This window comes from Rhinolophus ferrumequinum, chromosome 13 (genome assembly GCF_004115265.2).
Source record: "Rhinolophus ferrumequinum isolate MPI-CBG mRhiFer1 chromosome 13, mRhiFer1_v1.p, whole genome shotgun sequence".
NCBI lineage: Eukaryota > Metazoa > Chordata > Mammalia > Chiroptera > Rhinolophidae > Rhinolophus > Rhinolophus ferrumequinum.
The window spans coordinates 11,193,944-11,266,032 of record NC_046296.1 but is presented as its reverse complement, the minus strand read 5'-3'; positions in this window follow the sequence as shown (position 1 = coordinate 11,266,032).

The window sequence follows — 72,089 nt, the reverse complement described above, 5'->3', positions numbered from 1 at the left end:
AAAATAATTTCACAGCTACTTCATTGGTTTTTTATGGTTCTCAAAATAAAGCAAGATTATTTTCATCTCAGGGACATAGAAGATACTCTTTGTCCGGTTGAGATGCCATTTTTCTATAATATACTTTTCATGACTTTCCCCTCACATTTTTCCAATGTCTCTTCAGAAGGCAACTACTAAAACACACACACACACACACACACACACACACACACACACACACACTTTTCTTATAACCATTCTGTAATAGAGGCTGCCATTTTCTATTTCCTTTTCCAAGTCAGCTTTGACATTTTATTTTTTTAATCATCTCACCTGGCATATTTTTCTTGACAGTCTTTTCCATCCTGTTAACTAATATAATGTTTTTTTGTCTGTTTAATTTTATATACTGCCCCCATATTACACGGAAGTTCGACGAGTACAAGATTTTGTCTGTCTTGTTTTTCTTATATCCAAAATAAATTTAACAATATGTATTAAATAATATAAAGTAGGCCCTATATATGTCCAAATTCCGAATATGTATCATGGCCCAATTAAGTTTTACTTGATGCATGAAGTCTTCCTTAGCTAATTCACATATGTTAATATTACTCTTACTTTGTGTAAGATTTGTAATAATTATAATTTATTGAGGATTGTTCGCATTGTCTTTTTTTCTGTCAGTCTTCCCACAGTCTCATATTGCCAGGTTATATCTCAGTTCACATACTCTAATCTCATGTAATTATATACATCCTCCCTTCTGTGCCCATCTCTCTTTAACAAATGTTGTAACCCTTTCCCTGAGCCCCATCCATTTCATAGTCCATACCAGGCAAATGCTCTAGATCCTACATCTTTTGTCTAATGTTGCATTCTCATTCTTGACAGAATTGATACTCAGATGTCTCCGGATAATCATGTTATCCTGTGGCTGTCTTAAGTGGTGTCTGTTTGTACACTTGTGCTTCATTACTCCTCCCTCCCTCTTCCAACAGTGTTGAATCTCTTGATATCAGATTATATTATGCAATACCCCTCATCTTTGCAGCCACCTACCAACTTACTGTTCACCTGCCGTAAATTTTCACTAATTTAGGTTCTAGTTAGCTGTCATGTTCTTTAACACTATTCTATTTGAAAGTTTTAGTGACTTATATACATAAACACACATCAAAAATCCTACCAACTAAATGATCTCTTCCTTAAAAATCACATGGAAACTTATATACACGAACACACGTCAAAAATCCTACCAACAAAATGATCTCTTCCTTAAAAATTACCATCTCCTAGTTAATCTGCATCAAGCTCAGATATTGTCTCCCAGGTAGCCAAACCTATTCTTGCTAGTAAATAAAAACATGCAATAATCTCAATTTCAAACATGCCCTCTCCTATATGTTTGCATCTTATTTCTTCTTAGAAATATAAAATATCTAGAAATAAACTTAACAAAGGATGTGTAGGACCTATACACTGAAAACTATAAGACGTTATTAAAAGAAATTGAAAAAAACACAAAGAAATGGAAAGATATTCCCAATAACATTTTTTAAAGAAATAGAACAAAAAAGTCATGACATTTGTATGAAATCACAAAAGACCCCACATAGCCAAATCAATCCTAACAAAAAAATAAAAATGCAGGAGGTATCACATTCCCTGACTTCAATTTATATTAGAAAATAGCATGTTATTGGCAGAAAAAAACAGACACACAGACCCATGGAATACAATTGAGAACCCTGAAGTAAACCCATATATAAAAGGGCAGATAATTTTTAACATAAGAGCCAAAAACATATAAAGAGAAAAGAAAACCTCTTCAATAAATGGTGCTGCAAAAATTGGAAAGCTATGGGCAAAAGAATGAAATTAGACTGCTAGATGTCACCATGTACCACAATTAACTCAAAATGGGTCAAAGACCTAAACATCAGACATGAAAGAGTAAATTACATAGAAGAAAACATAGATACTAAACTTATGAACCTTGGGGTTAGAGAAGATTTTATAAATTTGACCTCAAAGGCAAGAGAAGTAAAAGCAAAATTAAATACGTGAGACTATATGAAACTAAAAAGCTTCTGCACAGCAAAAGAAACCATCAACAAAACAAAGTGGCAACCAACCGAATGGGAGACGATATTTGCAAACAATACTTCTGATAAAGGGCTAATATTCAAAATATATGAAGAACACATACAACCCAATAAAAAAAATCCAATTAAAAATGGTTAGAGAATTTGAACAGAGACTTCTCCCAAGAAGACAAACAAATGGCCAATAAATACATGAAAAAATGTTCAATTTCACTAGCTATGAGGGAAATGCACATCAAAACTACTATGAGATATCACCTCACACTTGTTAGAATGGCTCATCACCAAGGCAATAACAGGTGTTGGAGAGGTCATGGAGAAAAAAGAACCCTCATACACTGCTGGTGGGTATGTAAATTGGTACAGCAATTATGGAAAACAGTAAGGAGGTTCCTCAAAAAATTAAGAATACAATTACCATAAGACCCAGCAATCTTTCTTCTGGGTATCTACCCCAGAAATCTGAAAACATTCATCTGTAAAAATATATGTATCCCATTTGTTCATTGCAGTATCATTCACAGTGATCAAGACATGGAAACAACCAAAGTGTACCTCAGTAGAAGATTGGATAAAGAAGATGTGGTATATCTATACAATGGAATATTACTTGGCCATAAGAAAGGATGAAATAGTGCCATTTGCAATAATATGGATGGATCTTGAGATTATCATCCTAAGTGAAATAAGTCAGAAAAAATTGAGAATCACATGACTTCACTCATGTGGAATATAAAACTGAAAACAACAAAGGAACAAGACAAACAAATGAAGAAACAAATCTCATAGACACAGACAATAGTTTAATGGTTACCAGAGCGTAAGGGGGGAGGAGATAGTTTAGTGGTTAGAAGAGGATAAAGGGGGTGAAATATACAGTGATGGAAAGAGATCTGACTCTGGGTGGTGAGCACACAATGCAGTACAGAGATGATGTATTATATGAAATGTGAAACCTATATATTACTAACCAATGTCATCCTAATAAATGTAATAAAAATAAATAGTAAAATAACACACTTTTATTATCTCACAGATTTTGTGTATCAGGAATCTGTCCATGGCTTATCTGGGTGCTCTGCAAAGGCTGCATTCAGAAAGTTAGCTAGGGATTTTTTTTCCCCCTAGGGGCTCAACTGGGGAATGGTCTGTTTAAAAGCTCAATCAGGTATTTGGCAGAATTTATTTTCTTGTTACTATAGGACTCATGGATGCTCTGGCAAAAGATATATATATATATATATAGATATAGATAGATAGATAGATAGATAGATAGATAGATAGATAGATAGATATAGATAGATAGAGATAGATATATTCATGTAGGGTGTGTTTTTTGTTGTTTTTGAAAGACATTATTTTTTAGAGAAGTTTTATATTTACAACAAAATGAAGACCAGAGGGAAGACTGAATCTAATGTCATGCACATCACCCTTTCTATAAACTACCAGCCATGAAAAATTCAGCTAAAATCTTTTTGTCTACTCTAAACAATCCCTTTACATGATTTCCAGTGGAAGAAACAATAGCTAGGATACAAATACAAAATACATTAGCTACTTCTTATGTGTTTCGCAGTTTGATAGGCATGTGAGTGTATGTAACTTTATATACCACTAATAAAATGTGTAGCTATCATCCAAAAGTGAATATGACAGACTCAAAGTTAATACCTTCCCATGATGCCAGTTTGCTTCTCTGTTGATGTTAATGCCTTGTAATTTTTTTTTTTTGTCTTCCAATGGTCATTTTATTTTTATTTATTTATTGTGTTAGTAAAAGGATAGTTGGTATACCACATTGTATTAGTTTCAGGTGTACAACATAAGGATTGCTCATCACACACTAATTCTATTAACTGTGTATCACCATGCACAGCTTTCGCACTGTTGACTATATTTCCATTTATCTTTTTCAGCCATCTTCCATTCCCTCCCCTAGAGTAGCCATCAGTTTATTCTCTGTTTCTATGCATCTGTTTTGTTTGTGGGTTTGTATGTTTAGACTTTTTTTTTTAATTGCACATATAAGTGAAAAAATATGGTATTTTCATCATTGCACTGAATCTGTAGATTGCTTTGGGTAGTATGTTCATTTTAACAATATCAATTCTTCCAATTCTTGAGCAAGGCATACCTTTCCATTAATTTGTGTCATCGTCAGTTTTTTTCTTCAATGTCTCATTGTTTTCACAGTACAGTTCTTTCACTTCCTTGGTTAAATTTATTTTTAGGTATTTTATTCTTTTGATGCAATTCTGAATCGGATTGTTTTCTTAATTTTTGCAGTTCTAATGTGGTATTTAAAGCCATTATTTTCTTATTAATTTTCTGTCTAGATGATACACCTATTGAGGTTAGTGGAGTATTACAAGTCCCCAACTATTATTGTTTTACTGATAATTTCTGCCTTTAAATCCATTAATATTTATTTACTTTAGTGCTCTTATGTTGGGTGTGTATTTAAAATTGCTATATCCTCTTCTAGGATTGATACCTTTAGCATTATGTAATGTCCTTCCTTTTTCTCTTTTCACATTCTTTGCTTTTTTTGTTGTTGTTGTTTTGTTCTGAAATCTTTCCTTTTTTATTTTTTTATTTCAGGTGCACAAGACAAAGTAATACTTAGACGTTTATCTTTTATATCCCTCACACTGTGTGAACCCCACTCCCCCCATCCACTATCCCTCTGACATCGCACACAGCCATTACATTTCCACTGTCTCTATTCCTAATGCTGTACTCCGCTTCTTGTAAGTATATACATACATATATATATATATATATATATACACATATATATATATATAAAATTATAGTTGGCATTCATTATTGTTCAGCTTCAGCTTTAGGTGTACAGTGCAGTGATCATAATGCCTTGTAATTTGATTTTTGGGTCTGTGACATACTAGATGTATGACTCTTATAAATTTTCTTAACAATTTGCTTCATAAAATGTCTGCTTAGAAAAAAAAGAAATCAACGGATCTTATAAATCAATAAATTTATAAATAAATTATAAATTGTTATAAAAAATGAATGTGTATTTCAAATTACACTTGTCCTCCAAAATCTTATTCTGCAATCATTTACATGGCAAATGTGTATTTTACTTCCTGAGTCTTAAAGCTCCTGTAAGTTGCAAACAAGTACCATGATTCTTACTCTGAGATTTGATCATTTGACTAATAAACTAAGTTTATGTTATTAATTTCTTTAAGAAATGATCCTCTATAGATTTCTTAGCATTTTAGAGATTTTTTTTTTTTTTTACTTTTCTGGAAAATATTTTTGATAAACTTCATTTTTTGCAGTAGTTTTAGCTTTACAGAAAAATTAAGTGGAAAGCACAGAGGTTTTACATATATCTCTTGTCCCATCACACATAGCCTTCCATTATCAATGTTCTCAAAGTGATATATCTGTTACAATTGATGAAATTACATTGACACATCATAAGAGAAACTTAAGCACAGTTCTTTGATATTCAATATTTATCTGTTCCATGATTTTAAAGAAAAAAAAAAAAAAACATCCCTTTCCATAATCCCTTTGCTTCTTTTAGCTTGCACAAAATTTATTCCTCATTAGAAGAAACCTTATTGAAAATCACCACAGGCCCAGGAAAATGCTCAGATCTTGTTCAAATTTCCAATATAGCATCATTAGGGTTTTTTTTTTTTTTTTTTTAAAGTCCCTCCTGGCAAATCATTTAAAAAATGTAAACACATTTGATTTAATGAAGCTACAAACTGCAGTCGTTTATGAAGGATTAGCAAATTACTTCTCTTTATACTGCATTATTTAAACTTCATCCTCCCCCACCCCCTTTTTTTTCATAAGGCAGACAAGGAAGCAAAAAATAGAAGAAAAACTACAAGAGGCATGTTTCTTAATTGTATAGCACATTAAAGTTCAGGTAACATTCTTTGCGTCTCATTTTATCCTCACATCAAACCCATGAATTGAGCATGAATAATTATTCAATTTATTTAATTCTAGGGTAGAAACCTAAGGTCAGTGGGGTAAGTGACATATCCGGGCTTCCAAAAACCTAAAAAATGGCATAGCCAGAACTGAATTCTAGGTAATCTACCCTTAGCTGAACTTCTAGAGTATGAACAGAGATAAGGGAGATTTGTCTCAAAGAGGGAGGGATTTATTAGGTCACATAGACAATTTATCAAAGAAAACTAAAGAAGAGAGGATACATAGGCCCAACAGAAAAGATTGTGGTTTCAAGGCTGGCATTACTAGAGTGTTGCTGAAGTATTAATGTATTGTTTGCTAAGAGAGTGAGAGGAAAGGAATCGAAAAGCAAGTGTTAGCCCAAGTCCTATACAATTTGCAAAGCAGTTTGGACTTTATGTTTTTTTTAAGAAAATGAGAAGCCATAGGGTGTTTACCATAAAGGGAATGGAATAATTAAAATTTACTTTTTTCAAGACTATTCTGACTTCAGCCTAATGAATGATTAGTTGGGGCAAGCAAAACAATAAAGAAATTATTGTAATAATGTAGGTGAAAAATAATTTTGACGGTCTTTAAAGCATGGAGACCAATTAACAGAGTAGAAAAATGGAATGATTTTTTTAAATGTAGGAACTTATTAATAAGTTGCGTTTTAAAGATGAAGAGTCAGTCTCTATCCATCAAAGCATAATGAGTGTCATCCGTATTCAGGGACATGAGAGAAGATACATGAGAAACTTCCTATTGAGATGTCTTTATTGTTAAAATACTATTCAAAAATTTGAGAACATATTTCAGAGTATTCCCAATAATATGGAAGGTCTGTATGTATATGTGTGTGTGTGTATATATATCTATCTATATAGATATATATAGATCTATCTATATATCTATATAGATAGATATATACACACACACACTATATATATACACACTATATATATATACACACTATATATATATACACACTATATATATATATATATATATATATATAGATAGATAGATCTATATATATTTTAACCTGAGACCTTATATACATAACTCTATAATTTTATTTTATGAAAACATATCGTGGACATCCCTCTAAGTCAATACCTAAAACCTAGCTCATTATACATATTTTTTTTAAATTTTTACTACAATTATCAGGGTGATCTTGGTTGATAAAATTAATATAAATTTTAAGTGTAAATTTCTATAATACATCATTTATATATTGAATTGTGTGTTCCCTACCCAGTCAGGTCTCCTTTCATCACCATATACTTGAGAGCCTTTTCCCTCTTCTACCACTCTCTCTCCCCTACCTTCTGGTAACCAGTAAACTGTTATCTGGTAGATATTGATCCAACTATATCAATAGTTACTTTGAAACTCAATGGTCTAAATGCACTATTAAAAGACAGACATTATCAGAATGGATAAATAAACTTTGGTGCTTAGAAACAATGGATTGTTATTTAACACTAAGAAAAAAATGAGCTGTCAAGCCATGGAAACACATGGAGGAACCTTAAATACGTATTACAAGGTAAAGGAAACCAATCTGAAAGGCTACGTAAAGTATGATTCCAATGATATGATATTCTTGAAGAGATAAAACTATAGAGACTGTAAAAAGATCAGTGGTTACCATGGGTTGGAATGTGTGTGTGTGTGGGAAGGATGAATAGGTAGAACACAAAGTATTGTTTAGAGCAGTGAAATACTTTGCATAATACTGTAATGATGGATAAATGTCATCATATATTTGTCCAAATCCATAGAAAGTACCACACCAAGAATGAACTTTAAGGCAAACAATGAACTTTGGGTAATTAGGATATCTTAATTAGGGATCATTAATTATAATAATGTACTACTCTGTTGGGGGGTGTCAATAATGTGAAAATCAATGTCTGTGTAGTGGCAGGGGATACATGGGAAATCTCTAGTAAGTCCTCACTTGACTGTCTCAACAGGTTCCAAAAACTGTGACTTTAAGTGAAAGGATGTATATAACAAGACTAATATCACCATAAGCTAACTGATATGGGCAAAAATTAAGTTTCTACAGCATATTTCTGGACACAAAACATCACCAAATATCTGGTCACAAAACATCTAAATAAAGATCCAAGGCAGTTCTAATATTAAACACTGAAATAAATGTGAGCTATAACTACATTTAAGACTGATGAATAAAAAGTCAGATCATTATTTTCATACCTGCTCATTCTAGTTTCAGTATAATGGAACTGGAGTCTCTCCCAGCAGCTCAGGGACCAAGGCAGAACCCTACTCTGGATAAGACGCCTTTTCATCGTAGGACACATCACACACATCCACAGTCACTCAACTCAACAATTGCACATGCCAGTCCACCTCATGTGCACCTATTTGGCATGCAGGAGGAAACCAAAGTACCGGAGAAAACCCACGCAGACATGGGGAGAAAGTGAAAACTTTACACAGACAGTGAACTGGGCTGGTATCTATTTCACTTTTCTCATCAATGTCATAATGAAATGATGTTTCAGGAAACATTGTTGTCTGAGAACCTGCTGTACCATTCTCTCAATTTTGCTGTAAAACCAAAATCGCTATAAAGACATAACATTTTAATTTTTAAAAAGTACTTTATCATAGTTAGAAGAATGTACTTTTTTTTTTTAGCTATTTTAAAAGCTAATAGACTGAAGTGAGACATTTTATATTTCTAGTTGGACAGATGAGGAATTTTGAGGTAAACATGAGGGTCCCAGATTTAACTCCCAAATTAATGATCTCCCAGTCCTAACGGTGTTTAACAGGTACACTTCTATAGACTTAAATCATGCAATGTACGAGACAGTGAAATATGAAGCTACCTCTCTACTCCGTATTTCTAGCAATTAATTCTGATCACCATGGATACTTTTGGTGGAAAAATTGGGCCAATTTCAGCATTAAAATGCAGGCTGAGGTTAATTGTTGTTACATCTGTGTCACACAACTCAGTGCTTCTCCACCATGCTTATGAATTGGCTGAAATGACATAAATTGTTGAATGTGTGGAGCAGTTCCTGGCACAAATTTTGATTTGTTTTTTCGGTTTTGCCTCCCAATCCACTAGTTATAAACTAGAAATTACATTTTGTGGAAATATTGTATGGAAACTGTGGACAGTTCCTATTTCTCATTCCCTAGCAATAAACCGCTTTTATCCGAATTTCAAAAAGTCATGACTATTTTCTCACAATTCTTTCCGTTGTATACCATTAGGAAGTTTCTGGAGGTTTTGATTAAAAATTAGTATTCTGTGGATATATTATAACTTAGCACTTTAAGCTTATAATGAGCAGGGTTAGTTAGATAAGATTTAGACCATAATATGTCTTCCAGTTTCTCTCCAACCAAACTACTCAGAACCTGATTGTTCTGTTGAATTAGTCTGATTCTCTTTCGTCATCTTGGTATGCAGAAGCTTCAAGGACATACGCAGTCCTAACACTTATTGAGAGGTGCATCCTGCTTGGTCTTGCCAAGACTAAGCAAAATCCATATGCCCATAAAGAGGGCTGGGGAGAAAACAGCACAAAAGCTCAGCATGAAGAGAAAGAAAGAAAAGTTAGCTTTTCCAGCTTTACTTTGATTTCTGTCTTTCTAAATGATCATAATCTCTCCCAATTTACACAGACAAATCTACACTTTTTGCAAACATATTTTTTTTTAATGAAAAAAATAAAGACAGAGGAATAGCAGCTTGCTGGCATGTGGCTCATAAGCCTACCTCTGAGGTTTTTATAGCCAGCTGGAACCTAGGACATTGCATGTTCCACGCCTGAACCATCTGCAGTTTTAGCTGCAACTGTTCGTGGCTGGTAGAAGAATAGAGAAAGGATGCACTAAAATGCACTAAACAAAAAGTCTTCATAACAATACTGAGCTGCTTTTGTTTTTTAATTTTTTTCATTTCCCTGTGGTCATTAAAAGTCTGAAGACTTTTAATTATAAAGAATCCTTGAAAATGATTATATTTATGCATATCTTACATATTGGAAACCTAACACAAACCAAAAATTACCAACCCTTTAAATGTCTCCCTGGCTAATCTTCACAATTTAATCATGTGCTTTTAATAGGCAAGAATCACTTCTTTCTTAAGAAAAATATTTTGTTCAGTTACAGTTGATATTCAGTATTATTTTATATTAGTTTCAGGTATACAGCATAGTAGTTAGACATTTATATAATTTATGCAGTGATCCCCTCAATTAGTATAGTACTCACCTGGCACTATACACTGCTACATGTCTACATCCCTATGACAACTGTGTAACAAACAATTTGTATTTCATAATCCCTTCCCCTTTTCACCCATCCCTAGACCCCACCTATTTGGCAACCATCAAGATATTCTCTGTATCTATGAGTTTGTTTTTGTTTCATTTATTTTGTTCTTTAGATTTCACTTGTGATTGAAATCATCTGACATTTGTCTTTCATTGTCTAACTTATAACTCTCAGGACAGTAGGCTCTAGATCCATCAGATGACAAAATTTCCTTTCTTTTCTTTTTCTTTTTTTTTTTTACACTTGTGTAATATTCTGTGGTATATATGAACCACCTCTTCTTTATTCATTCATTAATTCAGGTATGCCCAGGTTGCCTTCATATAGCCAGTTTGCCTTCATACCCAGGTTGTAGCTCATGTAAATAATGCTGCAATGAACATATGGATGAACATGTCTCCTCGAAGTAGCATTTTGGGTTTCTTCAGGTAAATACCCAGAAGTGGGATCACTAGGTCCTTCTTTGTCTTTTGTTATAGTCTTTGTTTTAAAGTCTGTTTTATCTGGTATAAGTATGGCTACTTTTGATTTTGTTTGTTTGGTTGGTTTCCATTTTTATGAAATATCTTTTTCCATCCCTTTACTTTCAGTCTGCGTATGTCTTTCAAACTGAAGTACATCTCTTGTAGGCAGCATATGTACAGGACTTGTTTTCTTATCCATTCAGACTCCCTATCTTTTGATTGAAACTTAATCCATTTACATTGAAAGTAGTTATTGATAGGTATTTAGTTATTGCCACTTTATTATTCATATATATTTTTTTTTCATCTTAAAGAAGTCCCTCTAAGATCCCTTATAATACAGGTTTGGTGGTGATGAATGCTTTTAGTTTTTCTTGTCTGGGAAGCTCTTAATTTTCCTTTGATTTAAAATGATAGCTTAGCGGGTAGAGTAATCTTGGTTGTAGATCGTTTTGCATCGCTTTGACTATTTCCTGCCAATCACTTCTTGCCTGCAAGGTTTCTGTTGAGAAATCAGCTGACAGTCTTATGGGAGCTCCCTTGATAATTAACTGCTTTTCTCTTACTACTTTTGAGATTCTTTCTTTGTCTTTTACCTTTGGCATTTTAATTATGATGTGTCTTGGGGTGGGCCTCTTTGTATTCATCTTGTTTGGAACTCTGTGCTTCCTGGGCTTGTATATCTGTTTCCTTCACTAGGTTAATGAAGTTTTCTGTCATTATTGCTTCAAATAGGTTTTAATTGTTTGCTCTTTTTCTTCTCCCTCTGGTACCCCTATAATGCAAATGTTGGTATGCTTGATGTTGTCCCAGAGGCTTCTCAAACTCTCCTCAATTTTTGCATTTTTTTTTCTTTTTGCTGTTCTGACTAGGTGTTGTCTGCTACCTTGTCTTTTACATTACTGGTTTGATCCTCTGCTTCATCTAATCTAGTGTTGATTCCCTGTAATGTATTCTTCATTTCATTTATTGTATTCTTTATATTGGACTGTTTTTTATTTCATTTTTTATATGTCCATTTTTATATTTCCTATCTCTTTGTTGAAGTTTTCCCTGAGGTCATTGAGTATCCTTATAACCAGTGTTTGTAACTCTGCATCTGGTAGATTGCTTGTCTCCATTTTGTTTAGTTCTTTTTCTGGAGCTTTGTTCTGTTCTTTTATTTGGGACCTGTTATTTTGTCTCCCCATTTTGGCTACCTCTCTGTATTTGTTTCTATGTATTAGGTAGGGCTGTTATGTCTCCTGGTCTTAGTAGAGTGGCCTTATGTAGTAGGTGTGCTGTGGGGCTCAGTGGCACAGTCTCCCTGATCACTTCAGCCATGCACTCAGATGTATCTCTTGTGTGGGTTATGTGTGCCCTCCTGTTTTAATTGAGCCTTGATTGCTATTTGCATATCAGTGAGAGGGATTGACGCTCAGGCTCATTGGTTGTGAAGACTGGCCCTGAGTACAGTGGAGAAGTTGTGGTGTAGGAGTTGACCCTACCAAACAGTATCTGCCTCAGTAGGGTTCTAGTGACTGCCCACTCTTCCCCTTGGGTGTGTTGTTCTTAGAGGCGGCTGGGTGATGTTCCAGCTCATTTCAAAGCTGGCCACTGGGTGTGCTAGCCCCAGGACCATGTTGGAGGGGATCTGTGGCAAGTCAAGCTCAGCCACAGCCAGTGTCCCACCTAGGGCCACCCAGCAGGAGCCAAAAAGAAATCCACAGATGGCACTTGAGGAAGTCACTCAAGAGGCCAAGCTGTGAACCAAGCTACCACTAATGCTGGATTTAGGGCTGTGGGGTCATATCTCATTGTGGTTTTAATTTGCATTTCTCTGATAATTACTGACGTTGAGCATCATTTCATATGTGTATTTTCATATGTGCATATGTTCTCTTTAGAGAAATGTTTATTTCTCTGCCCATTTGTTAATTGGATCCAGCATCAGCCCCAGTGCTGCCTATTAAAAATAGAGTATGCCACATATGTCAACTGCTTGATGAAGCCTCTGCTAATCTCACTGCTCCTCTGAGTGCATGTGTTATTGGAGTTGGCGTGAGTGGGAGGAAGAAAACTTGTCTACTGTTTTATTACACATAACTATGGTTTCTCCACAGGCTTACAAACCCTAGAGCTCCTAATTTTATATTCTCTCACATTCTCTTTAATTTCAAAACATGTTCAAGGTCAGAGCCTTTATTATCCTATTTGGCACTTTGGTTCAAATTAGACATAGACATCCCTCTGGGAAGATGCAACTTCGTAGTTGGTTAAGTTTGGTGATTAAAGTGAGGTGGATTTTTAGTTTCTACATACACCATCCCTAGCTGGGCATCTATGTGAAGTGTATCAACTTCATAATCATTTGTGGCTGTTTGAAGTTCTAAATGTTAGATCAGGAGATAATTTCTATCTCTGCTGCATGCTGTTCATAGAACCAAGCTTTCCAAACCATCTAGGTACTGACTTAGTTTATCCTTGGATTTGGTTTATCATTGCAGACACTCTGATTATGAAAAACTAAACACCAAAATTTGATGACTGAGAAAACCAACACTTCCTCTTTTAGGATGCTCATACATGTCTATGTAAATTTTATCACAACTCTTCCTAAACTTCATAGTTTAAGATAAAAAGCACAATGTGATAGAGTAGACATCTTCAAGCATAAAACAGGCCTTTTCATACCAGCATTAACTAAAAAGACAATGCATCAGTTACAAGCAATTTGATCATTTTTGCCTCCATGAAAGCAAGAGTCACATAGTTAAATAGAAGCAATTACCATCTTAGCATTGTTCAGATGAAGATAGCCTTAGCCAGTAATTTAAAAATATTCATGTCCCATCAAGAAGTCAGCTCTAAGGTGAAAAAGGATTATTGGGCTGATATTACCTGGTGCCATTAAATGTTAATTCTAACCCTTCTTATTTTGGTTCCATACCTGCCAAATATAATATAGTTTATTCTGTCTGCTTGTCAATAGTGAGAGAGTTGATCAATTTAATTTCAATTTTTAGTGACAGATTTATTTTAAAATGATACATTTCAAAATAGGCATTTGAATTTATACATGACAACTTGGGTTTATTGGGGGGGAAAAACTTCCCTTGGTAAGCAGACAAAAGAAAATCAATGAAGTTATAAATGGTGGGGCAGCTTTTGCTGCCTGAGAACTCAAATTGCTTATCATGCAGAAATGCCTAAAGAGAAAGGATATTAGATGGCATTTGTCCTACTACTGAGCACAGTAATAATCCCTCTGTATAGTCATTCCATCCACAGTTGGTTCTCCATTGCCACACAACCTACTGCATCTATTAAAGGTCTCTCCTGTGTGTATCATCAACATCACATCATCTGTCATATTTGGAAAGCATTTTACTGATGACATAACAATGTTCACATATACCATTTGATTTAATTGTCACTGTACAATTAGCATCCTACAGAGTCAAACAGTTAAACTGAGTGGATAAGTGACTTTCTTGGGTTTACAAACCTGCAAATACTGAGACCAGGATTGAAATTCAAGAGTTAAAACTTACTATGACAAAGGCTCCAGTGTCTGAAATCAGCTCAGTGTGAAATGATTACATAAGATTCAGTATATAATCTTGTCTTTACTGACCTATTTTATTCACAGCCAGAGAGGAAGGCCAAACATTAGAACATTTTTTCTATGTCACTTCCAAATGAAATTTGCTTAAAGTTCACTTAAAGCATTATAAAAACAAATAACATGTTAAAAGTGTGATTTGTGTCTTTCTGCAGTAATCATATGTTTACTCACTCTGTAACTCTACTGACCCATCTAAAGAGAGAATAAGTTTTAGACTATTTCTTCAAATGCTGACTAATTATTTAAGATTAGAAGAAACACGAAGAATACCAATATCTATTTTCCTAACATTAAACAATTTTTAAAACATGTGCAGCAATTCATTTGCCATTGTTTTCCACAGTAAACAATGGCAACAGGTTTTCAAATTAGTAATGAATCTATGCACTCATGACAATGGAGGACTGAAGCTCTTAAATCGCATGTGTTTAATTCAAATTACATATATATTAATGGGAATTCCTGGGGAGTCAAAAAAAGCTAACATTTAGTTTTTATATAAAATAAAGAATAAAATGTGTATGATAGTACTCACTAGAAAAATACATGCAGTGTCCATCATTCTATATAATTAGCTTACAAATGTATTATTCAGTGTTGTGTAATTTGAAGTGTTGCTTTTATTTTGGAAGCACTAGTCATTGCCAGCGGCATTTCTACTATCCATCTGATGCTTCTCTTTACTTCTTTTCAGATTTGCATTATATTATTTATTTATTTATTCATTCATTTATATGTGGTTGTTCTATACAAATTAATTATTCTCAGGCATTGCTATAAACTTAGCAAATACAAGAAATAAAGAAGATAGTTTCTGCTCTAATTTAGATTACATTGTAGATTTGATATGGCAGTCAACAAATATTTAAGATATTGGGGAACAGCTCAAATTGTGCATAAACATCTCTTATTAGTACTTTCTTGGTAAAGTTCTTAAAACAAACCATAAATTGCATTGGCAGTAACTTAAACATAATTATGGCATTGAAACAGAAATTACTTTTTCAATACCTTCATATAATAGCATATATTTGTAGAATACAGAAAGCCATCGGAAACTCATAGCTATAGCATCATTTACATATAGATAAAGATGTATATATAAATATAGTTTTTTTTTAATTAGATCAAATGTTTGTTTTTCATGTCTATTATTAATGCATCTCACTTAAGTATTCTCTTCAAGTGGTAAATCAGGGATCTAAGCTGCTTTTATCCTGCTCTTCCACTGTATTGTCAGAATATATTGCTTTCATCTGTGTAGGTTGAGAATGAAAGTTTATGGAAAGCAAAAAACCACTTAACAGCCTTGTACAAGGGGTTATATTACTTTTGCTGCATTCTACTGGCAGGCAACATGAGTAACTTGATCTCCCTGATGCGAAGGACTACCTAGTGGGGATCATGAAGTTACCTGGAGAGCACAAATGGTCTCTCCCACTGCCCATTCTTCTGTGTACACACACATACACACATATACATAATTTTACTTCCCATTTTATGTAACAATGGTATTTTAATACTTAAATGTATTTTTTAAGACATAATTCTCAAGTCACTGTATTTACGTGTCCTAGTCCTCTCATGATTGCCTCTCTCAACTAAATTGCTAGCTAAATTGAGGCTATTTGGAAAATAAGTGGAAAGCTACACCCTGAACCTAATGTATTTTTGAGTTATTTTTCTGAGTTGATATTTTCTTTGGTAAGCTTTTTGTTTGGATATAACTTCAAATTTACACATTTTTTTTACAGAATAGTCCAAGGAACTCCTGGGCTCAACAATTGTTTCAATCCTGCACTGTTTGCATTATTAATTTGTCTCTCTTGTATCTTTCTATATATTTTTTTTCTGCATGTTTGAAAATAAGTTTCACTATCAAATATCCCCAGGCATATTTTTAAGAAAAATATACCCTTTCTCAAATAACTACCATACAATAACAATTATGAAATCAAGGTATTTAATATTGCTGCAGCATTATTATCTAATTTACAGGAATCCCCACTAAAATATTCCTAACATTTCTACTTACAATTATGGGGAAACTCACAACTCTACCAGAATTCAACAAAACCCTGATGAGTATTTGGTAGGAAGTTGAATAGTTTGGAATAGTTGTGGAATAAAAACATGGGTTTTAAATACTAGTTTTTATTTAACTATATAAATATATCCATACAAATAGATATGTAAAATATTCTCAATATAATTTTTAAATAAGTTTTTAAAATCTTTTTAGATAAACCTTTATGCATTTACAGTTATGTTTCTTAGTATGGATATAATGCGGTATGAATATGTACCCTCTCTTTATTGTATGTATAGTTTCTTAATGAAGCAGTGAAATATTTGACGAAAACAGTGTTGTAATGGTTGCAGTATGTTACAGTGTATTACAAAATATTTAATCTGACTATTAAATGACTATTTTTAATTTTTTAAGATAAGAATTAATATGAAAATGAACAACTTTCAACATTAATCTTTGTATTTCTTAATGTTTCCTTAGGGTAAGTTATTAGAAGTAGAAATTCAGGTTACAAGTTTAACCACTTTTCAAAGACTTACAATATTTATTGTAAAATTGCTGTGCAGAAATATATCCCTTGACATATTCACCAGTCACTTATGGTATTTTTTAAAATTCTTTTTAACTTCAAGAGTGTGATTGAAGGAAGCTAATACTTTTTTTCTCATTTAGAGAGGAAAACAGCGTATAATTAGAAGTCTAGGTGTGAAGAAAACTAGAAGTTTAGAATGTGAAGATTATGTGAAATTTTGACCATAAAGAATTCAATAATTTCTAAACAGAGTATGTGTGATAGTTATATATAATCCAATTTTTGCCACTTTTTTATTATAACATTTTCAAAAATGCAAACAAGATGATGTAATACATACAAGGTCGGACAATTAAGTTTGCGAACTCATCCTAGAAAAAGTGCTGCATACCTCATTGCTGAATATCACTATGGTCACCGTCAAAGCTTCCCCTTGGGAAATTATGCACCAACACCAACATCTAGTCCACCCTTCAAAGCAATTTTGGAACTCTTTTTCTGGAACGGTCATCAGAGCTGTCGTCATATTACCCTTGATGTCCTGAATGTCATCAAAATGTCTTCCTTTCAATATTTCCTTTATCTTCGGGTAAAGAAAGAAGTCATTGGGGCCAGATCAGGTGAGTAGAGAGGGTGTTCCAATACAGTTATTTGTTTACTGGCTAAAAACTCCCTCACAGACAGTGCCAGGTGAGCTGGTGCATTGTCGTGTTGCAAGAGCCATGAATTGTTGGCGAAAAGTTCAGGTCGTCTAACTTTTTCACACAGCCTTTTCAGCACTTCCAAATAGTAAACTTGGTTAACTGTTTGTCCAGTTGGTACAAATTCATAATGAGTAATCCTCTGATATCAAAAAAAGGTAAGCAACATTGTTGCAACACATTCACAAACTTAATTGTCAGACCTTCATATGTGTACCTACCACATTTCTTAGTCTTTTACTAGTATTTTGTTATCTATACAATAGGTTTTAAAAATATGTTAGATATTAATTTGAAGACTTCTGCGTACCCTTCCCTTGCTCTCTTAAAGTAATCATCACCCTGCCTCTGGTTTTTATCATGCCCATTAATATTTTGTACATCTTACTTCATGTGGTATTATCTAGTTCAAATATAGGACCATTTGCATGTTTTAAATTTTAACAAAATAAAGTTTGTTGATCTGTAGATATAATGTTCAACTAGAATTTTGATGTATAATTTTGGCCCATGTTATTTAATTTAATTTCTCTATATTGTTCAGTTATTTAATTGTGAAACTATTCTTCCTATTTACTTAGGTGAACATTTAAGTGCCTCCACCCGATTTTGGTTGTTTATGTTGCTTTTTTTGTGCTACTGTAGTATGGCAATAAGTATGTTTGCATATGGGCAAAAGTTTACTGTAGAGGAAGGTGAAAGACTTAGTTAAATATTATATATTCTTTTAACTTTACTACATACTACCCACTTGCTCTCCAAAATTATTATAACTATTTACATTTCAGCAGCAGTTTCAAAAGTAATCATCTATATATTGCGTCGCCATGCTTTCAGATTTTTACAAACCTCCAGTGCCTGAAATGGTACCTTCTTGCTGTTTAATTGCCTTTCCCTGGTTACAGGTGATGTGGCACGTGTGTGTGTCTCCTTGTAGTTTTGAACCATTCACTTTTCCTCTTCTGTGCTTTCATTATCTGTACTATACATTGCCTATGTTTTTATTTCTGTTGCAATTTTTTTCCTTCCTTGTTGAAGTTAGGTGTTCTTGATATATTTTAGAATATAATCCTTTAGTAGTTATATCTCTAGTGATGTTACCGGTGCCCTTGGTTCTTTCCATCTCCCAAGAAGGAAATCAAGACAGATACCAGAAAACAATGTAGACAAAGAGAAAGTTTTATTAAGCTTGTGCACAAGGAAATCAACACCGTGAAAAGGAAGAAGTGGGTGGTTTCCTGATGGATGCTGGGGCAGGGTTTTTAAACGGAGCTAGGTGGGTAGGGAGAAAGCTATGACAAGGCATGCAAAGGCAGAGGTTTCTAGGGCCCTCACACTGTGGCAACATGCTTTTACATGTGTCCCATGTCTCATCAGCAGGTTAAATCTCCATGCGTGGACATGATTTTTAGCATTATAATAAATAAAAGGTCATATAGGGCTACTTTTCAGCCTGACTGTATATGTGGAACCAAGGGGAAAGTCCCTTGGCCCTTTGTCTTTGCCTTAATGCTAATTATTCTCCCTAGTATGGGTGTCCTTGGGGAACCTACCTAAGTATTAGCATCTTGCTCCTGTTTATTCAAGCTGACTGTCTTGAGAGCAAGAAATTGCCTCCCTGTCTCATATCTGGCTTGCTCATCTGTTATGGTGTTGTTTTTGAACAAAATTTTACATTTTAGAGTTGTCATATTTATGCTTATTTTATTACTGGCATTTTCATCCATTGTAAGAAATTATTTTCAACACTAGAGAACATACTTCTTTCTCTTCTTATGTAAAGATATATTTGTCAACATGGATCTCTTTCTGGCCTATTCAGCTTTCCATTACTGATTCAGATGTCACACATTTTTCTATTACTAGAAATAGTTATATTAAACTTCATAATAAACTTTGGCACTTAGTAGAATAATTTTATCTCTCCTACTGATTTTGGAAATGATCGTGACTGTTCTTGGCCATTTTTATATTCTTTAAGAATTTTAGGGCTTGCTAGAAAAATCGATAGAAATACACTGGTTTTCTTTATATTTATTTAATTTACATTGAATTTCAAGATACATTTGAAGAGAACGATGTCTCCAGTTTTGAGTTGTTTTTTTGTTTTTTTATCACTGCTTTGTTAATATTATCTATATACTGCAGTAGCATCTCTTTCTTTAAATATAAGGTTTGCTAAATTCTAATCTTCCACATAATTATGTAGAACTCTATTATTAGTGAATGCCTGAACAGCTTTTATTACTCAGTTACCTCTTTCTGTGTCCTTTCAAGGATTCTTATTATAAATAAGCAAAGGAAAAATTATTCCACAGCATACCACCATACTCACACTCTGCTTTTGCTATTTCTCAAAAAGGAAAAGACAATTTCCCAGCAGGACACAAAACCCACACTCCCACTCAATCTTGAAAGGTCCTGCAATTTGGCCTTTAAACACTTGCTTACGGTCACTCAGAAATTTGACCAAAACTCAACTCAACTCAGTGGCCTGTGAATCTAAGGATATCTCTTGTGACTTGAAATCAACATATCTTGTTCCATACCCACATGTCTTTCCAAACAATACACTACCATTTGGGAGACCTGTCTGTACCACGGAACTGCTGATTAATAAGATGACCCACAAATGACAGTCAACTAAACGAAGCACCAAATGGTGGCACCAAAGGGGTCTTTTAGTGAATCATTAAGGTACTTCAAAGGCCACATTTGAATCTACTGTACTCCTACTGGGTTTTTAAGTGTCATTTTCAAATACACCAAAGAGAGATCATTAATAAGATCCCAGAGGCAAAAATAACAAGACTGTAAAGTATATATGTATGCTCCAGCTTCAGAAATGTTTATTTGCTCCTTTGGGATTTTTTTGTGGTTTCTTATTATATTTTCCTTGTGTTGGCCTATTGTAGTATTCCTCTCCCACTCTGAGCATTGAATGATTCCTGGCTAGATAAAGAAACTTCCCACAGTTGATGTAACCATATGGCTCGAATCCTCTTACAAGTCCAAAATCAAATACCTATCTATGGAACATAAATAGACAAAGATGAATATAAAGTATTTTACGTAACTAGAAAACAAGAGATTTTATAGGTAAGGGCATTTAATCTTGTATCTTCAGCCACAGTAGTCAAATTATGCTTGGTTTCAGAATTCTGATTTTTTTTTTAGAGGGAATTCGATTTTGATTCTCTTAATTGTAACTGATGTTCACTTCAAAATATAAGCAAAAATAATACAATATTGATATAAATAATGAGCTAATTTTATTAAAATTTATTGAGTTAGATGTAGTGACAAATATTTAATGATTACATATATATTACATAGAATATGTATATCATATATATGATATATAATGATTGTATATATAATCTTATTTAAAACAAAAAACAAATGTTTTGTTTTCTGTATTTTTTACAAGTTTACAAAACATGCATACATATAAACAAATGTAAGAAACAAAGTTATATAATTTGTTATAAATAGAAAGTGGCAGAATTAGGGCTGACATGGAATTGACTTCATGAGGGTCTGATTCTTCACTCTGGATTCCGGGGTCTTAATCATGAGTTTTGATTCATTACAGATTGTATCTTTTATTCTATTAATTTTTAGAAAAAGTGTAAGTCAGATGATAATGAATGAATCAAAATAACTTAGGTACTTATTATATCTTAAATTTGATTGCTACCTGTTGTTACTTGAGTGTGATTTAATTTTGTATTCTGTATTTTCAGGCACTTTATAGCTTATGCTGTGTATTTTCCCTTCGTTTGACTTAGTAATAAATTCCTATTTCATATTAAATAGTCCATGGTATCAGATGTTTTCATTATTTATTGTTTATAGTAGACTCTTACTTGATGCCTCAGTCTGCCATTTCACTCTGAAAATTTCCAGCTCAATTCTTTGCATTTTTTGTTTTTCACAAAGAAATAAATATAATGTCTTCTATCCTGTTAATTCTTAATAATAATCTGGCTCAAAGATGCAAAAGCCAGTTCAAATGTCCCCTTTCTGTGAAGACTTTGTTAAAACAACAGAGAACCAGAATTATCTGCATACACACAACTTGCTCTCTATATTAACATGAATTTATTGTTCCATTGTTTGTTTGTTTGTTAGCATAATTTTACTATGCCAGGAGATTATTGCTCAGGAAAATATCTTTAAATTCTGTTATAGGAATTTTTGTAAGGACTCATTAAGTCTTTATTTATTTTTTACTTTTATTTTTATTTAAGTATAGTGGATATACAGTATTAAATTAGGTTCAGGTGTACAATATAGTGATTCAACATCTATATACCTTACAGTGTGATTAGCACACAAAGTCTAATGATCATCTGTCACCATACAAACATACCACAATATAGTTGACTATATTCCCCTTTAACTTTCCATCCATCTCCGAACCCTAGTCCCTTCTGGGAGCCATCAGTTTGATCTCTATTTCTAAAAGTCTGTTGTTGTATTGTTTGTTCTTTATTTTGTTTTTTATATTCCACATATAAGTGAAACTTTAGTGTATTCGTCTTTTCCTGTCGGACTTATTTTACTCAGCATAATATCCTCTATCTTGTTTCAAATGGCAAGATTTCATTATTTTCCTGAGTAATATTCCATTGTATAAATATACCTCATCTCCTTTATCCATTCCCCTATCGAAGAACATGCAGGTTGCTTTCATATCTTGACTATTGTAAATGATACTGCAATGAACATTGCGATGCATATATCATGCTCAATGTTGAAAAGCTGGAAGCTTTTTCTTTAAGATCAGGAAGAAGACACAGATGCCCACTCTCACCACTGTCTTTCCATATAATATTGAAAGTCCTTGCGTCAGACAAGGAATGGGAAAAAAAGTTAAAAATTTTTTAAAAAGCATCCAAATTGGAAAGGAGGAAGTAAAACTGCTATTATTTGCAGGTCACATGATACTAAATATTGTCAAATACATGGTGATGGAAGGAGACTTGGTGTTGAGTTGTGAACACTTGACACAATATGCGGGTGGTGTATTATAGAATTGTACACTTGAAGCATATATAATCCTACTAACCAAAGTATCCCCAATAAACTTATATATAAGAAAGAAAACTCTGAAGAATCCACCAAAAATTAATAGAATCAATATGTTATTCAGTAAAGTAGTATTGTACAAAAAATGTGCAGGACTCTGTCAGGTTTCTAGACACTAGTAACAATCAATCAGAAGGAAAAATCAAGAAGACAACCCCATTTACAATTGCATCAAAAAATAAAATACCTAGGAATGAATTTAATCAAGGAAGTAAGAGACCTATACTCAAAAAACTATAAGACACTGAAGAAAAACATCGAAGTGGACACAAATAAATGGAAGGATATACTGTGCTCATGGATTAGAAGAATTGATGTCATTAGGATAACCATACTACCCAAAGCAATCACAGATTCAATGCAATCCCTATCAAAATAGCTATGGCATTCATCTCAAAACTGAAAGAAAACAATCCTAAAATGTATAAGGAATCAACAAAGACTACAAATGATCAGAGAAATCTTAAGAAAGAAGAAAATAATTGGAGGTATCATGCTCTCTGATTGCAAACTATACTATGCAACTAATCATCAAGTCTTAATAGAGTCAGCAGATATCCCAATGTCATTTACCTCTTGACCTCAGAAGTTTGCCTTGTTTTTTTTCCCTAAATTATAAACTCTTGTATTATAATCCTTTCCAATCTTAAGCAAATCTCACAATGAAAAAAAAAAAAAACAGCAAAAAACAAAAAAATCCTCTTAAACTAAATTTTAAAGTCTCAATACATTTGACCTTGTCTTTTCTCCTTGGAAACTCTACAAAGCTTTGCTGAGATAGTGTTCTCCCTTAATGATGTAAGCAATAATTTAATCTGTGTCTTATCTGCATGCAGTTCTAGTGATATCTGGAAAGCAAGCATTCTTAGCAAATTTGAGCTGTGTTCAATTCTCAAATATAAGTTCTGGAAGGAAAATGTATTAAACATATGACATAAATAATATGGAAACATAGATAAGTAAATGCAGTGGAAATAAATGTAAATAAATACAAGTGGAAAGGAAATAACTGAATTCATTCACAAGAGGTTATTCATTAATTTTAAAATACTTTCCATAGTAATAAATAGATTATTTGAATTTGGATATTAATCAGTTTCAATCCTTTTTTGTATAGACAACTATCTTTTCCTCTTAGCTAAACTCTCTCAAATATCAGTGCAAGTTGATATCAAATACCAATATCCAGGGCAAAGGCTTTTTATTACTATTTATTGAAGATGTGAACAAAATTCAGATATCAGTTGATATTCTTGCTTCATTAAAGATAAATGAAAGGGAAGAGAAGAGGATTGATAAGAAAATGCTGTGAAACTTTTGAACAAAAGGATATTTAATCATCATTCTATTCTTCCACAGAGGTTGTGGAAAGAGTGGGAGGGAGTGAGAACAACTAAACACTGATCATAATCTTGTAAATTAGACACATCTAGAGTTTGTGAAATTAGCAGTATTCCCCAATGTTATGGAAGGCCTGTAGAGCTCACAAATCAAGAAATTAAACATGGCAACAATGCACAGCAAACACAAAGAGAATTGGAAAAAAAACAAAACAAAAAAAACCACAGCAACAATTGTTACAAAAATTGTGCTTAACACAGTTGAGGCTATGACAGCTTTGAACCAGTATTTTAATGATCTCCCTAAATAGAAGAAGCATTTTATAGAAGAGGTTAATTATAATCAAAAATAAATTTCATAAAAGGATATGTAGTATTAGTTTTACATTTCTGACGAGTGCATTTTTCACAAGCACTGAAAAGAAGGTAAAAGCAAGCTGCTTAGATGGCTTTTTTTGTTGGTAGGGGCTTTACTGATATATTGAGATATAATTTACATGTTTCATATGTACAACTTGATGTGTGTGTGTATGTGTGTACGTGCGTGCACACTTGTGTGTGTTTGTATATTCACAACCATAAATAATCAATTTTAGAATATTTGTATCACTTCACACATACACACACACACAAATTATTTACTCTTTAGCCATCACCCCATAGTCTCCCTATTAACCCAGCTGTAGCAACTAATACTCATTTGCCATCTATCTCCATAGATTTAGCTATTCTGGACATTTCATATAAATGTAATGACATAATGTGTGATACAGACGTACAATACAGTATTGTGGCCTTTTGTGTCTGACTTATATCCCTTAGTATGTTTTCAAGGTTCTTCCATGTTGTAGCATGCATCAGTACCTTGTTCATTTTTTATGGCAAATTCATATTAAATTGTATGCACATACATTTTATGTAATACTTCATCAGTTGATAGAGTTTGGGATATTTTTTCACCTTTTGTCTATTATGAATACTATTGCTATCACCATCATGTACAAGTATTTGCATGGACATGTGTTTTCAGCCATCTTGGTACCCAAGAATAGAATTACTGGGCCAAATGGTAACTCCCATGTTTAACTTTTTAAGAGGTACCACTGTATTCCAAAGTACCTATATCATTTTAATTTTCATTAAGAATGTATGAGAGTTTCAATTTCTTCATAGTCTCATCATTTGTCCTACTGTGTATGAGGAGGTGCTGCCTCATTATGGTTTTGATTTGCGTGTTTCTGATGACTAATGATGCTGAGCATTCCTTTACGTGCTTGTTTGCAGTTTTATGTCTTTGTAGAAATATCTATTTAGATCATTTATAAATTTTAGTAGTATTATTTATCTTTTTATTATTAAGTTGTAGGTATTGCTATATATGCTAGATAGAAGTTCTTTATCAGATGTTTTATTTGCAAATATTTTCTCCCATCCAGTGGGTTATCCTTTTACTTTTTTAATGGCACACTTTGAAACACAAAAGTTTTAATTTTGATGACGATATAAAAATTATCTGGTTTGTTTTTATTTTGTCGCTCATGCATTAGGTGTAACATTTAAGAAACCTGTACCAAATCCAAGATGACAAAGATTTAACCCTATGTTTCTGTTAATATTGTTATAGTTTTAGCTGTTACATTTAAGATTGTTACCCATTTTGGGGTTAATATTTTTAGGATAAGAGGTAGGGGGTACATCTAATTTATTTTGCAGGTAGGTATTCAGGTGCTTCAGCACCATTTGTTGAAAATCCTTTCAAAATATATGTCACATCATTAGATTATACACTTTAAATATCTTTCTTTTTTTTGTCAATTATACTTCAATAAAGCTGAAAAATAAATCCATTATGAATACAAGAGTTTATTCTAAACTGTTAATCCTCTTCGATGTGTGTCTACTTCTGTCAGTGCCATAGTGTGTTTATTACTGTAGTTTAAGTCTTTCAGTCAGGAAGTGTGAATCCTCCTGATTTGTTCATTTTTTATTTTTCAAAATTATTTTGGTAATTCTAGATCCAATACATTTCTCTGAATTTTAGGCTCAGTTTGCCAGTTTTTGCAAAGAAGATAGATGAAATTCAGATAGGGTTGTGGTGAACCTGAAGATAAATTTGTAAGTCAAGCTTAACAATATTAAGTTTCCAATTCATGGACTTGGGGTTTATTTCCATTAACTAGAATCCCTTTAACGTTCAATGATTTTTTTAAAATATATTTTAACACTTTATTTTCATAAAAGAGTCCAAAAAAATGAAGTTAGTTTAATGGACCTCTGGGACAGCATCAAGTGTACCAACATTCACATCATAGGGGATACCAGAAAGAGAACAGAGAGAGCAAAAAATTAAAAACATTTTTGAAGAAATAGTGAAAACTTCCATAACCTGGTGAAGAAAATAGACATACAAGCCCAGGACGCTCATAGAGTTCCAAACAAGATGAACCCAAACAGGCCCCCACCAAGACACATCATAATTAAAAGGCCAAAGATTAAAGACAAAGAGAGACTCTTAAAAGCAGCCAGAGAAAGGCAGTTGGTTACCTACAAGGGAACCCCCATAAGACTCAGCTAATTTCTCAAAAGAAACTTTGAAGGCCAGAAGGGATTGGAAGGAAATATTCAAAGTGATGAAAAACAGAGAGCAACAACCAAGATTACTCTGTCCAGCAAAGCTATCATTTAGAATGAAAGGCCAGATAAAGAGCTTCCCAGACAAGAAAAAGCTAAAGGAGTTCATCACCACCAAACCGGTATTACAAGGACTCTTATAGGGATTTCTTTAAAATTAAAAATAAATAAATAAATAATATAACAATAAAATAGCTGAACTACATACCTATCAACGATTACTTTAAATGTAAATGGATTACCTGCCCCAATCAAAAGGTAGGGTGGCTAAATGGATAAGAAAACAAGAGCCTTACATATGCTGCCTACAGAGACTCACTTCACATTAAAAGACACACAGAGACTGGAAATAAAAGGATGGAAAAAACGTTGAAAAAGGAAATGAAAAAAAAGAAAAGTTGTCATGGCAATACTTATACCAGACAAAATAGACTTTAAAATAAAGATTCTAACAAGAGACAAAGAATGACCTGGTAATCTCACTTTGGGGTATTTATCCAGAGAAACCCAAAACACTACTTCAAGGGGAGTGTTCATCCATATGTTCCTTGCAGCATTGTTTACAGTGGTCAAGATGTGGAGGCAGCTTGAGTGTCTGTTGATGGATGAATGGATGGGAAGTGGTATGTATATACAATTGAATATTACTCAGCATGGAAGGGAATGGTTTCCTTCCTTCTGTGCTGGCATGGAGGGACCTGGAGGGTACTGTGCTGTGTGGAGTATGTCAGACAGAGAAAGACAGATGCAATGTGATTTTGCTTATACATGGAATCTAAACAATAGAATAAACAAACAAACAAAACAGAAACAAACTCATAGATGCAGAGAACATTTTGAAGGTTGTCAGATGGAATGGGGTGGAGGGATGAGTGAAAAAGGAGAAGGGATTAAGAAGTACAAATAGCTACAAAGTAGTAATGGAGATATAGGGTAGAGCATAAGGAATATAGTCAATAATATTGTAATAACAATGTATGGTGTCAGATGGTAAGTACTAGACAGATGGGAGGGGTTGGGGACAGGGTGATAATAGTGAAGAGATTAAGAAGCACAAATTGGTAGTTACAAAATAGTCCTGTGGATGTAAAGTATAGGGAATATAGTGAATAATATGGTAATACTATGTGTAATGTCAAGTGGGTACTAGACTAGTCAGGGGGATCATTTAAATTATAGAAATGTCTCAACACTTTGGGGTACACCTGATTAAAGATAAAATAATATTCAATGTCAACTGTAATTGAAAAATTTAGCAGGGGGGAGGTGCAGGGAAATAAAAGCTTCAAATTACCAGGTAAAAACAAATAAGTCGTGAAAAGGTAATGTACAGCATAGGGAATATAGTCAATAATATTGTGATAGCATGGTACAGTGTCAGATGGCTCCTGGACTTAGCATGACAATCACTTTTTAGGTATACAAATGTTGAAAACTATTGTATACACCTGAAACTAACATATGTTAGATATATTTTAATAAAAATCTTAAAAAAATAAATATATTCAAATAATGCAAAAAAAGGGGGGGGATTTGGAAAGGAGGAAGAGAAAAACAAAACAAAAAAAAAACAAAGAGACACAGAAAACATTATAAAATGATAAACCCAAGCCTAAAAATGTCAATAATTATATGAAAAGTTAATCAACTGATATTGCAATTAAAGGGCAGAAATTATCAAAATGGATAAAGAAGCAAATGCTATGGATTTAATTGTATTCCCCCAAATTCATATGCTGAAGTCCTACTTCCTGGTGTGGCTTACCTGGGGGTAAGGAAATAATCGAGATTAAATGATGTCCTAAGAGTAGAGCCATGATCCAGTAAGATTACTGTCCTTATAAGAGGAGATACCACAGAGTTCACTCTTTCTCCACCATGTGAACACACAGCAAGAAGGTGTCCACTGAAAGCCAGGGAGAGAGACCTCATCAGGAACTGAAAGAGCCAGCACCTTATCTTGGACTTCCCTGCCTCTAGAATAATGAGAAAATAAATTTCTGTAGTTTAAGCCAAAAAAAAAAAAATACATGAATAAATCTTAAGTGTTTTATTATTTTCAATGCTATTGTAAATGGATTTGTTTTCTTAATTTCCTTTCAGATTGTTTGTTGCAATTGCATAGAAATGGAATTGATTTTTGTATATTAATTTTGATAGTACTACCTCACTGAACTTGTTTACTAGTGGATTCCTCAAGATTTATATATAAAAGATCATGTTGTTTCCAAATAAAGATAGTTTTAATTCTTTCTTTCCAATATAGATGATTTTTACTTTAATTAATTTTTTTTCCTAATCGCCCTGGCTAGAACCCCCAAACAGTGTTAAATAGAAATGGCTAAAATAAACATCCTGATCTTAGGTGGGAAAGCATCCTATTTTTCCCTAATATGTATGATGTTTTCTGTGTTCTTAGTAAATGTTCTTCATCTGTTTGAGAAAATCTCCTTAACTTTTTGTTGAGTGGTTTTATTATGAAAGGATTCAAATTTTGTCAAATAATTTTTCTGGGTCAAGTTTGTCATGTGGTTTTTGTCCTTTATCTTACTGATAATGTGTGCTACATTAATTGAGGTTTGCATGTTAATCTGACCTTGCATTCCTGTAATAAATCCCACTTGGTTATAATGTAGAATGCTTTTTATAATTTTCTATTAAGTTTGCTAGTGTTTTGTTGAGGAGTTTTGTGTGTATGTTTATCAAATATATTGACCTTTAGTTTCATTTTTCTTGTGATGTCTTTGGTATTGGTATAAGGGTAATACTGGTCTCACAGAATTATTTGGAGAATGTTCCTTTCTATAATAATTGTTGGAAGACTGTAAGGATTTACTATTCTACATTACATGTTTGGTAGCATTTATCAGCGAAGCCTTCTGGGACTGTACTTTTTTTTTATGTAGGTGGTTTCTTTCATTGCTAATTCAACCTCTTTATTGCTCTAGTTCTATTCAGATTTTGTATTTTGTCTTTAACTATCTTCAATGGTTTGGCCTTCCTAGGAATTTACTTACTTTTTCTAAGTTTACCTAATTTACTGACACACCCTTGTTCATAATAATCTCTTACATTTCTTTTATTTATCTAAGGTTATTAGTAATGTCCTTCCTTTCATTTCTGAGTTTAGTTATTTGAGTGGTAGGAGGGGTCCTGGCAGTTTGGAATTTGTCACTATGTGCTGTCAATGCTCCCATTATGGCCAATTGTAAGCTACCAACATATTACTGAATGTGGACTAGAAACATATGTGCAGTAGCACACCGTTATATAATATCTCCACCATATAGATTCAACAGATGCAAAAAAATAAAAGGCCTCAAAATCCACATAGAATAGAAAAATGTGGTAAATAAATAGGAAGTAATGTGTTATGAGAATGGACTACTTTATATTATCTAATTTTGGGTTGTTAGTTTATATAATTTTATTTTTTTAATAATTCTTTTATTGCCTAGCTTGAAAAAAAAAAATCCTTGTGTTTTACAATTTGTTCTCACCAATCATTAAGACTGGTTCCAGAACTCTCCTGAATTAACCAAAATTTAGGTCTGACAGATAGTTTATACTGCACTGCATATCTTTTCTATTTCATTTAGTGCTCATCCCTGAGAATTATCTGTTTAAATAATGTATGAATAAATGAGTTATGGAACACAAAATGATTAAATCTTTTTTTGTTTGTTTTATTTATTACTTTGGACTGAGTTAAAATGTTATGTAGAAGTTACATAACACTCTTCACTGCCTCTCAGATTTAATTAATTCAATAAACCCTCAGTCATGCTTTGCATGTTGTGCTTTATTTGAGTTTGATAGTATTGAACATTGTTAAATAAAATGTGTTCTAATTTAAACTTGAAAGCATGGCTAGTATATAGACTGACATAATAGGTGATATCAAACTGTTAGACTTCCCAGTTACACACCTAAAAACATTTAGTCTCTATTGTAGTCGTATCTATTCTATGGTATCTTAATATTAACATGACAAAACTTCTAGTATTCAGAAGATCATACCACTTTGTTATTAATATCAGTACTATTTATTCAGTACTAATTTTATTATAACAAGAAAATCTCAATACGTCCTTCAAATATTTTACAATCAAAAGTGTAATATCCATTACAAGGTAAAATACAAATCCCCAATGACCCATGCAGAAGAAAAGATTGGTGTTTTCACTTGGGTATCTTCAATCAAAAAATGAGATGATGGTTTGTCATATAGGAAGTGGTTGCATCTTTTCTGTAGATGAAGTGAATGTCCAGCTCATCAAGATGGTTCTTAGGACTCTACAGCTATTACCCAGATATATTTATTGATGGGATCAGATGGCATAAAAAATGTAGCACGTATGGAAACTGCAAGCAAGAGAAAGTAAGCGTAGGGAATAAAACAAGGATTTGTTACACAAAGGATGTCGAGTGTAGGCTCTGGTGTTTGTGGTCTGTGCAAAACTTTAGGCACATACAATTAATTGAGAATAATTAAATACTTAATCTTGTGTTAACAAAGAGAAGTGTCATGAAAGTTTACTAAGATCATTTTCTGGGCTAGGGTAACTAGTGTGAGTTTAATGAGTAAGATAAAGTTAGGCCTGGAAGTCTGCCAAACAATTATTGAGTATAGGTAAGAATGAATTTGTTCACCTTGAAAAGCAGTTTGATTAAAATGTCATAGGAGAAAGAGGTGTCCCAGTCTGATTTGCTGTTACCAATGCTGTCCTATGGAAGACGCTACTAGATTTTCTAAGCTTTATTCTTTATGATTGTTAGATTTTTCTTGTAAAGTTTATGGAGCCTCAAAATAAATTTAATATTGTGTTGTTTTTGACAATTCACATAGTAGCAGATTTTCTGAGCTGCTACTGTATATTATTATGTTCTGTCAAATATAAATTATTTTTTATTTGCTACGTGGAAATAGCACATAAGACTTTTTTCCAATCCCTTCCTCTACACTGTTTTCTCTCCATGTTTTTAAAACAGAATGAACAGAAATACCAAAAGAAGCACAGAACGAGTCAGAAAAATGAGGCACCTGTTTAGGGCAAATGATGAAGACTGAGGATGTAAATATGAATAGGAAGAACAAAATATGAATAGAAAGATTTCCGTGCTGGGAGAAAAATGTCATATCTGAGTCCCGATTCGTATGCCATGAATCCAGAACGATGCAGGCGTCTATTCTCTCTCTAAAATGCCTAAAAAATGAATTGTCTTTAGAATTCAGTCTATTCTTTTTTGATGCTCTCATTTCCAGAAATTATCCTGTTGCTCAGTTATTTTTCTGAAGTGGTATAGATAAGAATATTTATGAATAGAAAAGATAGTAGAATAGTTTCTGAAAGCATATAATGCCTTTACATTATATGAGCTCCATTAAGACACGAAACTATTACAAAAAAAAAAAAAAGAAAGAAAAGCCTTTTTATATAAGTAGAAAGCTGTGTGTGAAACAAAAAGAAGGAAACAAAAAATACTAAAAAATCTTGACCCCTTTCCCAACCTACAATCAAATTTTCAGTAGGTGGTAGAATAAGATATGTAAAAAAAATAATTTAAAAAGGAGTAATTTAAATTTATAATCAAATAAATAAGGACTACTATATAAAAAGAAAAACTTAACCACATCTAAGAAAGTAGAACAGAGACTCACTCTGAAAATGTATCATACTCATAAATTACAGTAATTCACCCATAATTACTGATATGGGGTGAATTTCTTTGGAAAAGAAAAATAAAAGAAACAGGATAGCACCTTTTATATACCAAAACTCTGAAAATAGTTATTGTGAATTTCTTGACATTTTCTCATATTAAAAAGAATTAATTATGGTGGAGTTACTGAAAATTATTATAGTTAAACTAATGATCTCTGTGGTCTCCCAAAGCACAAACAATGAAATGTTTTTCTCTTTTATTTCAAAGTCTGGAACACATTGAAATGCACAGAGAAAGTGTATGGCTACTTTAAGGAGATACTGCAAATAAATCTAAAGGACTCTATCTACCAGTTAAATATGCATTCAATTCTTCACACGGCACAATCTGTTCTTTGGATATTTTGTGTGGATGGAGGTAAAACCATCCCCAGTTAATGTGAAAAGCATAGAAAAATAAGTAGCAAATTTTCTTCCTGTGAAGGAAAGCCTCTTGCTAGTTTAGCAAGGATTTTATTTTATTTATAATCACTAATTAGTCTTTACTAAAAATATATGTAACCCTTCATTATCAAACGTCTGGTTTTAATTGATAAGGTTTATAATGTGGGAAACCTGAAAAGTTACAGTAACTGTTTCAATCCAAATATCCTCAAATAAACATTGTTTACTAACAGCCTAGTTTTCTAAAATCAATGCAATAAATTACTAAGAAACAAGATATAGCTACAATTTTGAAGAAATATATAAGCTGAGATAGAAAAAAAAAACACAAAACAAGTACACATGAAAATATTCTAGTTTCAGGTATGAGGGTTTTGTGTTGTTGTTTTTTTTTTAAATATAAGTTTGAATCAAAGTTTAGTGTGATGTTTCTGGAGTAGTGCTGTTTTGTCAAAGGACTCTAACATTCTTACTGAAGGAAATGACTTGGTGACTTAAGGCATTTATGTGGAGGTTCAAAGAGTGCATATATTATCTTCATGCTCTGAGCATATTTTGCATGAGTATAATGCTTTACTTTTTACTGTAAGTATATTCTTATTTGATAAAATTTTATAATATCTCTCATACTTATCAAATTATTTTCACATTTCAAAGAATTTTACGTCTAACATTTATTCATTATCATATTATAATAGGAATGTTATTTACATATTTGCAGACAGAATTAATAGAACACTCAAAACTCATGTATGCCAATATAGAGAGGACTCATATGCTCTAATAAAATTAGTTTCTAATTTATTTATTTAACAGACCAATGATGTTTATATTTGTTACTTGCTATCATTGCAAAAGAAAGCATGAAATTTCAGTAGCTTTAAATACCAATTGTTTATTCTGCCTGGTGAATCTGTCAGTTGGCTGGGGTTTATTGGTCTTGGTTAGAATCTGCCAGTAAGTTCTGCCTCTAAGAGTAGTGTCTGGCTAGAATTGGATTCACCCCCTGTCCACATGTATTCATTTTAGAATCCTTGGCATAAGGGGCAAGGAAGAAATTCTTATTATGTTGAAGCCAGAAAACTCAGAGGGCAAATTCAAACACCTAAACATATTTCAAGCCTCTGCTTGAATCACATATGTTAACATCACATTTTCAAGTTAGAAGCCACCAGTCAGTATGGTAGTATCCACCCACCATAAGACCAAAGCAAGTCACATGGTGAAATCAAACCTGCTATCTGGAGAAGAAAAGTGCCTGCATGGAAATTGGATATAAATATAAATGTAAATGTAAGTATAGATAGATATGTACATAGGACATGTGATCAAACAATATGGTGAATGTTTAAAAAAAATGTATTACAGTAAAAGACGCATTGTCATTAATCCCCCTCAAAATATTCCCCCTCGCTTCGCACAAACTTATCCCATCATTCCTGCCTCTTTCTGAAGCAATTCTGGAAGTCCTCTTTCATGAGTGTCTTTAGTTGCACTGTCGTGGCTGCCTCAATGTCCTGAATTGATTTAAAACATTTACCCCTCATGGTCATTTTGACTTTGTGGAAGAGCCAGAAGTCGCACGGTACCAGATCCAGTAAATAAGGTGAATGAGGACAAACTATAATGTTTTTATTTGACAGAAATTGCCGTATACCAGAAGCTACATATGTGTGATACGAAGCGTTATCATGATGGAGGATGATTTACAGGACACTTCAAAACACACCTTCTCTCAACCGTAGCTCTCACCCAACTGACTGTACCCAACACGTTGAAACTTGTCACACACTATTATTGCTAAGGTTCCGTGTGCTGCTTCCCATATTGAAGATCCCTGCCTTTCTGTTGGGTACTCGGCAGCAGCATTCACCATATTTGTTGAGCGCACATTGTCTCTGTGTGACACATCGCTTCTGGTACAGCAATTTCTGTCAAAAAAAAAAAAATTACGGTGTGTCCTCATCCACCTTATTCACCATATCTGGCACCATGCAACTTCTGGCTCTTCCCCAAAGTCAAAATGACCATGAAAGGTAAATGTTTTGAATTGATTCAGGACATCGAGGCAGCCACGATAGCTCAACTAAAGATGCTCATGAAAGAGGACTTTCCAGAACTGCTTCAGAAAGTGGCAAGAATGGTGAGATAAGTGTGTTCGAAGCGAGGGGGAGTATTTTGAGGGGGATTAATGTCCATGTGTCTTTTACTGTAATATTTTTTAAATTTAAATATTCACCGTATTTCTTGATCACATCTTGTATGTGATATATATATAAAATTTGATGTTACTTGTTAACAAAAGTTATCATTTCTAAAATTAGATTCCTTTCACATGAGTTGCCTTGTTTTACTGACTTATAGATTTTTGTAGTCTCTGTAGAATAATGTAATTCCTTATCTTGTTTTGATATTTGGTGTCAAAGAAAAAGAAAATGATTTGTGTGTGATCAAATTCCAAGTTTATTTGAGCATATTACAGTTTGAGAACTGAGTAGCTAAATAGAAAGCAAAGTTAGGCTCTCTGCCAAAAACAAAGCATGTCCAGGTATTTATGGGCTAAAGGCGGGAAATAGAAATGGTTGTCGAGCTCCTTTTAATTGGTTGGATTGGAAACTTTGCAAAATATCATCAAGGTTTGTTTGTCATTAGATAATTGGTCACCAGTTTGGGGTGACTTTGAGGAAAACAAAGTCTTTGAGAAGAAAGGCTAAGCCTAAGTGTCAATTTTAGAATTGTGCAGGTGTAAAGTCCTCCATTCAGGGTTTGCCAATGTGCCTCCATTTTGAAATCTTTTCACATAGGCGTTTGACCCCAAACTGTTTCTGTATTCTTACTTTATAAGTTATTTAAATAATTTTATTGTAGGCCAAACTCTTTCAATTTCATTTGTAATCCAATTCCCTCCCCATTTTTGTTACATAATCGTAGGTTATTGATAGGCATTTTTTAATGCAAAATTTAAAAAAAAAGAAGAAAAATAGCAATAGCTAATGTTGGTTAATAGGCTAAATAACTGCTTAAGTGCTGTGTATACTTACCTTTTAAAATCCATAAAAAAAAAGAAATGAGTTAGGCATATTTATGACCCCCATCTTACAGGAGGTACTGGGATTTATAGAGGTATGATTTTGCTTAGTGTTAGATAGTCAAATCTATGGGTGGGCTGGTACTTAAATGTGGCACTACCACATACTACAATGTCCATGAGACCTCAGAACTGTGCTGCTGCTGTGAAATCTGTGGTCTCTTACCAACTTGATTCTGCCTGTTAGAACTAATCTCAATTCCGGTAATCTTTTTATTTATTTATTTATTTATTTATTTATTTATTTATTTATTTATTTATTATTATTACTATTATTATTTTTAAAGGTAATCTTTTTACAATGTATTTAAGATATGTGTCTCTTCTCTGGACCTTGAAATCTGTTCACATCTTTTGCCAACTTAGTGTGATCAGAAAAATTAATATTTCTAAATTTGCATTTCATCTACATTGCTCCTTCACAGCTAGAACAATTTTAAACGAGTCATTTTTTTCTTTTTCCAAATTCTGTAAACATATTTCAAATATCTTTCAGGTAATAATGTGTGTGCAAATAGGCATTTTAGGCTTCATAGAACACAAAATTTCAAGACGCAATAATGATACCTGCCCACTGGTATCTATCTCTCTTGTATTATTTAAGAATGAGTATATTGATACATTGTTAAATTATCTTTTGTTTTCTTATTTTGAGGTGATGTACTATAACCATTAATAAATACAACAAGTAGTTATTTACATATTACTCTGTAACCCTTTTCAAGCTATAAGTTAGATATATAAATTTCAGTGATACCCTGATATTGACAACAGAGAAAACAGAGACTAAAATTATATGAAATAATTAATTTAAAAAAATTTTAGTTCAGTCTAAATGCATGATATTTCTTTCATCAGATATCACTTTTTTCTGTTGTTCACATCATTGTGTTACACAGAGCTTCCACCTCTATATGACTATATTTGCTTTTAACCTAGCTGACTCACACAAAGTTATTTCTCTGACTTTATATTTCATCTTGTCACTTATATTAAAGTACATTGTGTTTTATTTGTCTGAGAGCTATATCCTTAGTGAGGAAAATAGAATATTAAGACTATCTCTGGCCCTTTTATAATTGTATACTTACAGGATTTTGATTATATTGTCAAGATCAAGCTGAATTGTTTACAACTCCATTCTTTGAAAATGATTTTTCCTCTGTACTTGAAGTCTTGTTTATTTGTTTATTTATTCATTCAACAAGCATTTACTCAATGACTAGTATTCTCAGAGCATTGTCATACATTCTAAGTGATGCACAGATAAATATAATATTCTTTCTTCATATAAGACAGCATAAAGTATATGAAAAATCTGGTTTGTGTTTTAATTATGGCACTGCCACATAACGCTAGAGTGATATTTCCCAAGTTATTTAAGGTTTTTAAGTCTTGATTTCCTTATTTGTAAATTGGAGATAATAACATCAGTTATTAGGAAGATCAAATGAGTGAATACAAGTACGCAGTTAAAATACTACCATGAATGTGATGAGTTGCAAAAAATTTTTAGCTATGCTTATTCATGATGATTGGAATTTATAGGGGAAAATAGTGATATATGTAACTATACTATTTCACTGATATTTTGGAGGATAATGGGATTTTGTACAGATAGGTAGTTAATGGAAGACTGTCAAGGAAATGACACTTGTTCTGACTTTGAAAACTAATTGATTATAACAAATCAGTTAATTTCTTATATTTATAAAAATAAATAGATTCATTGTGCCTCCTCTCAGTTTTTTGTGTGACTTATATATGATAATGTACTCAAATAAACTTTGTAAATGCTAAAATATTAAACAAGTTAAGGGCTTTTACTAAATGTTGTTAAACAATTCTTATGCCATTCCTAGTCTATGAAATTCACTTTGATTCTGATTTTCCAAACCAGGGGTGAGGATGCTATCTCTATAACATTTAATTTTTTGCAAAGAGGCAACAAATAAGTTAATGAATTATGTAAGGCTCAATTCTTGTCTTATTGAACACTATGCAGGAAAAGAAACTATGACTATTCACTATGTAATTATTTTGTCACAGATGCTTTTCCTCTAATGTAATTTGGTGTAGATTGTCTTTCTTTACAGAAAATGAGACAAACCATTCATTTATAGGTTATTCTATCCCATGGCCTTGTTTTCGGGAAAAACACACACGTACACACACACACAAACACCTTTTTGAAAAATAATTGCTACCTGTGAAAACCTACTCTTCCTTAGCCCAGACCACTTGGGAACCAGGGAGAGTTTTTCAGAAGTAAGCCTTGGCTTGCCTGAGAGATACCTGGCTGGTTGTCATAGAAATTTGTGCTTGGATATTTCTAGCTTAATTCCAGATGTACATTGTGAACAAGTCTTATAAAAAAAGAAAGAGAGAGAAAGAAAAGCTGAACCTAAACTTAATTTTTTTGTCATTTCAGTATCCCGGTCTCTTTGTTCTATTTTCCCTAGCACACAGTGCATCAACATTTTAAGACAGGAATTGAAGAAAAATTATTAACAGCAATGATAGTCTCAGTCTGCAGTGTAACCTTCAACTTTAATACAATTTGGGGAGGTTCCTTCTCAATTTATTCTAGCAGTTTGTTACAAATATGTAAAACCTTGTCCATCAGCTGAAAAATTTAGGGTTTATTAGACATAGGGTCAAAAATGTCAAAAGTCTGGCAAAATAAAATCAGGAATATATCAAAATCTCATGCATCCTACATTTTAACAGTGGAACATGAGAAAAATCATCTAACAGACATGTTACCTTTGTTTAATAGGAAAGGAAATATAGTAGTAGCCTAGGATAACAATATGAAAGCAATACTATCTGATGCACTTTCAGACCCTTAAATATTATATGTGATACAGTGAGTCCCCAATGACCTTACAGTACAAAATGAAACTATCTTAAAGCACCATAATTGCTTTTCAATATTTTATTCAAGAAATTCATATATACAGAGGGTGCCAAAAAATGTATACACATTTTAAGAAAGGAAAACACTGTATTAAATTTACACTGATGGTAACCACTTGGAGCACCTCTTGTAATTGCAGAAGTCAAACGTGATTTGTATTCATCTTTTGTTATATATTGAGTATTATGGTTTTGATGCAGTTTTTTCCTTTCTTAAAATATGTATACTTTTTTGGCACCCTCTGTATAATTGTTATGTACCTAGAAATATTAAAAGACACTGAAGTTATGATAGGGACTAACAAGAAACAAACCACAATAAAACAAACAACAAAGAATATCCACGACAATTTTGGCAAAGTCTTAACCTATGCCACTGGAAAGTACTTTAATGTAAGTGTTTTGAGCTTTATTTTACATTTGAAAATGTAATTGGTAATAACTGGACCTAAAATCTGGTTCTCTAGGTATTTAGACTGATATTCTCTGTACTCCACCCCTGTCTGTCCATCAGGAATTTCTCAAAAACGCTAATGCTGTTTTTAATACAGTTGTTCTTCCTGATCCTACCAGAGTGGATGTTTCAAGAAATTATGGAGCATGTATGCTTCTTCTGGCCATTTTGTCCCCAGACACTAACAGAGTGGTTGGCTTTTAGAAGCCAGTTAACACATATTTGATGGCATACATCATTATAAAAATGTTTTTCAATTCCCAGTCCGGTCTTTCCAATTCTTGACATCAAACCTTTTGTTAGGACCATCCTGTAGGGATGCTTTATGTAACATTAAACCAAGGGACTTGGTTTTTTTGATCATGAAAGTCTGTGGACAGATGGCAAGTCTTTTTCTAGAGGAATAAAAAGTACATGTATTTTCATTCATTTGTGCTGTCTGCTGTGACCAAAAACATCCTGCAGATGAAAGAATCAATATTTTTTGAGCTGCAGACTTAAGCCTCAAATGTAAAAGCATTACTGGAGTGCAGTGTTTTGAAGCAAGAGGAAAAAAGGAGGAGGGAAAAGCTACTCTAAAACTTTAATATGTATTTATTTCCAAGAACACTTTTTCACTTTATGTTGTGTTGTTAGAAATAGATGATATCCTAACTAGAGTATTAAGAAAATAAGATTAGTGTGAATTTGCAATAGAAACAAACTTGAATGTATTATATAATTGCACAAGAAGAGGGATTACTTTTACACCTAAAAAGAAATGCAAATCCTTTTGAGAATAACATTTCCAAAGGGACTGAATCTTTAAAATGATTTAAGTTTCAAATTCACAAGTGGATTAAGTGATGGGAAGAGAAAATTCAAATATTTTTTTTCCTGCCTGTGAAATATGTTTTACAAGATAGTCCCAGAACAAATACAGCCTAGAACATAAGGTGTTTGTTCACAATGCCTTTAGAAAATGCAACTTTGAAATTTTAATGTTATTTTTCCAAGTATCTCTCCCTCACACACACGATGTATTGAACTTGATTCAAAATATTCAGGAAATATTCTGTTGTTGATTTTATACACAACTTTACATTTTGATCACACTACTTGTTTATTCTTCTGTGATCTCTTAACTTGCTTTTGATCACTTTTTGTTGTTGGTTATAACACGTTCTTCCGTGTTATTATCAGGACTTGGAACGCAGGATTAGGAAGAAAGTTCTGCGTAACTCTCAGTTAGCCACTATCCCCACACAACTTTGTCAAGAAATTCTTGAACAACACGGAGTTCAAAGAAGTTTATGATCTGGTCTAATTAAGAATTATCCAGATAGTCCATGCTGCTTTGGTTTTTGAAGTTATGAAAGACACACAGAAGTTAGAGTAAATTAACCACACAGAGAACAAACTACCCTCACAATTGAAAATCTGTTTTGCCCTTGGCACATCAGGACATCTTATTTCCTATTACTTTAGGTCTCCCTGAAATTTCCTTGTTCCCCTCAACATTGTTTTCAAGAAAGAAAGTAAATATTTTATTCCCACTGAGAAATAAATCATTGCAAATAGGTAAACTGTAAAGATTGTCAACCACTAAGGATATAAATGATGAGAATCAAAGACGTGCAGGTGTTAGCAGCTTGACGAAGACCTCAGACAAGCCTCCAGATGACGTGCACTCTGGAGGGCAGCTGAAATCGTTACACCCATGCAGTAAGATGACAGAGAAATGTACCTGAACACTCCTCTTAGATATTCTACCTGCAACTGTGCTCCAAAGACCTTTTAACTCGCCTGCCCTGAACGAAAGTCACATCCCAAAATGCTTTCTTCGTTAACATTTACTTATCCCAAAAGGTTGTAATTCTCCCTTATTTGTGTAATGAGAACTTTCTGGGAGGAGAATATTCTGCCCTGACGTCAATATTGACTTTTCCCATGATCAGCACTCTATTTAATTTCCTTGCCATTTATTTTAGGTTTAGTTGAGAAATTCCCTAATGACATCAAAGAATCTAGTGAATGTACAAAATCATGGCATCTTGGCAAAAATAAGCTGTTCTTGGTAAATGAATGTCAAAGCCTCGCTGACATGGATGGTTGAAGCAGGTTATGTCTTTTACCGTGATAATCCTCTAGAGTCAGTATTTTTAACTGATCAAATCACTTCCACACATCTCACATTGCTTACCCCTCAAAATAACCTCATTAAGAGAAGAACTGTTATCTGCATTTTATAGAGCCAGAAAATGTTCTTATGGCAAGCAAAGTGATTCAGCATCTTCATATTGGTAGCTTTTGCTCAGTGGGAATTGGACAGAGGGAAGCTTGACTAGACCAAGAAGGCATGATGTATTCTCTGCCTGTATCTCCATCCACATCTTGTAGCATCCTCACCCTTGGTCATTAAGATCCAGTTGCTTCTCAGCACCCTCCCCCATCCATCTTCTTAAAAATTATTCTTTCTGTTCTCAATAAATTTACACATGCTCTTCTTGAAATATTATTGTGATATTTCTATTTCTTCATATCCCAAAGTTAGAGTGTTGAATTTGATTAGTTCTGGAAGGAAATAAGCCACTACTGTCTTCCTTTTGGCATGGGTAATTAGAATTTACCTTTACATGAAAGTTCAGCTCCTCCATAGACATCTTTCACTGTGATTAAATCCAGGGAATTCTGCATGAAACCCAGTTAGACTGTGATCATTGGCTGGGTCTTGTAAGGGATATATGTAAATAACCTCCATGTATCTTGGTCTAAATTCACTCCTTTTTTAACCTACAGGATACCATTGAGTAGATCAGCATATAAAGCTACATTTGCCTTCTAGATTTTACAAAGTTAACAGGAAAACTGAAAATAATCATATAAATTCATAAGTAATATAAATTTAGATAGTAATGCATGTATTACTTGCTTGAATTATGCACTTCAATTCATATATTTTACACCAACTCGTCTTTTTCTACATGGTATTCCTTATGCAGAAATGAAGTATTCTTGGTTTCAAAGGTATTATATGTCCCTATGCAGTCAATAAATACTTGCTGAAACACACACACACACACACACACACACACACACACTGCAAACCTTCATTTGAATTGTTTTATAAAATTATCACCCCAAATGAGAAGCATTATTTTCCCAAAACTAGTATTTAAAGCTTCATCTTACTTTAGATGGTTGATGCTCACAAAAGAATGAATGATAGAAGTGCTAGTCCTCCCAGTGGATGTAAAGAAGAGCTGTCTAAAAGATTGAGAATAAGAGTTTCAGAGAATCATTCTATAAAATTCTCAGAGCGAAGAGAACAGCAAGTTAAATTGAAGCACATGATCATAGGCAACAACTTTTACAAAGAGATAAACTTGACAGCATTCTTTTTTCTGTACTTCTATTAGTATATGTGTATACTGGATTTAAGTAACGAAATTAAACAGGAAAATTGAAAAAAATAAAATAAAACAGGAAAATTACATTATTTCCAAACACCTGTTCCTATGTCTATAATTCTTAACAATATCTTTGTGGTGTAGTAAAGATTCACCTTCCTTTTTGTCTTAGTCCATTTGGGCTGCTGTAACAAAATACCATTAACTGGTGGCTTATAACCGGAAATTTATTTCTCACAGTTCTGGAGGCTGGGAAGTCCAAGATAATACACTGGAGATGTCTGTTGAGGCCCAGCTTCACCATGGATGATTATCTTCTCACTGCGACTTCACATGGTGGAAGGGGTGAGCTATCTCTGAGGGGTCCCTTTTATAAGACCACTGATCCCAATCATGAGGGCTCTGTTCCCATGACCTAATCACCTCCCAAACAACCCACTTCCTAATACCATCACCTTGGGGGTTGGGATTTCAATATATAAATTTGGGGGGACACAAACATTCAGACCATAGAAATTATTGCACATCGTCAAACTGTTTTGCACTGAACAAGTAATAGTGGGTTTCAAGCCTACCCTGTGTGAATTTGCATGCATGGAGAAGACTGATAGGAAAGTTAAGATAAATTATCAATTCAATAATCTAAGCATTTCTAAGATAATAATTGCTTCTAGAGAATAGAGATAGAGAAAAAAGATGTCAAAATTAGAGCAAAATATAAATTTCTGAGAGAACAAGAGAGCTACAGAAACAAGTGAGACATGTATTCCAAAGAATATTTGTAAATATCAGTAAGTAGATCTACACACAATACATATGCACTTTAAGTCACTGTGGACAGAAAAAATATGTCTGATATTTGGAGGCATAATAAGTAGCTGTTAAAATAGGAGAGTGAGGTCTTATATGTTTTTGTTCTCTGGGAAAAGCAAGAAAGAACACATGACTAAAGAAAGAACATGATTTCCAAATATGATTCTGCCTAGGTGAATCATATTTTAGGCATGAAATGAAAGTAGGTAATTTATGCTTTTTTCCTGAAGTCATGGATTACTTTGAACCTGAGGGTTTGAAGACGGTGATCTTTTATTTTTCAGAGATGAATTGGGAAGTGTTCTACTTAAGGCCAGAAGAGCTAGGTGTTATTTCCAACTTGCATGTGACCAAGGATCTGAAGATGTCCTGTATCTCTTTCCTACTCAAATTTTGTTTTGAGGATCAGAGGCACCGGCACCCCCAGAAGCTTTTTGAAATGCAGGCTCTCAGGTCTCTCCATAGATATAATGAATCACACTCTATGGTTAAACCAGATTCCCAGGTGATTTGTTTGCCCTTTAAAATTTGAGAAGCACTGCTTTAGGAGATCTATGCTCTTTTTAAAGCACTGAAGCATACTGAAACCCATGTATTTTAGGTAGAGAAATCTGAAATTGGAGCCCAGGTTTTGACAGAAAGGCATGAAATTAAAATCTGATTCAACTGTTTACAACACAGGGATTTTTGTAGAAAACCTACTACTGTCTCTGATAGTGATAATACTGTTAATAGTGTCCATAAAATAGTAACAGCAATAGCATGATATAAAAATAAAAAAGAATAATAGTCAATATTATAGCTTATATGCTTTTAGTCATTGCTCTGTATCAAGTACCCTGTTAACACTTTTAACAACTTTCTATGCATTAACTTTTTCATCTAAGAACCTTATGAAGCAAGTATTGTTTCACTAGGGCTTAGAAATGTTGAGTGACTTGTTCAGGTTACTTCACTTGTACAACAGCGTTCAGAAACAAATCAAAACCTGTCTAAAGCCTAAGCTCTATACCAGGGGTATCCAAACTTTTTTCAACATTTTTTACCAAGGGCCATATGGGGTAAAATACATAAACAGCCAGGCCACTCACTCGAGGTGAAGTACCTATTGCCTCACCTGGTTTATTTAAGTAAACTAAATATATTTTTGGAATTTGCTGCGGGCCAATTAAAAATGCATTGCGGGCCGCAGTTGGCCCGCGGGCCGCAGTTTGGACACTCCTGCTCTATACCATTGCCCTTCTAAGCTAACTTGCTCATATATAAAGTTGGAATAATAATTTCTAGGATTATTATGATGATAATATTGTAAAACACCATAGGTAATAATAAATATCTGTTCCCTTCATATTTAATAACATTTACAGTACATGATGACTACTAGTTCTTTAAATAAATGACTGGGTATCACAAATTTAAGCCTAAGCTTTAAAGACTTAATTGATCTAAAAGTAAAAATGAAATTAGCTGAATTCAACCAAACTAATTTTTAAAAAGTTGTTAATAAAATTGGTTGTTTTAAAAATAACAAATTACAGGATAAAATGGAGAATTTGATTTTGAATATATACACATATACCAGGTCTGACAATTAAGTTTGCAAACTTGTTTCAATGTTGTTGCTAACCTTTTTGATATCAGAAGGATTATTCATTATGAATTTCTACCAACTGGACAAACAGTTGACCAAGTTTACTATTTGGAAGTGCTGAAAAGGCTGCATGAAAAAGTTAGATGACCTGAAATTTTCTCCAACCATTCATGGCTCTTGCATCACGACAATGCACCAGCTCACACGGCACTGTCTGTGAGAGAGTTTTTAGCCAGTAAACAAATAACTGTATAACTTGGAATACCCTCCCTACTCACCTGATCTGGCCCCCAGTGACTTCTTTCTTTACCCAAAGATAAAGGAAATATTGAAAGGAGGACATTTTGATGACATTCAGGACATCAAGGGTAATACGACGACAGCTCTACTGGGCATTCCAGAAAAAGAGCTCCAAAATTGCTTTGAAGGGTGGACTAGGCACTGGCATTGGTACATAGCTTCCCAAGGGGATAATTTTGAATATGACCATAGTGATATTTTGCAATGAGGTATGTAGCACTTTTTCTAGCATGAGTTCACAAACTTAATTGTCCAACCTCATATATGAATATACACAGTGAAGAATATAGATAACGTGAATAATATAGATAGAATAAAGAAAGTTGTAGACAAAGAAAATAAATACTTTGTTATTCTAAAAATTGAATTATTGGTTTTCACATATAAACAGATTTTAAACTTTTTCATATATTCACTCTTTAAGATACACACTCACGCACGCACATGCACACACCACAAACTTATAAGTTGGAAATCTAGTATAGATGGGAATGGAGCTTTGATATGAAGTCACTGTAGGGTAATTGTTCAATAATGAAATTTCAAGTTCATAAAACTGCATATATAAATGGATAATGTGTTTAGTCCTGTTTCTGAAAATATTGCTTTTATTGCAATAACATAGATTAATTCCATAAAACCCTAATGTCCCCATGCTACTCAAACACAACCTTCTCTGAAACTATGTACATTCTCTAGCACCAATGATTATCTATTCCACTTTGAGGGAAATTCTGTTTTTACCTTCAGGCCCATACACAAATTCTGTTTGAAACAAAAATTTTAATAGGACAGATTCAACTATCGTTTGGTTTAATAGATGCTTAAATATATAATTAGACATTTGCTCTGCAGCCAGAATTCAGCAAAGAAGCATTTTTTTTTTTTTTTTTTTTTTTTTATCCCTGGTCCAAACCATTAGCACATCATTTACTATTGTCATCCAAAGTTACTTTAACTGATAGAAATTTTTATGTTGGACCTCTGGATCCATGGACAAACACTGTAAGAAAATAAATCCTGGGTTTTGTAAATATATTATTGTGTATACCACACCACATTTCTCACCACTGATCATCTCAGAAGAAAAGCTGCATTTCTCCTGAGCAGGTGCTCTGGTTTGAATTATAAGCGCTGAGAATCCCATAATTCTCTTCATTCTCCCTTTGGTTTTGAGGATGTTTGGAACCAAATATGCAACCCAGCTTAACAATTGTTAAAGTTTTGTCATACACAGCACAAATTTTACTGCTTAATTATTTTAAAAATGCATCGTCCATTTTATAACTAAGGAGAGAGACTTGCCAGATTCCACTTCCTGGTCCAAGTTTCTAGCAGTGGGTAATGAACAGGAAGAATTGAATAATTCACCCGACCCAGTTCTTGGGCGGTCCCCAGGACTTTTGAGATCAAATGCTCTGTTATCTTCATACAGTTGTGACACTAACACATTTATTAGATATGCATAAACTCTTTTGCAATTAAGTAGTTGCTTTTCAAAAATGTATTGCCAACTAGCTACCCTATAATTCTGTGGACCCAGTTTAGCCATTGGAAACATAATTGGCTTATTTGAATATGGCTTGTACTGTTATACTCTGTGCTTCAGTAACATGAATTGTGTGTGTGTGTGTGTGTGTGTGTGTCTGTGTTGCATGTATTGCTTATATAGCAACATGAATTGGATAGATAGATGATGATAGATATATAATTAGTATATAGGAGAATAATAGTCAAATGGGAAATATTCCTTTGTATAAAATATTTCCCTCCAGCCTATTCATATATTGTGACATGGGGGAACATGTAGTAGAATCTGGAATGAAAGCACAAGGTCAGAAGACAGTAAATTCTAGAGGAATTCACAAGACTGAACTAAGTCTATTTATTCTTCCATCTACCTCCTGGCTCAGTTGGTCACTTTACACTGAAAGTATAATTATGAAGTTTATCCCATTGTATTTTTTTTAAAGATTTTGTCCAGATCTTTATTACTTAGTAGCCTCAAACCTTTCTTACACCTATTCCTTAAAAAAATAAAAAATAAAATAAAATAAAGGTGAATATCTATATTCAGTGTAGCATGTGTTTGTTAGGAATATTATTTTGTAACTGTGCTATCATACTATTTCAAATATTATTGTATTGATTAGCACCACAGTTATAAGGTTGCCTAGGTTTTTATTATTCTGCATCTAGCTTTATTTTTCCCATCAGCCCTGATATTTTTAGGATGGGATTTTGTAGAACATGAGATTTTTCAGGAGTGCAGTCATGATATTCTAATAGAAACATCTGTTCTTTTGTTGTTGCTTTTGTGGGCAACCTAACCACAATAAAAACTTGCTCCTTTTCATAATAAACTATTTGATTTATTTATTTGATAGAATGAAGTTTTGGATGAAAAGCGGATGTAAATCTGGAGATAGCTCTAAATATATACCTGTAACACCAATTAATATTACACTGTGTTGCTGATTGAGCTAGTTGTACACATTTGAAAACTGACATTAGCATGTCCTACTGGAAATTTAAAGTTTCTTTATCAGTAGGAAAAAAACAATCAGGAATATAAAAAGTAATTCATAAGAATCCATAACTAAGATGATATAACATCATTGTTTGTTGTTCATTTATTCCTAGTTATAGATACATACTTTTACTTAGAGTCCATCTCTGAAGTATGGTGACCCTAATGATCAGCTCAGGGGTAAATCTTCCAAAGTTTAAGCTCTCTATGGGCAACCTACCGGTCATGAACATATGATGCAATTCTCCCTACTGGTGTGAGAGGAAAACTGCTGCAGCAATTTGGGGGTATTTACCTAATTCTAAAACAGAGAACAGCACTGTTTTATCTTACTTCTCTGTTAGTTGAAGTATCAGTATATGACACAGGTCTACTATCTCATGAACATGAGGGCATCTAAACGGAAGACAACCCAAAGGCAGAGTGAAAAAAAATGACAAAAATCTGAGTCTTTCGTGAAAACTCAATTACCAACCCTAGAGCTACTTACAAGGTTGGACAATTAAGTTTGCAAACTCATCCTGGAAAAAGCGCTACATACCTCATTGCTGAATATCACTATGGTCACCTTTGAAGTGCTCCCTTTGGGAAGCTATGTGCCAGATGCCAGCGCCTTGTCCACCCTTCAAAGCAATTTTGGAACTCTTTCTGGAATGGCCATTAGAGCTGCCATCATATTATCCTTATTGTCCTGAATGTCATCAAAATGTCTTCCTTTCAATATTTTCTTTATCTTCTGGTAAAGAAGGAAGTCATTGGGGGCCAGATCAGGTGAGTAGGGGAGGATGTTCCAATATACTTATTTATTTACTGGCTACAAACTCCCTCACAGACACTCCATGTGAGCTGGTGCATTGTTGTGATGCAAGAACCATGAATTGCTGGCGAAAAGTTCAGATCGTGTAACTTTTTCATGCAGCTTTTTCAGCACTTCCAAATAGTAAACTTGGTTAACTGTTTGTCCAGTTTGTACAAATTCATAATGAGTAATACCTCTGATATCAAAAAAAGGTTAGTAACATTGTTGCAATAAGTTCAGGAACTTATTTGTTCGACCTCTTACATACGACACACACACACACACACACACACACACACACGCACTTTCATGAAGATTTTATTCCCACTGGGGAGTGGTGTTTCCCATCATTCTCCTATAGCTATAATATTTTTTTTTTCCTCACTTCAAATTAAGGGCATTCACAAATGGACAATTACAAACCTTTCCTCTTTTTTCTCTAGTTCTTCCTATCAGAAAATGAGTACGGTTTCAACCATCTTCTTTAAGAAATGTGAATGAATGTTACTAGGCATTGTTCCATCTCTGCTAACTTCACAGTCTAGTGTAAAGCTGTCAGTATTTGTTATTCGTTACTCAGCAACCTCTGAACGTAAAACTGGTTTTACCCATAAGATTCCAATACTAGCTATCACTATACTTATATGTTGAACAGCTCTCATCAGCTCCCTATCATGAAATATTAAATACTGTCCTTCAGAATAATAATCTTGCTGCCATTGTAGGTTTTTAATATCCTTAACAAGATTACTTTGCCTTTAGCAGACCAGACTTTGCAAATAGCAATGGACAGTCATGTATTACTTGTACACATATTTTAAAGTGTCCATTATGTACCAGGTACTCTTCAAACTGCTGGTGATATATAAATGAGTATAGCATTTCTACCCTAATTGAACTTACGTTTTAAAAAACATTTTAATTAGGCACTCACAGTAGTTTTCATTTATGTCTCTGTTTATGCCCAGCATTGAATATGTATACTTTAAAACTTCAGGTTGATTCATGTCTTGTTTGTCTAGGAGGCATCCATATAACTGCATGTTTTACCCAGAATCAAATATTGGCTACCTATTATAATGAAGCAAATGGTTACTATATTTATAGGACTTAATATATAGGGAGGAAAGAGAGAAATTTAAGTTCATTATAGGTTACTGAAATAAATCCTGGAAAGAAGTATGAGAAAAATGCTCTGTCAGGTCACACAAAGTGGTTGTTTATTCAGTGAGAGAACAAAGGGAGGGGCTATTTAATTGGTACATAATTATGGATGGGAGTTGTTTAGATGAAGGCAACAGAATTAGCAGAGAATCATGCATTCTGTTAGAGGAAAATGCAATTTCAAATTGAAAATAACCTAGGACTTCAGAAGATTTCACCACCTGTCTAAGAAATATGGACTTTATTATTGGGCCAATAGGAGCCATGAGAGAATGTGAAGGGACTGATGTGATCCAGTATCTCTGAGGGATTTAACTCTAGTGGCAATGTGAAAACAAGTTTCCAGTGAGGTTAAGGATGGAGGCGGGGATGCCATTTGTAAGTTAATGCAATGAATCAAGCAGAGACAGGTGAAGGCCTAAAATGCGGTAGTAGCAGCAGGCACAGATAGCACGTAAATATGAGAAATATTGATCTAATACTTTCTAAGACAGAAAAGCTTTTAGACACTAGTCTGTGACTAACTAAAGATTAGATGAGCTGCCTTGAAGAACGTAATGGTTTCTTTGATCTCACTGCTCTAATCAAAAATCAAGAATTGTGTTTTTGGGGGGTCGGGGTTGCTGGGTGTGTGTGTTATATGTGTGTGTTTTACTGGTGAAGTAACAAAAGTATATCATATTAAAATGTCTTTTGAAATTTCAAATCCATTTGGAGAGAGCAGAATTGTTTATGTAGCATTTGGTGATGTTACTCAAATAAGGCAGATAACAAATACCTTGTGATTACTCTTAAAATGGAAACCATGGACAAAGAACCATTATGATAAGTGACACTTAAGAATGAGGGATATTTTATTCCTCTGGTACTTTTGTAATCAAACTATGAAGAAAATTAAAACTGCCATCAGAGATGGATATAGCAATTATCTTGCTCTCAGACCTGTCTAGCAAAGCACTTCTTCCATGTACAAGGTTGAAGGTAAAGAGCTTTCAATTTGATTTTCTACACACTTTACAGCAAGGCCTAAGTTACTGTGTTTGCTTATTTGTTTGTTTATTTATTTAAATCACAAATTGCACAAAAGATTTTCCTGTAGGAATTAGAAAGTACAAGGATTTCCTTTACTTCCTGTGACCAGTCATGTGTACCATTTTATAGTCAAATACTGCTGTAGGATATTAAGTTGTCACCCAAACCAGGGAACAAGCAACAATAAAAATAACTACATGATTCACCATTTGGTTCAATGTTAAGGACAGACTATGTGGTCTGTGCTGGGCAAGAATTCAGCCCCAAGACTCTAACCCAATTCCAGAGATTGTACAGATGATGGCAATTTCCCTTGTTCATTTGGGGATGTGTATTACATGATTGCTCAGGCTTTCTGATATAACTTACTTTCCCAAAGGTCATGAGAAAAATGAAATATCAAATAGTGGTTGAGTTCTAGAAGAATACCAAATTTTGATATATTTATACAGTTGAGCAAAAATTAACCTATGATGCATGAACATTTACGCTGCTTCCACAGAGCTTTCTGGGAAGGCCTATTGACCAAAGGGGGTGTAATATATAGATCGCCTTTATAGAAAAAGCTATTATAAAGTCCCATATAAGAAACTTATGTTTTTATCTATTCCTCTAATGATTAAATTTGGGGTGCAGCGTCCAAAAACTTACTTAATAAACATTTTAAGGAAAACAAATTGACATACTGAAATGAATGGTGAGAATATTAAATAAAAATATTTAGCTAATATTCTAAAAGTGGATGATGCTTCATAATTAAAATACACTTTATAAACCACTGTTAAAAAATCTAATGGATAGATCAACAGAAAATAAAGAAATACCAGCCCAAAATGAAAAACAAAAACAAAAAACAAAAACAACAACAAAAAAAACCTGACAAGCTCTATGAAAACCCAATTTATTAAAGGCCAACATGAACATTTCACAGCAATGGCTTTGAAATAGCCAATTCCATAGATACAGCAAAATATATTGAATGGTCAATACTTACTTTCTCTTTCCCTCTTTTATTTTAGTAAAAGTATATCATTTCTTCAGATAATTATAGATTTTTATGTGCACATAAAAAAGATCACCTAATTTCATAATAAAACCAAATATATAATTCCCTTAATCATTTGTTTCACACTATAATACATAACTTCCACCTGATTTTTTATATTTAGCCAGGTGGCCTATCATATATATGTAACATTTATAAAAACATTTAAAGCAATGCCTAACACAATGCAGAACTGATTTGTTGACAAGTCAAAATCAGATTTATGCAAATAAAACCTATGTAACTTTATTAACTGTCACCCCAATAAACTTTAAAAAAAATGCAGATAAAATATATGTCTTTGTAAGAGTAAAAAATCTTTTAAAACACTGTGGAAGGAAAAATAATGTCTCCCAACCACTCCTAAACGTCCGTGCCATAATCCTTTGAGAATGTTACATTACATGGCAAAAAAATTAAGGTTAAAAATTTTCCATGACTATTTGATTATTGCTTCCCCAGAAATATTATAGTAGTTCCATGTGCTGTCCTTTCTTTTATATTTCATTCATTTGTTCAACAATTATTTATTAAGGAACTGCTGTGTACCTGACTATCTAGGTATGAAGAAAATATCAATCAGCAAATTAAATAGAAATAATTGACTCTGTGAAACTTATGTTTTAGTGGGATTTGATACGTTTCATCAAATTCAAGATAAGGTTCTCGAATGCAGGAGCTTTTGGATTGCATCTATATTAATCTCCTTTGGTATGGGATAATCACAAAAAAAGTGTATTTTTTGTATTATACGTAAAAAAGTGCCAGGTCCACTAATTTAAACTAGAGCACTGGGCACTTCTCTCTGAGAAGGTGATATTTAAACTAAATGAAGAATGAAAGGGATGTGGTCATGTGAAGAACTAGAAAAGAAAGGTACTGGAAAAGACTACAACATGATGTATTTCTTTGCAGTATCTCTAATTACAGTAGATGGATTCACAATATCAAATTCTAGTCAGGATACACAGAACTTTCTAGCAAATATTTATTAATGCTACAAAAATATCTCTTTTTATGTCCTTTTAGATCACTGTAATAGACTGCATTACTGTTCGCTTATATTTATTCGCCCCTGAGGGAGGCTATATATTCCTCTTTTGTGGAAGTCAACAGTGGCCATGTGCTTGACTAGGGAGAAATGGAGGAGGTCTGACAAATAAGTTGTCAAACTTGTTGCAACGACGTTGCTAACCTTTTTTTTTTTTTTAATGTCAAAGGGATTATTCATTACGAATTTGTACTACCTAGAGAAACAGTTAACCAAGTTTACTATCTGGAAGTGCTGAAAAGGCTGTGTGAAAAAGTTAGACGAAAATGACCTGAACTTCACCAACAATTCATGGCTCTTGCATCATGACAATGCACCAGCTCACACGGCACTGTCTGTGAGGGAGTTTTTAACCAGTAAACAAATAACTGTATTGGAACACCCTCCCTACTCACCTGATCTGGCCCCCAATGACTTCTTTCTTTACCCGAAGATAAAGGAAATATTGAAAGGAAGATATTTTGATGACATTCAGGACATCAAGGGTAATACGACGACAGCTCTAATGGGCATTCCAGAAAAAGAGTTCCAAAATTGCTTTGAAGGGTGGACTAGGCTGTGGCATCTGGCGCATAACTTTACAAGGGGAGTATGTCAAAGGTGACCGCGGTGATATTCAGCAATGAGGTATGTAGCACTTTTTTTAGGATGAGTTTTCGAACTTAATTGGCATACCTCGTATATACGTATGATATATGAGATCTGTCTATTATCTGTCTACCTACCTACCTACCTACTTACCTACCTATCTACCTACCTACCTACCTATGAGTATCTATCATCTCTCTGCTATATCTATCTATCTATCTATCTATCTATCTATCTATCTATCTATCTATCTATCTATCTATCTATCTATCATGTGTCATCTATCTGTAAGCAGAAGTGATGTCTGTCAGTAATAATCACAGGTCTTAAGAACCGAGAAAATGTTTGGTTTTGCAAGCTTCCCTTTTACTCCACAGTGATGGCTGACAATGTTACAGACAGAGTTTTCTCTATGGCCTGAATCCCAGTCTGAAACTGATATGAAAAATACAGTGTGAACAAGAAATATAAATCTTTGTTGTTATAAACCTGTGGGATTATGGAATTTAAAAATATTATTATTACTTTAGCATTAGTTAGCCTTTCCTGACTGATACAACCAGCCATGCAAAAATGTCCAAAGTTTAGCTCCTTTTTTATTTAGGGAAAATGTTCAGATTTGTGCTATCCAAAAATATAGCCACTATCAATGGGACTATTTGCATTTGAATCAGTTCAAGTTAAATAAAATGTAAAACTTAGTTTTCCAGTTACACTGCATTTCAAGTACTGGATAGCCATATGTGGCTATTGGATATCACACAGAACAACACAGATAGAGATGATTTTCATCATCACAGAAAGTCCTACTGAGAAAAACTGGCTCAGACTGTGAAAGATTCAGACCTTTTCTAGCTTCCATCGTTTTACCAACACATACAGATTTCATTAATCCTCTTTCTCCAGGGGTAGTTAAACTTAATCAAGGGAAGAACTTCAATTCTCCCAAGCATCTTAAATCTCATTGGCTTCCTACATGATTTTATTCCTTTTTATCTAAAACCAGTTGAAGTTATTGCTGGGTCATTTTATAACCCACTAAGGCCCAGACCCTCTGGAATTCACTAATACCGTTACACACCAATCAATAACAATTAGCTGTCATCACTTCAACTTGTTATTTGCCTGTTTCTGGAATTAGCCATTTGACACCCTTGGTTTATTTGAGAAACGCAATGATTTCTAAAGTTTATCAATCAAAATTGATGTAGACTTTTAGAAATGATAACCAGACACACATTTTTGACTCCTAGCCCATGGAAAGTCAGCTTGTATTAAAGGGGTTGAGAAGAATCAGGAAGCCAGTCAGCACCCACTTCCGATCTCTCCATTCCCAGGTTGTTGTTTTGTTTTGGCCCTGTTCCATTCCATAGTTTTCAGAAGCTTCTGTTGCCCAAAGAGTGAAGGGTACAGTCTTCTCTAACGAATCTTTTTTGTTCCACCTCATGGAAATCTATTTTATCCTTACTTTCTAAGGAATAATTCCCTTTGTTAAGTATGATTTTGTCACTGTTCACCACAATTTCCATACATTGTTCAACTATTGACTCTGAATGAATCTTTCTCCCCATCTATTTATCTTTTAAAATCCAGTTCAAACTTCATTTTTCCATGACTCTTTCCCAGATGTTTGTAGCCCACATTGATTATTCCTTCCCCAAAAAACATTACAATAGTTCCATGTACCATCTTTTTCTGTACATTTTATTAATTTATTCAACAATTATTTATCATTATGTATCAGACACTGGACTAAGTACTTAGAAATCAACAAATTAAATAGAAATCACTGTCTTTGTGGAACTTACATTTTAGTGGAATATTATATATTTTAACATATTTAATATGAGTTCCTCAAATATAGGTGCTATTCATTGTATTATTTTGTATCTCCTATGCGGCTAGTTTTCCAGAATATTGCTTTAGGTTCAGTGTTGATTGATGAAAAACTTTTATGTAGATTATCTCATTAATGTTGATATTCTACAATTACAAAGATTCATTCTCTCTTTAATTAATCATAAAACACATTTAATATGTTTAACCAGGTGCACATATATTCTAAATGAATGAGCCCATACAGACTTCAACTGGGCACTTTGGGTTTCTAAACTCTCTGTCTAAACTGTGTCTCTGTCCCTTGTCTTTGTGTCTCAGAAGAAATAAAAAAGAGCTATATCAGTCAAGGGCAGGCACACATTTTTATGGTTCTGCTTTCTTGCTATTGAAATCTATCTTATCCTGTGCTAAAATATCCAAGTCTCTAAGGGAAAACAGTAGGATATTATTTTTTTAAAACAGCGAAAAATAGTGTTCTAACCAACTAGCTAACACTTTTACTTGAAGGCAGCTAGGCTGACATTTTTCACAAAACATTTACTTGTTAAGTTTCTCTTATCACAAGTGACAGATGGGTAAACACATTCTCCTCAGGCCTTTAAATTATGATTCAGAGTCATGCTATTTTAAAATATTACTTGCAAACAATTTTATAATCTAAAATATATCAGAAAACTCTTACTGAAATCATATGTTTTGTTCTTGTTGTTGTTGTTGTTGTTTTGCAGTATGGCGTACAAAAGAACATAGAAAATAAGATTTGTTTTATGTGTCCAAAGAAGAGGTTTTAGAGATTATATAACCCTTAGCTTTCTAAAATTGTTTTATATTTACCACCTCCTATCAACTGGCCATTGCCTGAAACCCAACACAGATTTCATAATTGTGCATCAAATATAAAAACAAATATAAAATATAATTATTATTCATATTGTGTCTCGTGTGATTGGACCATAGATTTGATAATGCTGTTTCTAGTTAGAAAGTGGTTGAGGAAGCCTAGTAATATCCCAAAACATTACTGGAGATTTCCTCCTTGATGAAATTCAACATCCCTTATGTAAAATATGACTTATGTAGCAAACTTTAAAGCTAACTCATATATAGATAGATATAGATAAACATATACATATACATATATACATATGTGTATATATGTATAACTCATACGTATATAAATACATATATATATATATATATATGTATATATATATGAGTTACCTTTAGAGTTAAAGTTCATGAAATACAAAAATCAAATTATTTTAAGCATATTGATTTAAGGAGTCTACTTGTATCCATTTGGATACTAGTTATTTTCCCTTTTACTTATAAAAAATTCTGAGTATTATTTAACTTCTTAACTTCTTAACTTCATAAAATAAAATTTTCAATTAATTTTGGACAAAAGCATTAGGGTTCTTTCTTCTCTGAGTCAGGACACTTCTGGTTCTCAGATTATCAGCAGACATATATGGAATGTCTTCAGGGGTCTTGTAATGACCGGCACACTGTCATTTCAACAATACTTGCCTTCTTGAAGCTCCGACAGCATGAAGGCAGACAACTGGCTTAAATATGAAAATTTCAGTTCACAAATAATTCACTAAATTGAGTACAATATTTATTCTTCAGTGAAAGCTAGTGGATTCTCAAATCTTTCTTTTTAGGATAGTCATACACTCAGCAATCAACTCATGGTTCATGTGCTCTTTTAAAGAAGAGATAATCACATACGTTAAGAAGCTTGTGAGAAGTCAGGGATGCCCAGTGATCTTCAGTCTCACTCTTAACAGTTCATCTTCAGCAGATATTTTCATCTCTAAAATACCAAGTTCACAGAGAATCTGCTTATTATTAAGTTATAGCTCTCTTCGAAAATGTATAATAGGCTCAGAGACAGCTTGATCAGCAGAGTTCAGAGAGTTGTTCTTTAAATTACGTTTCCTAATTGATTTTGAAGAAAAGTATGGGTCCCAAAATATGCAAGACAAGAACAACATATAGCCTATCTCTGAGGGTTTTCTACCTTGTTTTAGGCTTTCAAAAATCATGCCTAAAGGACAAAAGAAAGAGCCACAGAAGAAGAAAGCTAAGAGCCTACTGAGATTATCCAGAAAACCATGTGTCAGGTAAGTAGGGAAAGCTTATATCATTAACTAGATAATTTAACTTTCTTTTATATTATTACTATCGCTAAACTCTAACATATATTGAGAGTAAATCATATGGCTATGCATTTATGTTTTATGTCATTTATCTTACTTCATTCTTCCACCCTGTGAGACAAACTGCCATCACAATGTTATTAATGAGAAACTGTGGGCTAGAAAGTATAAAAATCTGTTCCAAGTAATCTAAAGGATAAGACTTGAGTCAAGATTATGACCCTTGCTTTCTGATTTTAGAGACTAAACGTGATCTATCACTTCTCAAAGAACAGAAAACTATTTTTAGTTGAAAAACAAGTTAAATGGAAACAATCTGTTTGTCCTTTGGACTTTCCCTTTATTCTTCCTCACTGTTTTGTACACTTAGTTCAGTTGCCGTAGTCCCTTACCTGAAAACTTGGGAACAAGGAACAAAACTGACATTTAATGTATAAGTCCATATCTGTGGAGCTCACTGTGATAACTGTGGAGAACGTAAGGTAATAATTCCCACAGAATACCAGTACCATCTCAGACAATTTTGTAAGATGGAGAAAGAAGACATTGATGGAAATTTTTATTTTGTAAGATAATGCTTGGTGTTGCAAAAAGAACTGTGCATCTATAAAATGTAATGCAGTCATAGATTATAAGGAAACAAGGGGATGCCTTCTTATCAGAATACTACTTCAGCGATAGAGCATCATTTTAACATTATAAATATCAAGCACATTTGATACTCTTATTTTTGATACATGTTTTATATAGTTATATTCATGTACATAACAGCATTCTATGCCAATTGCTAAAACTTTTGAAACACATTTTTTGCACTAAAAAAATAGTCCATTCAAAACACCAGAAACATTATGCCTAAGAGTAACAATGACTTACAAGAAATGCTAAAGGGAGTTCTTTGAGTGGAAGTAGAAGAATGCTAATTAATATTACAAAAAACATCAAAAGAGTAGTGTACAACTCATTGGCAACGGTAAATATCCCAAATTCTATTATGTAATGTGATAATGGTGGGGCATCATTCACTTACAACTCTAGTTTAAAAGTTAAAACAAAATGAATGTAGCAAAATAACCAAAATTACAATAAGCTATTATTAAATTCATAAAATAAAAATATGTTAATTTTGACAATACTCTAAAATGTGAGAAGGAATAGAAGTACCAGTGTAATCTTAAGGAATTCTATTGAAGTTAAGTTCTTTTCAGCTTAAAATAGTGTAAGATTGTAAAATATTTTATATAAGCCTCCTAGTAATAACAAGGGTAAAACTTATAGCAATTACACAAAAGAATATGATAAAGAAGTCAAAGCATGCTGATACCAAAAGATGTCAAATGTGAACAAAGATAGCAAGATAAGAAACAAAGAACAATGTATAAAACAATCAGAAAACTATTAACAAAATAGCAATAGTAAACCCTTATCTATCAACAATTACTGTAAAAATAAATTATCTAATCAAAAGACATAGAATTGCTGAATGAGTAGAGAAACAAAATCCAATGATATGTAGCTTACCAGAGACTCACTTTTTAGCCTTAACGACACACATAGACTGAGAGTGAAGGGCTGGAAAAAAAGTTATTTCAGCAAATGGAAAGAACAACAAAAAAGGCAGGAGTAGGTATATCTGTATCAGACAAAACAGACTTTAAAAATGTTAAAAAGAGACAAGTTCATTACATAATGATAAAAGTATTAATTCATCAAGAAGATATAGCAATTCTAAATATGTATGTGCCCAACATGGGAGTATCTAAATATATAATGCAAAAACTAACAGAGTTAAGAGGATAAATAAATAGCAATGCAGTAATAGTTGGTGACATTAATGTCCTATTCTCAACAATGGATAGATCATCCAAAGAGAGAATCAATAAGATCATCCAAAGAGAGAATCGATAAGAAAACATATTCAGAAAACAAATTCAGATTTAATATTTGTCCTCTTCAAATTCTTCCAAAAAATTGAAGAAGAGGCCATACTTTCTAGTTTATTTTATGAGGCCAATATTACTCTGACACCCAAACCTAGTAAAGGTAACACACAAAAAGAAAATCACAGATCAATATCTCTGATGAATACAGATGCAAAAATCCTAAACAAAATATTAGCAAATCAAATACAAAACTACATTGAAAAGATTATATATCACAATGAAGTCGTGTTTATTTCAGGGACACAATGATGGTTCAGCATATACAAATTGACCAATGTGATACACCGCATAAGCAAAATAAGGGATAAAAATCATATGATCATATCAATAGATGCAGAAAAAGTATTTGACAAGATAACACTAATTTATGATTAAAACACAATAAAACAGGTATAAAAGGGAAGTGCTGCAACATAATAAAGGCCATATATAACAAACCCCCAGCTAATATCATACTCAATGGTGAAAAACTGATACCTTTTCCTCTAAGATCAGGAATAAGACAAGAATGCCCCCACTCACCATTGTTATTCAACATATTATTGGAAGTCCTAGCCAGAGCAATCAGGCAGGAGAAAAAAAATAAAAGGCATCCAAATTGGGAATGAAGCAGTCAAATTTTTACTTTTTGCAGATGACATGATTCTTTATATAAAGAACCCTAAAGACTCTACCAAAACAAAACAAAAACAAATGAAATTATTAGAAACAATAAACAAATACAGTAAAGTTGCAGGATACAAAATCAATGTATAAAAATCCATTGTGTCCTATATACTAACAATGAAATTTCAGAGAAAAAAATGAAAAACAAGCAAAAACAAGCAAACAAAAAACCCAGTTCCTTTTGTAATTACATCAAAAATAATAAAATACCTAGGAATAAACTTAAGAAATGATGTGAATGACCTATATAGTAAAAACTACAAGACATTATTAAAGGAATTTGAAGAAGACACAAAGAATTGGAAAAATATTCTATTTCCATGGATTAAAAGAGTCAGCATAAAATGGCCATATTACATATGCAGATTTCATGCAATCCTCTATAAATCCCAATGGCATTTTTACAAAGAAACAGAACAAGAAAATCACCAGGTTTGTATGGGATTACAAAAGACCCAGAATAGCCAAAGCAATCCTGAGAAAAAAGAACAAGTCTGGAGGTATCACACTCCCTGACTTCAAATTATACTACAAAGTAACATTAGTGAAAACAGCATGGCACTGGCAGAAAAACAGACACATAGACCAATGGAACAGAATTGAGGACACAGACATTAACTCACATATGTACTTATGGGCAGATAATTTTTGACCAAGAAGCCAAAAACATACAATGGTGAAAAGAAAGCCTCTTTAATAAATGGTGCTCAGAAAGTTGGAAAGTCACATGCAAAAGAGTGAAACTAGACTGCTACCTCTCACCATACACCAAAATGAATTCAAAATGGATCAAAGACCTAAATATAAGAGCATTGGCATTTTCTAATATTGAATTTTGACATTTCTTTATAAAGTGTTTTTTATCATTAAATGCTTAGCTTTGTGAACTCTGTCCTTTTTAAATAATAGATTGTAACATTATTATCAAATTCACAGTCATTTATATTGAGAGAAATCACTTATTTTCATCTGAGTGTGTTTTCTCAGATGAATACATGGTGTACACGTGTATGTGTCTGTGTGTGTGTGTGTGCACATGCATACTGAATTATATCAAGAAAATGCAATGTCCAGAAATTTCAGAAATTATATTTCATCAATTAAATTTAATTCACCAACTACTTTGTACTTGTGCAGGACACTATGTAGAGGCATAATCATGACACTTTGTCTTCATGGAGATAATACTCTAGTTGGGAGTTATGAAACAAATATAGCAATGTCTATATTATATGTTCAGAACTTATCACAAAATATTTTCATAAAATCGGTGAATGTAGGTGAGCTAAATATCACTAGTATGTGTCGCAAAGTCAGAGTCTAAATTGAAGGATCTAGAATAGTGCATGACACATAGCAAGCAATCAAAAATATTTTTGGAGAAAAAAAGAATAATTAAATGAATACAACATAAATTAATAAAGTAGATATTAACAAAGAAATTAAGTCATATGTTGAACTGAATGAAGGCAACAAAAAGACAACATCTAAAAATTTGTGGGAATCCTCTAAACCAGTAGTTAAAGAGAAGTTTATAGCACTAAAAATGTCTATTAGAAAAAAACAAATAAAAGGTCTCAGATCAATGACCACAGCTTCCACTTTAAGATTCTAGATAAAAGAGTACATGAAACACAAAATAAAAGAAGGAAAATAAATTACAAAGATTATTGTGGAAATCAGTAATAAAAAAAAGAATGAAACAACTTACCTGGTAAAAATATGTTTTAAAAAATGGCCTATATCTTTTCCAGCATTTAATTTTTAATTAAAATATCCCACAAAGAATATTCCATTCCTAGATGGTTATGTGGGTGAATTTTAACAATATTTAAGAAGGAAATATAAATTCTACACATAGTCTTCCACAATTGAAAAGGAACCAGCACTCCCAATTTATTCTGTAAGTTTAACATTTACTTTATACCAAAACCAGGAAAAAAAAATATGTTATGGGGTTAGCAAATCCAATAATATATAAAAATGATATAACAGCATGACCAGGTGGGATTTATCCTAGGAATGCAACCGTGGAGTAACATCCAAAAGTTAATCAATGTTATTCACCATATTTACAAACTATAAAAAAGAGAAGTAGAAAATCATCTCAATAGGCATAGAAAATGGAGAAATACATGCTATATATTGCAAAAACTGTGTATTTTATAAATTTTTATAAGCCATTGAAAAAGCTGGAGTTGTAAAAGTCATGTTATGCCTCTTTTAGCTCTCTTTTATCTCTAAATTGATTGATTTTCTATGCTTGAAATATATTTTCCTGTTTAATGTATCTCCACACATGTTAAATTACTTTATAAGTAGAGTTTTCAGAACTTTTATGATATAATCATAGGTTGATTTCTAGATCAGCAACTCAAATGTGCACATACAAGATTGTACAGAGGATTTCATCAGCCCACAGTTAAATGTGAATGTAAAACAAATTTAAAAAGCTGGTATAAAATATCCAAAGATATAAATGTATTCAATTTTTTAAAAATCATTCTGAGATTGTTATTTCTTATTCAATGTTGTCAGTGTTATTCCTTTTATGAAACATAATAGTAATAAACATTTGTATTTCTTTACTTAAAAAGTTAAACATTTATAACCAAGTTCGTGAATTCATCCTAGAAAATGTGCTATTATATATACCTCATTGCTGAATATCACTACGGCCACCTTCGCAGTACTCCCCTTGGGAAGCTATGCCCAGATGCCAGCACCTAGTCCACCATTCAAAGCAATTTTGGAACTCTTTCTCTGGAATGGCCATCAGAGCTGTTGTCGTATTACTTTTGATGTTCTGAATGTCATCAAAATGTCTTCTTTTCAATATTTCCTTTATCTTTGGGTAAAGAAAGAAGTCATTGGGGCCAGATCAGGTGAGTAGAGAGGGTGTTCCAATACAGTTATTTGTTTACTGGCTAAAAACTCCCTCACAGACAGTGCCAGGTGAGCTGGTGCATTGTCGTGTTGCAAGAGCCATGAATTGTTGGCGAAAAGTTCAGGTCCTGTAACTTTTTCACGCAGCTTTTCAGCACTTCCAAATAGTAAACTTGGTTAACTGTCTAGTTGGTACAAATTCATAATGAATAATACCTCTGATAAAAAAAAAGGTTAGCAACATCATTGCCACAAGGTCGCTAACTTAATTGCCAGACGTCTGCTTCCATGATCATTTATTGATAATTTCATGTTCCATAAAACTCAAAATGTGAGAATCTGCACAGGTCAAAGTAATGAGAAATTGTATCTAGTTGAACTGAAATGTTAATTGTATTACCCCAGACTAATTTTCACCAATTTCAGGTTATTGTTAAATTTAGGGTACACAGAGTAATTTCCTTCTTTGAAGTTAGATGTGGCCAAATTAGTACTAGTACTGTTCAACAAACAGTAGTTAAGGGTCACATGTGACTTTTTTTAGAACATACACACAACAGATAATAATGATTATCAATTCTCAACTCCCTGGTTCTCTCTGTCACAGCTTTGGTGAAGCCTGTATTATAACATTGAGATGATGGCAACACATGATGATACTGAGGATTACATGGAGAAAAAAAGCCCCACTAACCCACAAAGAACATGCCGCATAAGAGGTCATTGAATTTTCTTAAGATATTGAGATTTGGGGGCTGTTTGACGCTGTAGCGTAATATATTCCATTAAGACAGATATACTTTATGAAGTCTTTTGTCAGTCCCTAGTACTGTTTTTTTCTATTTTACTATTTTATAAATCTCAATCCATGGAAACCACTATTATAGCCAGTGAGGTAAAATAAATAAATAGATTGATAGATGAGTGATAGATAGGTAGGTAGATAGATAGATAGATAGATAGATAGATAGATAGATAGATAGATAGATCAATCTATAGATAGATAGATATGTAAAATCAATGTGGTCAAAGAAAAGAGGGAGTAAAACCATGTGAAATGGGTATTCTGGTTTCCAACATTAGCTAATCAATTAGTTATATGCTGGAATGTTTACTACTATCTTCGAGATACTATGCCAGTCACTCGGAATGCAAAGATGAAGTAGACAAAATCCTTGCTTTTATGAGTCTCCCTTGTTAAGAGGTTTTATAGATAACTATCTATGCAACTACATAAAAGCTCTAATTAAAGTTCACACCAGATAAAGAAGAAATACAAAAAAGGTCAGAAAAGATAAGGGGAGGAAAAATATATTTAAGTGTAATTACTGAAGAAAGAAGGTACAGGAGAAGGAAATAGTGCTTACAAATCACAGATGTTTAAAGAAACAGAGGAAGTTAAGTGAAGCTAAATTATAGTACTTTTCTTATTAGCACAATTTGAAAATACAGAAAAAGACAGAGTATCGACTATAGAGGCCAAAAAGTAACACAGGGATAAATTTGGGTTCAAATTTGAATGAATTGGGAATAATTTCAGTCATTGACGGATAAGAATAACATGCTTGCTTTGACTTTTTAAAAGATAACTTAATCAAATGGGACAATTGATTAGCAAAGAAGGAGATTAAGTAAGGAAACTAATTTGGAAAATATTGAAGTAATTTGGCAAAAAATAAGATAATAAAGGGCAAATAAGTTCTGATAAATAAAAAGAAAAAGAAGACTTTGAAAACAGGACTATGTTTGGAGTAAAGCAGAGAGTGAAGTCAGAGAAACTGTCAAATAAAAGTGTACTGGGTTATATTGGTAGGGGACAGATTTCAATGGAAATTAGAGATGTAAGGAGACAAAACAAGTACAGATAAACCCAATCCTGGTTCTAGCTCTTGGTGTCTTAATTACCAGAAGAAATTACTAAACTGCTCTTTTCCAATTACTACATGCAGAAAATAGGGACAATACTATCCATCTCACAGGGATATGATCTGAATTATACATGCATTTAACAATAATAATCAGTAAAGATTTATTGAGTGTTTAATAAGTTGTCAGGCACTAAGTATTTTATGTATATTATTGATTTTTTTACATTATCTTTATTACCATCATACATGTGTGTAATTTTGGATACAGAGATATTTGCTTATTTGCCAAGTAAACCGAGATATAAATACAGATAATATAAAGGTAGACCCTGCTACATTCTATAATCACTTGTCACTAAAACATAATAAATATTAGTTTTATAAATTTTAGAAATTTTGTAATAAAAAATAGAGATGTATTTAGACCCAGCTTGATACCAGTGTTAGAATCTGAGAAACCAATCTGTGCACATTAAGCACAAAATAAAGGCAACATCAGAATGAGGTGATACTTGAACCATGGGCATGTGGGTGAGACCCTCCACAGAGAGCATATAAAATGTAATGGTGTCTAAACACAGACACTTAAGAATGACCTTTTGTCTATGGTTGGAAAAGAAGCCAAAAGAGGTATCCAATGTGATAAAACACATTTGGAGAATAATAGTGAACAATCACCTTGTCTATTTTTTTTTTCTTTTCCAATTAATTCAACCTTCCTATACAGGTGGCTTCATATTGTTATTTCAGTTGACCATTCTGCCATTCAATTGACCCTCATTTGATTTATCTGAAGAACTAAATGATTTGAAATTCACAACTACTATTTACAAGTGAAAAATACATGCCAATATCATTCTCACTCCAAGGAGCTTAATTAGTGTTCTCGTTCTCCCAAACATGTCTTGATAAGACCTTCATTCTCTAGAATAACAAGAATTTAAAACTTTCCAGTTTTCATTTATTTAATTATCTAAGAATGACTTAGTTAGGCCTCCCAGATCAACTTGACATTTCAGTGGTTATAAATACGGTAAATGGAATTATCAGTGTTCCCTGGCTAATATAGTAATGCTAAAAACACCCCTCCTGAGAACTATTTGTTAAAGTATTAACTTAAACTGTAGATAATTACAAGTTATGCCCTTGGAACATTTTTTTCTGGCTAAAAGGTAACTCAAAGGAAAAATATTGTCAAAGTCCTCTCAGGTCGTAGGAGTAATGTATATGCACTTCCAAATAAAACAAGCTTAGCACGAACAGCTCATCTAGCATCATCATGTTTAGTTCATTTGTTCAAGCTCCAAAATTGAGACACAGCCTTATGGATTCAACTCCTCCACATGATTAGATTAAGAACTTTCTCTGGAGTGTTCCAGTAAGGCCTTATGATGTATTTTAATTACTCTCTCTGTCTATGTTTGTAACTATGGGCAATTAATATGACTCCTTGAGACTTCAGTTTTCCCATATATAAATTAAAGAAGACAATATTATTTTTCTCAAAATGAGTTTTGAGACTCAAAGGGTAGTAATAGAAATATCTCTGTAAAATTGTTAATTTTTTATACCGTAATTTGAAAAATATCAGTGAATACTTAAATCACAAATAATTCATCTTTATGGTAGAGACACTGGAGAGAGACTAATTCACCAAAGGCTGCCCATGTATTTATAGTTCAGGACGTAGATGGAGCCCTAGTTTACTTGAATAGAGCATGGTACCATCTTCAAGAATTATTCTATAGTATTTCTTTTATAAAAAATGTTTTTCTTTCTTTTTTACTTAAGTATAGCTGTTATATAATCTTACATGTGTTGTATTAGTTTCAGGTGTACAATATAGTGATTTGATATTTTTATACCTTACAATGTGATCACCTCACTAATTCTAGTAATCATCTGTCAAGGTTCACACTTATCACCATATTATTGGCTGTATTCGCCTACCCCTTTTTACCCATGCGCCCCACCACTTCCTTTATTGTAACCAGTCTGTGTTTTTATGAATCTGTTTTAGTTAAAGATTGTTTTTTTTACCGTGTTTCTCTGAAAATAAGACCTAGCAGGACCATCAGCTCTAATGCTTCTTTTGAAAGAAAAAATAATATAAGACCCGGTCTTAATATAATACCACGTCTTATATAATATGATATGATATGATATAATATGATATGATGCCGGGTCTTATATTAATTTTTGCTCCAAAAAATGCATTAGAGCTGATGGTCCAGCTAGATCTTATTTTTTGGGAAACACGGTAGCATTTCTAGCTTTACAACAAAATTGAAAGGAAAACAGAAATTTCCCATATATCCTTTGCCCCATGCATGCATAGCGTTCCCCATTATGAACATCCCATACCAGCATGGTACATTTTTTGCTAAGGATAAATCTACATCAACACATCACTCAAAGTCCATAATTTACCTTAGGATTTACTCTTGGTGTTATACAGTCCATGTGTTTAGTCAAATGTATGACATAGCTTCATCATTGTAATATCATTTAGAGTGTTTTCACCATTCTAAAAATCCACTATTCATCTCTCCCCTCCCTGACTCCTGGCAACCACAGATCTTTTTATTGGCTCCATAGTTTTTCCTTTTCTAGAATGTTATGTGTGAGAATCACACAGTGTGTAGCCTATTCAGATTGGCTTATTTTACTTAGTAATAAGCATTTAAGTTCCCTTGTTATCTTTTTATGACATGATAGTTCATTTCTATTTAGCACTGAATATTTTATTGTCTGGATTGCACCACTGTTTATTTATCTGTTCCCCTATTAAAGGGCAACTTGATTACTGCCAAGTTTTGGCAATTATGAATAAAGCTGCTGTAAACACCTATGTGAAGGTTTTGTGTGGATATGTCTTTTCAGCTTCTATTGATAAATACCAAGAAACAATATCTCTAAATCTTATGGTAAGTGTATGTTTAGTTTTGTGAGAAACTTCAAACTGTCTTCTTTATGTATTCCTACAAGCTGTAGAATTACTAATACACACACACACACACACACACACACACACACACACACGGCTTAGAAATATGTTAATATTTTAACAAATTTTTTCTATCATTTGTACATATTGCCCTGTATGAAGTGTTAATAAAAAGTTGTTATATAACAATGCTCCAACTTTGAAAGTAGAATGCCAATTAGAGAGACAGTTTAGCAACACATACACACACACACACATACACACACACACACACCAATTATAATATAATTTAAAAAGCAAAATTAAAAAATTGAAAGATGGGAGAGTTGATAATAGGGGCTGCAATTAAATTAGGATGATAAGAATGGGTTGGGGATTATCAGAATATAATTCTTTGGAACTTGGAAAATGACTTACGAATGGGGGACATGGGGACAATAAAAAAGGACCGTGTGGCTAGTGTTTGAGGTGTCATGTTAAATTCAGCAAAGAATAGTTACTTCTGAAAGCATAAAATAATTGACTTTATTTTTTAAAATTTTTATTAAATATTGGGGTGACATCGGTAAGTAAAATTATATAGGTTTCAAATGTACAATTATATAATACATCACCTATATATTGTGTGTTAACAACCCCAAATCAATTCTTTTTCCATCACCATATATTCGACCCTCTTTTCCCTCTTCAACCATCCTCCTTGCTTCCTTATACTCTCATACCACTAAACAGTTGTCTGTGTCTATGAGGTTTTTTTGTTTGTTTCCTTGTTTGTCTTGTTCATTTGTTACTTTCAGTTTTACATCCCACATATGAGTGAAGTCATATATGTACCACATTTTCTATATCCAAACATCTATAAAAGGACAATTTGGTTGTTTCCATGTCTTGCCCACCATGAATAATGTTGCAATAAACACAGAGGTAGATACATACTTTTTTAAATTAAAATTTATTAGAGTAACAACTGTTAGTAAAATTACATAGATTTCAAGTGTACAATTCTGTAATACATCATCTATATATCACATTGTGTGTTCACCACCCAGAGTCAGATCTCCTTCTTTCACCATATATTTGACCCTCTTTACCATCTTCTACTATTCCCCTCCCCTCTTCCCCTTTGGTAACCACTAACCTATTTGTGTCTGAGTTTTTGATTTTTTATTTGTTCATCTTGTTCCTTTGTTGCTTTCAGTTTTATATCCCACATATCAGTGAAGTCATATGGGTATCGATTTTCTCTGCAGGGATACATATATCTTTACACATAAATGTTTTCAGAATTTTTGGTAGATACCCAGAAGAGGGATTTCTGAGTTCTATGGGAATTCTATTCTTAATTTTTTGAGGAACCTCCATACTGTTTTTCAAGTGGCTATACAAATTTATATTCCCACCAGCAGTGTATGAGTGTTCCCTTTTCTCCACAACTTCTACAACACTTGTTATTTCTTATCATGGTAATAATAGCCATTCAGATGGGTGTGAGGTTGTATCTCATTGTGCATTTGGTTTGCATTTCCTAATGAAGTTGAGCATTTTTTTCATATATTTGTTGGTCATATATTTCTCCTTGGGAGAAGTGTCTGTTCAGGTCTTCTGCCCATTGTTTAATTGGATTCTTTGTTTTTGTTGTTGAGCTGTATGAGTTGTTTAAATATTTTGAATATTAGCACTTTATCAGAGGTTTTGTTTGCAAATATTTTCTCCTATTGGGTTGGTTGCCTTTTTGTTTTGTTGATGGCTTCTTTTGCTGTGCAGAAGCTTATTAATTTGATATAGTCCATTCATTTTATTTATTTATTTATTTATTTTTTTGCTTTTACCTCCCTTCCCTTTGAGGTCAAATTCGTAAAATCCTCTCTAAACCCAAGTTCCATAAGTTTAGTACCTATGCTTTTTCCTGTGCAAGTTACTGTTTCAGGTCTTATATTTAGATCTTGGATCCACTTTGTGTTAATTTTGGTATATGGTGACAAATAGTAGTCTAGTTTTATTCTTTTGTATGTGGCTTTTCAAATTTTCAAGCACCATTTGTTGCACCACCTTTCAAAGGATGTGACGGACCTATACACTGAAAACTATAACACATTATTAAAAGAAATTGAAGAATTTATGGTCAAGATGGCAGAGTACATAAAAACAGTGCTCACCTTTTCTCAGGACCACATCAATTGCAACTAAACAACAGAACAACCATTATTGAGATTTAGCTGAAGTCTAGCTGAACCGAACTCTACAAATATGGACATACCAAAGAAGCCACCTTGAGACTGATAGGGGGGCAAAGACATGGAATGGGCTGGACACAAACCCTTGTGTGATAATTATAATAAAAATCAAGAGGAATATCTCTGCTGCAGAGGCAACCCCCACCGCCTCAAGGAGTGAGGGGTCCATTCCCTACACCAGGCTACCCAGTTCAGGGTTCCAATGCTAAGGAGAAATGTCCCCATAGCTTCTGGTTGTGGAAACCAGTGGAGATTGTGGCTGAGTGAGCCGTGGGGAGGTTTCAGCCCTAGGTGCTCCTCTTAAAGGGCCCGCACACACACTTACTACTGATGGACTCACTTGTTCTGAGTTCCAGTGCTGGGGCAGCAGTTTGAAAGGCACCAGGGACTTACAGGGATGAACTGAATTGTGTACCTTCAAGGTGTAGGTTAGAAGGTCAGCTTTCTCCCAGAGGAAGGAGCTGGCAGAAGCCAATGTTCATTTGTTGAACCCTCCCCCTACCTGCTGGCAGATGTAGGAAGATGTCATTTCTGAATCTTCATCAAACTGGCTATCATCTTTCATCTGCCCTGCCCTAGTTAATCCCTCAGACCCCACCCCACCTAATTTACAGGCACACCCAAGCCGATTCCAGTGGCTTTTCCCTATAAATGGCCTGACTTGGCTCTTGCTTTGGACTTTCTCTAAAATCTTTCAAAGGTTCACAAAACCCAAACAAACAACATCTGGCTTCAGCATGTCCCGTACCTCTGGCTGAACAGCCCTAAGCTCAACACTAGCTACAGCCAACCTTGGTTTCTGACAGCCTCTCCAGATACCTCAAAGCACAGGGCAGTAGCCATCTCTGGATTGCTGTGTGGCTCATGCCAGGTGACCCGAGGCAGGGCACAGACTGTGGCTCAACTTGGCCTGCAGCTGGCTACTCCCCGGAGACCTCACAGTTGGGGTTGGCAGACTTAGTGGACAGCTTCAGACTGGGCTGGAGCATCACCCGATCAAGGATGACACACCCAAAGAACAGATTGCACAGGCACCAGAGCCCACTAATGTGATCCCTGCTCTGTAGGGTCACCCCTTGCACCACAGTTCTCTATCACTCTAGTCAGGGCCAGTACTCACCACCAATCAGCTTGACAGCCAATCCCTCACACTGACATGCAAACAGCAATCAAGGCTCAACTACAACAGGAGGGCACAACCCACACAAGGGCCACACCTGAAGCACCTGAAGCAGGTAACCAGGGAGAATGCATGACTGGTTCCCACAGGACAACTACTACATAAGGCTACTCTACTAAGACTGGGAGACATAACAGCCCTACCTAATACATAGAAACAAACAAAGGGAGGTAGCCAAAATTGGGAGACAAATAAATATGTCCCATAAAAAGAACAGAACAAAGCTCTAGAAAAAGAACTAAACAAAATGGAGACAAGTGATCTACCAGATGCAGAGTTTCAAACCCTGGTTATAAGGATGCTCAATGATCTCAGAGAGAACTTCAACAAACAGAGATAGAAAAAATAAAAATGGAAATAGAAAACAAAAAAGAATCAGTCATAGAAAAGGACTACAATAATTGAAATGAAGAATAAATTAGAGGGAATCAACAGTAGATTAGATGTAGCAGATAACTGAATCAGCCATTTAGAAGATAATTAGAAGAGCCAAAAAAAAAATTTTCAAAAAAATGACGATAGTTTAAGGGGCCTCTGAGACAACATCAAGAGTACCTACATGCACATCATAGTGGTAGCAGAAGGAAAAGAGTGAAAGCAAGGGATGGATAACATATTTGAAGAAATAATGATTGATAGTAGTTCAGGAAGTGCAGACTTCAAAACAAGATGAACCCAAGGAGGATCACACCAAGACACATAAAAATT